Source organism: Helianthus annuus, chromosome 5 (assembly GCF_002127325.2).
Source record: "Helianthus annuus cultivar XRQ/B chromosome 5, HanXRQr2.0-SUNRISE, whole genome shotgun sequence".
NCBI classification, from domain to species: Eukaryota; Viridiplantae; Streptophyta; class Magnoliopsida; order Asterales; family Asteraceae; genus Helianthus; species Helianthus annuus.
In genome coordinates, this window is record NC_035437.2 from 137,157,994 (window position 1) to 137,230,082 (window position 72,089).

The following is a 72,089-nucleotide window of genomic DNA, read 5'->3' on the forward strand; positions in this document are numbered from 1 at the left end:
TAGATTTTGCAAAAACACGTTCTGTTGACTTTTTAAGAACAACTTTGACTCGACAATAATCATGCTTAGAGTGGGAATCAGAAAATACCCTTTTGAGGGTTTGTTTCCCACATAAATACCAACTTGTAGGTACTTTCAATTTGAGAAATGACTGAGCCATTTTCGTTTAATCAAAAAGTCAAACTAGAGTTACGACGGATTGACTTTCGGCTAATAATCTAAGCTAGAACGAATTAGAGAAGGTTATGAATGCTTACAAGAGTCCTAATGAAGCTTAGAGATCACTATGAAGCAGCCTTGTCGACCAGAAAGCTCCAGAATAGCTCTTATGAATTTTTGAAAGTTCAAGTGTTCTTGGTTACTACCACAAGACCCTTTCTATGAAGATTTGATCTGCTTTTAAGTTGATTCAGGAGTTGTAAGAGGGTTACAGGTGTCCTAGCATGCATGTAATTCAATTGGTGAGTTTGGGAGGTGCTGAAAGCTGTCATCAACTCACAAAACGGACCTAAATGCTGCTGTTCGCGAATTTCTGGAGCTGGGCGTGGGTCGCGGCCCGCTTAAGGGTGCCCAGGCGGGCCGCCTGGGGCTTGCAGACCCACCAAACTTGTTTAAACTTTGCGATTTGGTCCCTGGTCTTTGCATACGAGGTTTTTGCCACCTATTTTGCTCATTAGACTTTCAAACTTGATTTTTAAGGACCTTGGGACATTTACCAACATGGTAAAGTCCTCGGGTAACTTTGCGCTCACCCGAAAAGTCACGAAATTCGACGTTGACGCTTTTAACCCTTCATGTACGGTTTTGGCCATAATTTTCTCATACGATAACGAAACTTCATGAAATTTTTACCACATATTCTAGTGAGTATATTTTATCATTACAAAGCTTCGGGGCTGCCAAAAGATCACTCAGAGTTATAAATTCAACATGTTGACACTTTTAGCCCCTGCAGTTTGTAATTCCTCACTTTCGTGCATTTTCCGCTTCGTATGATCCATGATTTATCCGTTTAGGGTTATAAACACCATGTAGGGTTATTTTAAAGTCTATTTATCCAATGTTGACACTTCGGACCCTTATATTCCATAGTTTCACTTTTTGTCAACTTTAGTCCCTCTAAAGTATATTTTCACATATCCAAAGTCTATGACACGTGTCAATGCATTATTGGACGTAATTTTTCGAGGTGTTACATCCTCACCCCCTTAAAAGAAATCTCGACCTCGAGATTTACTGGAACAAATGAGGGTATTTTTCCTTCATCGTAGATTCTACTTCCCATGTGTATTCGGGACCTCTACGGGCATCCCACTTGACCTTAACAATAGGTACATGCTTCCTTCGAAGCTTCTTCACCTGTCGATCCTCAATCGACAATGGTTTTTCCACAAACTTCAGGCTTTCATCTATGTGTATATCTGTATGCGGTATAACCAGTGATTCGTCAGCGAAACACTTCTTCAGATTACAGATGTGGAACACATTATGTATAGCGCTAAGTTCTTCAGGCAAGTTTAACTTATAAGCAACTGACCCGACACGTTCGAAAATCTCGAAAGGTCCTATGTATCTCGGGCTTAGCTTGCCTTTCTTACCAAATCGCATCACCCCCTTCCAGGGCGATACTTTAAGCAACACTTTATCACCTACATCGAAGTGAAAATCTTTGCGCTTTGGATCCGCATAACTCTTCTGCCTATCTCTGGCAGCTTTCAAACGATCGCGAATCTGAACGATCTTGTCCGTCGTCTCAAAAACGATTTCTGGTCCTGATAGTTGGACATCTCCAACTTCTGCCCAACAAACAGGCGATCTACACTTTCTACCGTATAAGGCCTCAAAAGGCGCAGCTTTTATGCTGGAGTGGTAGCTATTGTTGTAAGAGAATTCAATTAGTGGTAGGTTCTTATCCCAACTACCACCCAAATCGATCGCACATGCTCGCAGCATGTCTTCCAAAGTTTGAATAGTACGCTCACTCTGACCATCAGTCTGAGGATGATAAGCTGTACTAAAATTCAAACTAGTGCCCAAAGATTGCTGGAAACTTTTCCAAAAATGTGACGTATATCTAGTATCTCTATCGGAGATAATAGATACAGGTATACCATGCAACGCTACAATCTTATCAACGTATAATTGAGCTAACATGTCGGAGCTATAAGTCTCCTTGATGGGTAGAAAATGAGTTGACTTCGTCAGTCTATCTACTATGACCCATATAGTATCATTTCCCTTCCTTGTCTTGGGCAATTTGGTGATAAAATCCATTGTCACCATCTCCCATTTCCATGTGGGAATTTCAGGTTGCTGAAGCAAACCTGACGGCTTCTGGTGCTCAGCTTTGACTTGCGCACAAGTCAGACATTTAGCTACATACTCAGCTACAGATTTCTTCAAACCAATCCACCAGTAGTTTGCTTTAGATCCTGGTACATCTTATCAGCACCAGGATGAACGGAATATTTGGAGCTGTGGGCTTCCTGGAGGATAACATCTCGAAGTCCTCCATAAACTGGAACCCATATTCGCCCATTCAGTCTTAGCATCCCATCCTTGTCATAGGATAACTGCTCCTCAGTTACTCCTAGCTTTTCTTCAGGATAGTTAGCTTCCAACACAGCTTCCTTCTGTGCAGCTAACACCCTTTCGTTCAAATTATTCCTTATTTCTATGCGCTTGGCATTGATTCTTATCGGCTTCACTCTTTCTTTTCTGCTTAAGGCGTCAGCAACTACATTTGCCTTGCCTGGATGGTATCTTATCTCACAGTCGTAATCATTTAAAGTTTCCATCCATCGCCTTTGTCGCATGTTCAAGTCCTTCTGATTGAACAAATGTTGAAGGCTCTTGTGATCCGAATAGATTACACACTTGGTTCCATACAAATAGTGTCTCCAAAGTTTCAATGCAAATACGACGGCACCCAGTTCCAAGTCGTGGGTGGTGTAGTTTTTCTCGTGCACCTTTAGTTGTCGTGAAGCGTAGGCAATGACCTTGCCTCTCTGCATGAGTACACAGCCCATACCAGTGTGTGACGCATCGCAATACACCACAAATTCTTCCATACCATCTGGCAATGTTAACACTGGTGCATTGCTCAACTTCTTTTTCAGAACGTCAAAGGATTCCTGCTGCTTAGGGCCCCAATCAAACTTGATCTTCTTATGTGTCAACGAAGTTAGGGGCGCAGCAATCCTTGAGAAATTTTCGATGAATCGCCTATAGTATCCTGCTAATCCTAGAAAACTGCGAATCTCGGTAGTTGTCTTTGGCTCTTGCCAATTCATAACTGCTTCTACCTTAGTGGGATCTACTTGGATACCACGCTCACTTACCACATGTCCAAGGAATTGGACTTCTCGAAGCCAAAATTCGCACTTTGAAAATTTTGCATGGAGTTTCTCATGATGTAGAAGTTTGAGAATACAACGAAGGTGTTTCTCGTGGTCAGCCTGGTTCTTTGAGTAGATAAGGATGTCGTCAATAAAGACGATGACGAATTTATCCAGATAAGGCTTGCAGACGCGATTCATGAGATCCATGAATGCGGCTGGTGCGTTAGTGAGCCCAAAAGGCATCACTAGGAACTCGTAATGTCTATAACGAGTCCTAAACGCTGTCTTGTGCACATCTTCATCCTTGACCTTTAACTGATGATAGCCTGACCTCAGGTCGATCTTTGAAAAGTAGCTTGCCCCTTGCAATTGATCGAACAGGTCGTCGATTCTAGGCGAAGGATACCTATTCTTGATAGTGACTTTATTAAGCTCACGGTAATCGATGCACAGGCGCATCGATCCATCCTTTTTTTTGACAAACAAGATTGGCGCTCCCCAAGGAGACGAGCTAGGTCTAATAAAACCTTTAGCTAACAGATCATCCAATTGCGTCCTTAACTCCTTCATCTCCGTTGGTGCCAACCTATATGGAGCTCTCGCTACTGGCGCCGCACCCGGAATGATGTCAATTCGAAACTCCACTTGCCTGTCTGGTGGTAAACCAGGTAGTTCTTCCGGAAACACTTCAGGGTATTCCGAAATGACAGGTATATCCTCAATCTTTGGCTTTGGCTCATCAACCGTAACTTGTGCCATGTAAATGACACAACCCTTCTGCAGACATCTGGATGCCTTGAGCATGGACACCTGCTCAGGCAACCCATGCTGGGTATCTCCTTGAATAGTGAGTGACTCACCAGACGGAGTTTTAACTACCACTTGCTTTCTGTTGCACACAATCTGGGCTTGGTTGTGTGACAACCAATCCATACCTATCACTACATCAAGACCGGCTAGCTTAAAAGGAAGTAAGGATAATGGAAAAGAGTGATTCCTAATGGATATAACACATCCATCTAAAACGGTTGAGGCGGTTTCTATGGTTCCATCAGCTAATTCCACCTCATACTTCACACTTAAGGCTTTTACAGGTAATTTTAACAACTCACAGAATTTATTATCTACAAAAGACTTATCTGCTCTAGAGTCAAACAATACTCTAGCAAAAACATCATTTACAAGAAAAGTACCTGTAATAACGTTGTCATCTTGAACTGCTTCCTTAGCGTCCATCTTGAAGACTCTTGCATTGGTCTTCTTTCCATCATCAGTTTTCTTAGCATTCTTTGGGCAATTAGACTTAATGTGCCCCTTCTCGTTGCAACCGTAACATGTTGCATCCTTCAGACCCTTACATTTCAAAGTTGTATGATCCGTAGATTTGCAGATTCCACAGGGTCTCGTGAGGGACTGCGATTTCGACTCTAAGCGACACTTCCCAAAATGGTTTTTCTTACAGGTTTTGCATTTGGGCTTATCCCCTGATTGTTGCCACTCTCTCTTAAATCCCGACCCTTTCCTGTGGTCGTTATTCCCTCGGTGTCTCTTCTCCGATCTCCGTGAGGTATCGTCCTCACGTTTCCTCTTATTCTCTTCCGAGTTCTTAAGTGCTCTCAATCTGACTACGTCCTGGGTGAGAGAGAGAGAGATAGATCAGTTACTGATCTGAACGTTGTAGGCCTCGATGCCTTAACACTTGCCTTAATCTCAGGTGCCAAACCCCCAATAAAACGGGCAATCCTTTTCGGTTCTGGGGTTACCAGGTAGGGAACCATTCGAGATAGAGTATTGAAAGTGGTGAGGTATGCCTGGCAATCTAGATTCTTCATTACCAAGGATACGAAGTCTGACTCGATCCTTTCAACTTCATGTTGCGGGCAAAAATTTTCTTTAATAAGGGCTACGAACTGATCCCAAGACATACTGTAAAGTGTGGCCTTTCCGGCAGCTTGTAAGAGAGATTTCCACCATGCCAGTGCGTCCCCTTTGAATGATTGGGATACGTACTTCACTACATCCCGATCAGCACACCCGCTGATATCTACAACTGTATCCATTTCGTCTAACCAGGTCATGCAGTCGACCGCTCCCTTCTCCCCAGTAAACTCTCTGGGTTTACATGAGACGAAGTATTTATACGTACAGGACTTACTGTGCGATTCATGTTTCTGCTTGATCTCCTTTTTCGGGATACTGCTGTGGTTAGAGGAGTGATTATCCTCATCATTCTTCTTTAGCTCATCTTTCTTAGATGCCTCCTTCTTAGAGAGTGGTTTGGTATGAGCCTCCGAATGATCCTTGGTCTTGGAATGTGGCGCGGACCGGGCCCTACTTCGGGTCCTACTTGGTTCACTATATTGCCTTTCAATGGCTTTGGCCACAACATTTTCTACTAATGCTTGTAGCTCCGCACCAGTTATATGTATTCTAGTGTTATCCGGGCCTTCCCCTGAGTGACTGTTTACTTCTTCAAACTTAGCCATGTGGTTTTAGGTGCTACATAAAAGTAAGGACAAGGTCTATTTAGAAACCTAACAGTATTATCGTTCTTGACGATTTATTAACCATGGTAATAAGAGCCATATTAGTTAATTTAATTAATTTCATTCAGGACTTCTTTTTATTAGCTATTTTACCCTCGAATGAAATATATGTTGGCACAATAGGCCTAGTCACTTGGACAAATTTCTAAATTTGAATTTAGAATTTATAGGATTAAAATTTGAATAATTAAAACAATTAATCCTTTTCTTGGCAAGGGGTCCATAAACCACGGCTGCCTTTTTGTTTTATATGACATTAGTTATAACCCGTAGGCATTATGTCTCAATCAAATATATATATATATATATATATAATATAAATTTTTGGATAATTTAATAAAAGGGTGACATGTGTGATTTTGCGGATCACACTAGCCAAGAATGCTAACATGTTTACAGATGTTAACAGAGATTGAATCTTTTTAACAGGTTCTACCATATTGGTCAGGTCTTTAATATGACATTCAAGCTAGGTTTTACCTTTTTAAGATTCTTATTATTAAAATGGTAATTTAAAATAATAATTGCTATTTTTCATTTATTCGTATATTATATTTGTGCATATAATTTAAAAATGAAAAACTTAAATTAACCATTTCAAATAGAATTAACTAACAAAAGTTTGCCCTAAACGGGACTTTTACTCAAATAACATACCCACGCAGGGGTAGAACAGAAAGGAAAAACATACCCACGCAGGGGCAGAGTACAGAAATAAATGTCCTCGCAGGGACATGATTAAATAACTAGCAAACAAAGGATTTAGTAGTCCTTCTTGCCTTTTCCCTTGATCAAATCCACCATCTTCTTAAACATCCCACGATTATGCCGACGTTCTTCCCGCAACTCATGCCGCATCTCACGTCGCACATCATTTATCCCTTGAAGGATTTCTTGAACTTGTGGCGGCGACATCATCGGTGCCGGCGGTGGTATCTGATATTGCGGTGGTTGAGGAGGCTGCGACTGCTGATATCCATATGATGGGTATCCATAGGTCGGTTGTCCCGTAGCCCAGGGACCTCCAAAAGTACCTTCCGGATTGAGGGAGTTGTAGTTCGCAGCTACCCAGTAGGGATCCTCTGTATAGTTATAACCTGGGGGAAAAGTCGGCTCGAAGGGGTTATATGCGGCCGCGCTAGTATAAGCGGGGATTGGGTTCCCAAAATCCTGTGGTGGTGGTGGCGCGATTGGCGCAGATGTTACCTCTGAGACGGGGTGTGAAGATTCTCCCATCTCTGGTTCTTCATGAAGTGGCGAGTATCGACTGCTACCTGAATGTGGAGGGGTGCCGATGCGTATTCCCCCTCGTGTGGACATACGAGCGTTCCTTCCTCTTCGCCTTGGAGGCGGGGGAGGCAAAACCGGAGGTGGTGGCGGCGGCGGAGTGACCACGTCGCGCCAGAAACCCTCAGAAGGATTCTGCTGCTGCTGAGGCTGCTGCTGGGAGTGCAATGGAGAGCTGTGATGCGACTGGTGTAAGGGAGAGTTGTGGTAACTAGGGGTAAATACCCAGTCATGCTGCTTGAATCTCTCCTCATAACTGTCGGGACCATGGTAAGGTGATCCCACAAACGGTGACCCATCTGAAATCTCGATGGGGTGGTTCGGTGTTCCGGACGGTGGCATGGAAGGATCGGTATCCTCATCGATATCCATCTCGTTGCCACCTGGAAAGTGGTCTTCCGGTCCAAGTGGGTTATGACCCATTGGTTCTCCCAAGTAATCATCAGGGTTGAACAGGCCCTGAAAGACAGGTGCTGGGTAATCAAAAGGTGATTGGTGGTTTTGGAGAGGTATGTAGGATTGATGGGAGTTGTGGGGCTCATTTTCTGAATGAGGCCCAAAGGAGTGTGGGACAGAAGGTGAGGTACTCAGTGAGTGCCTTGCGGGTTCAGCAAAAGATCTCCACAGATTTTGAGCATCTGTGTTATGGGATCCTGAAGGTGTTCGCCTATGCGAAGGCCCGACTTCATCGTCGTGTGAGGTTGCGTATGCTCCTTGTCCCCTTCCTCTTCCTCTCATACGTGGCGGCATTTTGGTGAACCTGTCAAAAATCAAACAAGTGACACAACAAAATATATATAAAACAAAGTTAGAAAATAAAACAAATTTTGGATATTTCCTAAGTTCTTTGTCTAGACTCGAGAATCGAGGAATATGCAATTGTGTAACTGAGATTAAACACAGAAGGCTAGTGTTTAATTCACTCAGCGTTGGCTCTGATACCAACCTGTCACACCCCAAATTTCCACGTGTCACCGGTGGGCCCGGTGGGGAGTATAGTGACGTAGTTGGCATCATCATAGACAAACAACACAATATATAAATGCACAGCGGAAGCAAAGATAGATTCATTTCAACTTTAATAGAATGTAATATTAAATATCACTAGTGGTTGAAACGGATCCACAGGCGGATCAAAATAAAATAAGATATTGTTCAACAGTTTTATTGTCGTCCAAGCTTGCGAGACTTATTGTGGACGCTCTAGAAGACAGCCAGCCTATTACGTGTAGTACCTGCACTTAACCTTTTGGGAAAATACGTCAGTTTACACTGGTAAATACAAATTAACTGACTCATTTTGAAAAGATTGAAAATTGATTTAAATGCTCATGGCATAAAATATTTTTATAACTTGGGATAATTATGCAACATAATCTTGTAAGGGATTTACATGTTACTTATGCGTTCAGTAGCCTGATCCGTAGACCGGGTTAAAGATCAATAGACACACCACAATATAGAGTAACACTGACGGGTGTACGCCTACACCCCGTGCTCAGGTCGTGGCCATCTCGTAAGATGAGGCCAAGGATATCCGGGACATGGTCATTAACCCCCCAAAGGCTTTAAGCAATAAAACACCTTCAAAACAAGGTCATCTCAATAAATTTAACCACTATTCGATTAAAGAATTCAATGCCGGACCAAGCGGTATTTTATATACCGTACCCCAAGCTCGTGTAGGGAAAATAAGTTAAAAGTATTTACCTTGGTAAGTATGAATCACAATTAGCAAGTGAAGGTAGCTTTTACTGGGTCTCCTATTCTGGAACAAAGGTTTATAATAACCCATTAGATTCCTAACGGGTCTTTATTTAAGCCTAAGCTTAGACCGGTTAGTTTTAAGGACGATACGGTTCAAGCGCACGATTAAGCGAAGACCGGATAGAATGTGATTTAGACCCGACAAGTTTGAATACTTGTATAATTTGGGTATGCTAAATGCATTCTGGATTTTGAGACAAAAATGATAATGTTTGACCCGTTTCGGTCAATTTATGCAAACTAGTTACATAAACCGAACCGAACGCTAAAAGAGCGTTACGGGTAACCACAAGAGTCATATGCAAGTTCCCTGAGATAATATGTCTTAAATATGTCATAATATCAGCAAGTTATGTTCTATTATGCCCCGAATGAATTTAAACTCAATTTATGCCTTATAAGGGCATTTTGGTCATTTAAAAGATTATAAAAGAGTTAAATTGGAAATCTGAGTTACAGGTCTGATTTATACAGTAAATATACTTAATTTGACATATTATAACAGTAGGGTATGACCCATATATGAAACTTATCATTTAAAATCGAACTATGCACCTTAGGGGTATTTTGGTAATTTCACAAGGGCTTAAACGGTCAAAACTGGAAACCTGAGTTCAAAAACTTATACTTACTGTCATTTTATAAAAATATGTTAAAAACATCAGTAGGTATAACCCTTATACGCTTAATATGGTTATCGTACATACTATGCGTTAAAAATGCTTAAAAAGGCGATTTAGAGCCGTTTCCGGGTTTTCAAAGGAAAGCTGATATTTTTATATTTCCAGAATGCTCAAAATATTTTATTTAACAAATAAAATCAGTAGAAAAAGGTTTGGGGTCAAAAAGATTTATAAAACTCATTTTATGGCTTAAAAGGTCAAAACCGGTATTAACCGAATTAAACTTAGAGGCCTATGATACGATCAGCCAAAAATTAAATAAAAATCTTCAAAAATCCCAAAATATTATATAATATCAGTTGGTAAAAATTTTGGTATCAAAAAGTGGGCTTAAATAGGTTATATGCTAATTACGCCGTTTATGTGACATAAAGCTTTCAATTTACGATATTGAGCATAACTCTAAATCTGGACCTCCAACTGATATCAAATTTTTGGTGCAAGTTTATAAATCAGTAATAAAGGTTTCTACTCTTTCACTTTTCCAAAAATCACGTTTTATAGCAAAAAGGGCAAAATAGTCATATTTAAGCATAAACCGGCAACATGCATATGAATCGGACAAGTGTTGAATCAAGTTGTAAAATCTCAGAGAGTTGCACATAATTAAAAATGGTCCAAAATAAGCTCTAAAGTAGATCTCAAACATGCATGCACGGATCCGAATCGAGAGTCAAAGAAAAAGTCATTTTATAAGACTTTCGGTTCCGATCCGGGTTTATACTAAAAATTGTCGAGTTGATCATGATAAAACATATTCTTACATTCATTACAAAGTTATTTTGATGATCAAACTGATTGCATGTAATCTATATTACCATTTATGCTAGATTTTGCAAAAACACGTTCTGTTGACTTTTTAAGAACAACTTTGACTCGACAATAATCATGCTTAGAGTGGGAATCAGAAAATACCCTTTTGAGGGTTTGTTTCCCACATAAATACCAACTTGTAGGTACTTTCAATTTGAGAAATGACTGAGCCATTTTCGTTTAATCAAAAAGTCAAACTAGAGTTACGACGGATTGACTTTCGGCTAATAATCTAAGCTAGAACGAATTAGAGAAGGTTATGAATGCTTACAAGAGTCCTAATGAAGCTTAGAGATCACTATGAAGCAGCCTTGTCGACCAGAAAGCTCCAGAATAGCTCTTATGAATTTTTGAAAGTTCAAGTGTTCTTGGTTACTACCACAAGACCCTTTCTATGAAGATTTGATCTGCTTTTAAGTTGATTCAGGAGTTGTAAGAGGGTTACAGGTGTCCTAGCATGCATGTAATTCAATTGGTGAGTTTGGGAGGTGCTGAAAGCTGTCATCAACTCACAAAACGGACCTAAATGCTGCTGTTCGCGAATTTCTGGAGCTGGGCGTGGGTCGCGGCCCGCTTAAGGGTGCCCAGGCGGGCCGCCTGGGGCTTGCAGACCCACCAAACTTGTTTAAACTTTGCGATTTGGTCCCTGGTCTTTGCATACGAGGTTTTTGCCACCTATTTTGCTCATTAGACTTTCAAACTTGATTTTTAAGGACCTTGGGACATTTACCAACATGGTAAAGTCCTCGGGTAACTTTGCGCTCACCCGAAAAGTCACGAAATTCGACGTTGACGCTTTTAACCCTTCATGTACGGTTTTGGCCATAACTTTCTCATACGATAACGAAACTTCATGAAATTTTTACCACATATTCTAGTGAGTATATTTTATCATTACAAAGCTTCGGGGCTGCCAAAAGATCACTCGGAGTTATAAATTCAACATGTTGACACTTTTAGCCCCTGCAGTTTGTAATTCCTCACTTTCGTGCATTTTCCGCTTCGTATGATCCATGATTTATCCGTTTAGGGTTATAAACACCATGTAGGGTTATTTTAAAGTCTATTTATCCAATGTTGACACTTCGGACCCTTATATTCCATAGTTTCACTTTTTGTCAACTTTAGTCCCTCTAAAGTATATTTTCACATATCCAAAGTCTATGACACGTGTCAATGCATTATTGGACGTAATTTTTCGAGGTGTTACAAAATTACTCTTAATCCCAACTACTATATCTAACATACAATCATCATCCTAGATTACTTGCGTTTAGCGTTTGCGATTCGATTGCGATTGAGTTTCGATTAATCACCACAAAATAAACGTAAATAAGCATGCACAAGTAACACATAAAAGGCACACACACACATAAAACAATCACCAAAATGCATAATTCGAGTTGCGAATGCGATTGTGATTAAGCGATAAGGCGATAAACATGAGATAAATATCGAATAAACCTCGATTATTAATATATACTCCACATAATACAACTAACGTAAAATCATAAGAAGACTAACTACGAGTCAAAGAAGTCAAAATAGGAAATTGAGCCAGGAGTGACAGATCGCAATTAGCAATCTTGTCTTCCTTTGACTTCAATGCTTGACTTTGACTTTCGAAACACGGGGTGTTACAGGTATCGTAACAAACCGAACCGGTATTGACCGAATTCCCGCCGCGTAGCGCGGAGAATTCCCTCTAGTTAAAAATAAAAGCCCTAAGATAAAAATACATTAAACATAAAACCAAAGTTTTAAAAATCGTTAGGCGCTAGTCGGTCGATGAGGTACCGAGTGGCGATTTATCGGATTGGAATTTTATATTTAAATTTAGTTTAACCTACACAAAACACATTTTTATATGTAATTTTTTAAGTATAGATGTTTAACTCCTCGTTGACTCAATTTTAAGTAATTTGAGGGAATTTATAAGGTTTGAACAAAATTTGGTTGCAATCTAGCAAGAATTTCTCAGAATAGGACCACTGTTGCCTGCTTAGCGATTAATTGATAATTACTCGGTGAACCTCCGATTAGTGATTACTCAGCGAGTAATCGGAGCCTAGGCAATTGTGAGCGAAATTGTTGGTGAGTCAAGTTTTTTTTTTGTGGTTGAGTATTTCTTTGTCATCCTTGTCCATATCGTCGCCTTTCATCGAAAGCACCATAAGTTGATGGCATCAGTTTTTTTGTTGGTTAAGGGATAACAATTGGACGATACCCTCTTCGAGTATATCCATTTTGGCTTCGAGATCCAATTGACTCGAAGATGAACCCACACCTTTGTTCTTATTGCCTTAGCACGATCTCTCCCCATAGGGCATGCTACATCAACAGGATTATCCGAAATATAAAACTCATCATCCGGATCATTTAAATTAAAATGGGATCGTGCATCCGAACTTACGTCGATGGATGATACGTTCTTTGACTGTTTGGACTGTGGTTCCCGCATGTCCATAGGTGGGACAAGATGCCACTTTGAGCTTTTCCTTAAAATTTGCCACGTTTGATCTATTGTAAACCTATGGCCTTTATCTTGTTTGTAGGTTTTGTGTGCCTCGATATGCAAATCCACATCTGCCGCATTGATTGATGAGGTTGTTAAAGATTGCGTTAAAGGCAGTATTTTTTCTTTGTTTCCCGGAAATTTGATTAGAATTGCAGTAAGGATCACGTTCCATGATGTTGTGGAAGGTTACACGAACACACTTCCAAAAATCGGTTCCTCTTTGAGAGTCACCTATGAAACCTAAATAATATATTAAGAAACATAAATAATATATTAAGAGCATAGGATATAGGGTGGGAGTTGGCTACAAAGTCCATTTTTCCTACAAAGTGTAGGACGTGTTTTTATCGCGTATTGCCTCATCTTTTCAACGATCAGAGCTTTTCTGTATGGTTTGCCAGAGCTTCGCTGTTCACTGGAGGGTTTTGGGGGAAAATGGATTGAAATGGTGCTTCTTTGGAAGCTAGAGGATTAAAAGGTGTGATAGGGTCGGTTTTGGTGAAATGACCAAACTGCCCTTCACACCGTTAAGTAACTAAACGGTCAACTGACAGAAGTTTGCTAGAGGGACTTGATTGCAAGCAATTGACAACCACAAGGACTTGATTGTTCATTTTTTAGAAATGAGGGTTGATTGTGTGATTGGGTGTAAACCCCAGGGACTGAAATCTTACTTTACTCTATATGATATTTGCACGTGCCCTCTTAGTCTTTCTTTCGTCATAGCAATTATTAGTCTCTAAGTGTTTTGACCCGACTTGAAAATTCTAACGTTTCATCATTAGAGATCTGACCACATAAAGAACCCATAGGAAAATAAAATCTTAGGTCCGCTGGTGTATGTATTATTAGATTCCTTTGTATTTGCTTTCTTTTTCATCCTCTTATTTTATTATTTGATCACCGAGTGTTTATCTCACAAAATATTCTATTTGTGTGATATGTTATCAACCAAAACGTGATGATCGGTAAGAAAGGAATAATAACTCAACCAACTCAAAAGGTAATAAATAAACCATCTAGATCACAAAATAATAGGAATTTATTAGGATTTATCCATGGTAATTCATTGAACAAATGCTTTACCAACAACAACATGTTCCATGTTGACAGAAGGGTTCGGGATTAGGATGACAATAATCAGAACATTCAGAATTATCTTTACACTGGGGAGGAGGACATATGTCCATTTCATGGTAATGACCGCTATTCTGACAAGATTTTTTTGTGCAACTTTCTTTGTCTACACCTAAATGATTGTCAACTCCATGCACTGCGAATGAGATACATTTTAGTTAACACAAGCAATTAATAATAATAATAATAATAATAATAATAATAATAATAATAATAATAATAACAATAATAATGAGATGTATACGATATCACAAAAAATATAGCATAGCATAGTATAGTATAATATAGTATAATACAATATAATACAATATAACTAAACAAAATAAATCTAAAATAAAATTATACTTTATAACAATTATTATACATTATTAAAACTATATCTTTATATCATACATTTAATTTGGAATGGCTAGATAAATTTTACATTTATTTATCTGATACATTATTCTTTTTTTTTTGTAATATTAAATTTTAATAATCCCAACTATTCGTCGTTGGCCGTCAACAGTCCCAACTTCAAAAATAATCACTGTCAATCCAATGGACCCTGACTAACAGAACCCTAACGCCGTTAATCTTCGGTCGCTGGAAAAACGTTTTTGGCCAGAAAACACAATATTTTCGACCCAAACCTCTTTGTAACCTTATTATGGACCTTTAAGAACCGTTTTCCAGTAAAAGCCCCAATTATTGAAGTCGCCGGAAAACTCCCTTTTTGCCAGGCAACTTATTTTTGGCTGGAAAACTCAACTTTTTGGCCGGAAAACTTAACATCCTCGTCCTAAACCTCTTTGTACCATTAAATCGGACCTTTAGAAATCTTTTATTGCCCAAAAACGGTTTTCCGGTGACCGGAGACTAACGGGGTTAGGGTTCTGTTAGTCAGGGTCCGTTGGTCGCCAATATCAATAGTTGGGACTGCGAGTGGTTACTTTTGAAGTTGGGACTGTTGACGGCCAACTGCGAATAGTTGAGATTATTAAAATCCAATATTTTTTTTTAACTCTTACTTTAGATTTTGTACAAATACAAACAAATTTCTTGAGGACCTATTACAAATAAGTGATTAGATATATAAAACCATACATATCTTTAAGAACAATAATGTTAAAAAAAGTGAAATACTTGTGACATACCTGTAGTTATTAGTAATGTGGTGAAGATGACGAATTTGAAGATGATAGCTTTTTCCATGTGTGATGTGAATGTATAATGATAAGTTTACACTTGTTGGTGTTTGGAAATCCCTGCTCTTGTGTTCTTTATATAATTACTTGATTGTAATGCTATTTCCATAATACATAATAAACATGTGATTATGTTATATAAGATACACTAATATGAAAGTACGGGTATACCCTCAAATGGAGGTTCATTACAAAAAAACAAAAAAACAACAAGAGTTAAATGTCTGGTTGGTCCCTGTGGTTTGCAAATATTACAGACTTAGTTCTAGTGGTTCACACAATAATTACACACTTGATCCCGGTGGTTGTAATTTTTACACTTGAGTGATCCTTATCACTAACCTATATTTAATATCTCACTTAGATATGTATTATATTGCCCTTAACAATTAAAAAAATAAAAACAAACAAAAAGAGATGGGCCCACCACCACCACCACCACTTCCACCTTCAGCCCATCACCACCACCGCCACCTTCAACCACCACTTTACTCCGCCACATTACTACCTTGAAACCCATCACCCCTATCCACTACCGGAACTGCCGAAATTGTGAGTTAAGGCTGTTTCTCTTGCCATTGCTCGAGACGGTGCTAGTAATTGTGAGTTCTTACAAAGTAATCCATACACGGGTGATCCGCTTCCACTGTGGCACGAAGAGCTTCCGCATCAAAACTCACTTCTGGATATACTCTCATCTTCTAGTCCTGACTCGATGGTTAGTTGAGCCTATAGAGAATTTATCAAAAAAGCATTAATGTTAATTCAAATCTTATAATTGTATGCCGTTGTTTTCGGTTAGATTTCTATTTTCCGATCCGATTATAATGCTTAAAAGTCATTATGTATGTTTATGTGTGTTGTAATGATTATATTCTTGAGATTTGTTACTGAAAATTTACTTTTGTAATTCGTTTTCCTTTATGTTCACTCATTTCAGGTTTGAAGGAACGTTATATCACTTTCTGTTACTGGATCTATAATCTTTCATCCTTGAATCACACTTTTGTAATCCAATTTCAATCTCTCTATCCAAAAATGAGAACGAAAATGGCGAATCAACATTTGAACATATCACAACATTCGATCCTATACTCTCCTTCTCCATCGCTACAAACGCTAGCCTCTGCAGTTTCATCACCTTCATCAAAACGACGCAGTTTAACTCACCTCACTCTCGCGTACCGTTACGTCCACCGGTCAGCAATATTCGGAACTAAATTGAACAGATCCGAAACACCGAAAACACATCATCTAATCAAACGATCTGTTTCCGATGGTAGATAGGGGTGATGGGTTTCGAGCTACTAGTGCGGCGGAGTATAGTGGTAGTTGAAGGTGGCAGTGGTTGTGGAACTGGTGGTGGGTTTAGAGAAGGGAGAAGGAGAGAGAGGAGGAGGAGGAAAAAGATGATGAGGGGTGGGCCCATCTCTCTTTTTTTTTAATTGTTAGACCCTGGGTTGTGGCGGCGGTTGCCAAACAACGATGGCTAGACCACACCGGGCTAGCATTAGCCATGGCGTTGCCCCGCTGGTATGGTGCGGGGGGGGGGGAGGTGAGTTGACTGACTTTGGTTGGCTTGTCCAATATAGTCGTTGGAGCTAGCCGTTACCAAACAACTACTTTAACTAAAAAACTTACATATTAAACGAATATAAATACCCACCATTTTTTAACATTTTTTACCACTTCTCTACTTCTTCTACCATATCTCTTTATTTTTTATAAAATCAACCCACAACGTCCTACAGTGCATCCTTTTAACCGAAGCTACGACCTAAACAACCCCTTTGGATACCAAGAAAACCCGAACCCTAACCCGCCACCAAACCGCCCACCACCAAACTCGACCCAAATACCCCTTATACGCGGCCATCCACAACAACCGCCACATGGTTTAGTATACTCACTGTGTCCCGATCTAGCCGGAATCGCATCGTATTTAGAAAACCGTGTGTACACGAACTTTCCATACGATGATTTATCTATTCCAGTTAACCTTCCGAACCCGATTCCGTGCCCGAAACTCAATCGCAAGACGTTGGTGGTTCGTCATCCAAACTGGCCAAAAAGATAAGCCACAAGAAAGAAAAAACAGATGAAGAGAATGCAATAGCGGCCACTCAACGAACACAATTAAAGTGGACAGCTCAATAAGAAACTACTTTGACAAGATGTTGGATCGACGAATCGCAAAATCTGATTCATGGTATTTTTTATATAACATATTTAATGTTTACAATATTATTGTTCTAAGTTTTATTATAATTTTTTAAAAATGTCTAAAATATTTTTGGAATAGGGAATTCACGACACAAAAAAGATTTTTGGAATTCCATAAAGAAATCATTTCATACGCAAATGCAAAGGACAGAGGTGTATCATGAAAATGATAGCCTCTTGTCGAAGTGGGGTGATATAAATACACACGTCACCGCGTTCAACGCTTGTTTTCATAAGGCGAAGAACGCGCCAAGGAGCGGTGAAACCGATGTTGACTTTATCAAGAATGCCTTGCTAGCATACAGAGAGATCAAGAAGAACGAGTTCAAGTACATACATTGTTGGGATGTATGTAGGCACGCTTCGAAATGGGCGAGAGTCCCTCCTGCTAGCGAGTCAACCTCATCCAAAAGGGCAACAACACCCTCGTCCCAAGCTCAGTCTGATGCTCATGATCAAGAGTTTCATCTTAATTTGGATGATTTTGATGATTCTCCTTCCCGCCTACCCGACAGAGACACGTCAAAAAAATGATTCAATGAACGAGATCGGGTTCGGCATCGGGTTCGGCCTCGGGTTCTGCCCCGAGTTCGGCATCGGGTTCGGCCCTGAGTTCGGCCTCGAGTAAAGGGTTGTACATCGACCAGTTGGAAGATCTTGGGACGAAAATTGATACATTTAATTTCCTCCAACAACAAAGGATCGAGATGAGAAAAAAATATCCAAGCGTCGTACGATAAAAGATATCTCTAAAAGAAAAATGCAAAGATATGAAATTTCTCGCCATGGCTCGTATATCACCTTACCAGCCCACAATTGGCAATGACGTTGGAAACAGTGGCGGACCCAGGAATTTTTCCATGGGGTGCGGAACATTTTTAAAAATTTTAGGTCCCTAGGTATATAAGTAAAAAAATCGGGTCGGGTCATGTAAAACAAACCAACATCAAACTAAATTTATATAATCATCAAAAACATGTCAAACCTTGTTACAAACAAAATTAAAACGTCGACACCCTACGGGTTTTCATTTTTTGAAATCTATCCAAAAAATCATCTAAAACTAATTTCTTAAGCAATTCTTTCTCTATATAACATAAGTTCATCGCTCCATAACATAATGTTTCAATTTTAGTTTTAATTTTCAACTATTCAAGCGCTAGAAATCATAACGTAAGTTGTAATCACCCTAAAAATATATAAACAACATAATCACCCTAAAAATATATGAACAACATAATCACCCTAAAAATCATCTAAACAACCATAAACAATGTCAAAACACACAAAATTTAAACCTATTTAACAACTTTATTACTCTTTTTTCTCCTATAATATCAACCAAAATCATCAAAATAACAAAGAAACTTACCCGTGTTCGGATTCCGGTTAGATTTGTTGTCAAACGACGGTGGTATGGTGGCTGATTACGGTGGTCGTCAGCTGCTGGACTGTTGTCGTTGGGTGATGTTGTTCGTTGGCAGTGTAGGGACACAAGAGAGAGAGAGAGAGAGCGGGAGAGAATTTCTAAAGGTTTCGGGCTTTAATTATTATATTATAGTTTGAAATATTGTTGGGTTTGGTTAATGAGCTAAGACTTAGTGGGCTAGCTAGTTAGGAATTATAAGTGGGTAAAGGTATGGGTATTTGGGTTTAGTTAATTAGGTATTAAAAGTTATATAATTTACGTAGTATTTTTTTTAAATAAGAGTTTACTAAAAATAAATTAAAATATAAATTGATAACACTTTTTACCTAAGGGGTGCGGACGAAAAATTTCAAGGGTGCGGTCGAAAAATTCCAAGGGGTGCGGACGAAAAATTCCAAAGGGTGCGGACGGGATTTTCGGCGGAACTTAGCACTAAATTTTTTTCCCCGGGGGTGCGCCCGCCCACCTTGGGCTGGGCTTGGGTCCACCACTGGTTGAAAATGAAAGAAGAAATCATGAAAAAATATACATGGAGAAATCATGAAGTTTTTAATTTTTGTTTAATTTTATGTAGCTTTTTTTATTTTATATGTAGTTTTTTTAAAATATCATATGTAATCTTCTCATGAATTTTAATTAGTGTGTTATTTTAGTTAAATGAAATTTAAAATAGTTTAAACAAAAAAACAAAATCCACATGGCTGGTGACACAAGTCGAAGCCACACCATACCACACCCCTTGTTTTTTTAATATTACCTTGTGGATCTCATATTCGTCACGTGTCGAGCAATGCCCCCAATACAAGCCCCTCCACACCTCATAGTCTTAAGGGAAATATAGTCATTTAACACATACATAACTAAGATATTTAACATAGGTTAATTGATAAGGGTGGAAGGGGTGCTCCCCAAATCGGGAGTGGTAAACTTTTTCCCTAACCAATAATATCATGTCAACTTCCCCCTTCACTCCTCATTTTGCTCTCAAACACTAGGGGTACTCAAACACATGGAGAGTGGTAAACAATTTTTTTTTAAAAGAAAAAAGATAAATTTGTGATTGGTTGAAAGAGGGTGGAACCCACCATTAACCCCCTCCCTCTCCCTTCTTTCTCCTTTTCACCACTCGGTGAGTACTCACCGTATTGTGCCTTCCATGAGTCACCGAAAGGGTCACCGAGGATGCCCCTTCCACCCTAAGGATCACCCGAGTGCAAAGTGTAATTATTGAACCACTGAGACCAAGTCTGCAATATTTGCAAACCACATAAACTAACCGGGCATTTAACTCAAACAACAATAAACACTGATATATTACTAGAACAAAAATCTTAAATCATTTTTTTCTATATCTGTAAACACTTTTACTTCTTACGTACAAAAAACCACTAAACTGGTCTGTTCGTATGTTTATTTTCATTTTTAAATATTTACGCACACATGTGTAGGTTATGTCTAGAAAATAGACCTAACTAGATGGACTTTGTTTTTATATTTTTTTATGAATGGTAAAAGACATGAATAAATATTGCATTTCGACCGTTTCTAGTATATTTAAAAATTTTGAAATTGAAAAATTGAATACTTTATTTTGTTCCTTTGGTTCTCGTTAAAAACGTTCTTCCGTAGAATCTTCCCATATGTCCAAATGACTATTTATAATAATCTTCCCATAAGTCTAATTGACTATTTATAATGTGTTTGAAATGTTAATCCATTTTCTAAACTAAAATCCATATAATGAGGGTTGAGTTATAGTAGAGAGGGTATAAAAATAAGAATGGTAAGAAACTATTACAGTTTCCAACGAAGAATCAAGTGGGAAGGGTAATTTTGTCTACAAGAGAAAAAAGAATTTACACAAGCAAGTTACATGTTGTTTCCCACCATTTTTTAAACGTTCGTAACTTTTTATATGTAATTTCTTTTTAAAAAAATTATACCATAAAATCGAGTGTTTTTTTATCTTTAATATAATGAAACCTGGTTGCTTAATGTTATACAACATCAAAAAGAATGGGGGACTTCTCTAATTGTAACAGAACTCATTTTTATAAGCAATCGCACCGGACTCATTACCGTATAAAGGAAAGTGATTTTTTCAAAAGCTTATAATGTGTGATCTTTGGTAAAAACACCGAGTATATTTTCCTAAAATTACGCATGCGGAAATTTACAAAGTTTATAGTTATCATACGCATTCAAGTATTCAACACACTTCAAAGTTATTTGTAAGGCTGGGTGGTGTGAGCCCCCTCTAAACGTAGGGTTCTCATTAGTCCACCTAAGTTGCAAATGGGGTCCACTCTTCAGTCTCCTTTCATGCCCATCATTTCTCTCATAATATCACCTTTGGCGTCCCAGGAGAGTGTTGAGGGCTTTAAAGGCTTATGTGACAGGGGACGCCACTCTACAACTATTGGATCTAGTGGACCCCACAAAAGAACAGATAATTGGAAAGCCAAAATAGTCTACAACCGCTGACCACAAATAATAGTGCTTTGAAGATCTGCTCCTCCCAATGACAAAGACTTAACATCTGTTTCTCCTAAAGTCTACTAAAGCCAAAGGTCTGCTAAAGAGAACCGCTGCTGATGAAGACAAAGTCTGTTGAAGCAAAGGTCTGATCACCCTCTGCTAATGAAGACAAAGTCTGATGAAGCTAAGGTCTGCTGGGGATCAACAGATGATGAAGTCCAACAGAGGATCTTCAACAGATGATTGATCAATAGAGTTTTACTTTATTATCAATATAATAGTGCTTAGCCTTTAGCAGATGTTAGGAGTTTGTTAGGCTGTTAGATGTCGCTGTCTAGGTTATGTCAGCTTAGATGCTTGAGATGTTTCATTTGTACTATAAATAGAACAGTGCATGTATTGTTCTATTCATCACTTTCCTCTTGACATTTTTGTACGAACAAACAAGGAGTGATCAGGCTGAGGGGGAGTTATAATTCTTCATGCATACGTAAACTTGTAATTGCAAATTTATAAAAACATGTTGATGAAAGCAATATCTTCATTGTTGTAATTGAAAAGTTAATTATCACGCTGCATATTTTCATCTCTGTTTTATCTTCATTCTTTATTTCCATCTTAACTGTCACAACAATCAAACTCGGACCCTAACAATTGGTATCAGAGCGTGGTCAATCAAATTCGATCTAAACAATCAATTTTATATAAACAGATCAGCTCCTGCTACTGATATCGATTGTTCGTTGGATTGAAAAAAGAGTAAAAGTTTATTTACGTTCAAAAGTATTTTATACAAAAACCCCGTTTTTAAACAATAAAAAATGTCTCAAAATTCATAAGATCCACACAACACTAGTACTCTGTACAAACCTCCAATGCTTGTCAGATTGGAATATAATATCTGGCAACGTCGAATGGGTCACATACTTGCTCAGCAGAACACGGGTTATTGGAAATCGGTTATCTTCGGACCACATGTTCCGATAGTGCCGAGTGCCGGAGACCCTAAGGTTCAAGTACCAAAGAAGCTTGAAAACTACTCCGAGCAGGATTTTCAGAAAATCGAGTAAGATGCTAAAGCATTTAGCATTTTTGCTACGGCTTTACCGAATGATATCTATGCTGGCATGTTGCATTGCAATAGTGTTAAGGAGTTGTGGGATGTTTTGAAAGTGCAGTTTGGTGGCACAAAGGAAGTTATTTAAAACAACCGAGAAGTTCTTAACCAACAATATGAAACATTTTGTCACGTTAAAGGAGAATCATTAACCCAACAATTTGAGAGGTTTAGTTGTCTAATAAGTGAATTAAAACTGGTAAATGTTGATTTTCCCAATTCAACCTTGAATAATTGATTTCTAAGATCATTACCAGACAAATGGGACACTATTGCCTTTGTAACAAGAAACTCTGTCGGTTTCAAAGAGGTGAGTTTGACTTAGCTTCATGGTAGGCTCCTAACTTATGAGAGAGAGCTTAACCAAAAAAAGAAGCTTCAAGAGTCAGGAAAAGTTGCTGATGACTATGCCTTTGGTATTACAACACTTTTTGGTCAAGAGGAAAGCTCTCGTGGAAGTAAGGATCAGGGTTACGATCATTTTATTGTCATAACATCTGGTGGAGGATTTGACTCTGATTCCTACTCACCCAATTATCCTTTTGCAGCAAATGGGAAAACCAAGTGTCTGACAACTTATCTTTGACCCCACTGATTTGGAAGAAATGGACATCTTGCACCAACTTGCATTGCTAAGTGTTAGAACTAGCAAATTTTATAAAAGAACTGGCAGAAAATTTCCAGGGTTGCATGGGGGGTTGAAAGTTGGGTTGGATAAATCTAAAATCAAGTGTTACAAGTGTAATAGGTTAGGCCATTTTGCTAAAGAATTTAGGAGCCACACAAATGGACCTATTGTCACACATCCAAGTCCTAGACCTCAAAACACTCAAAACACTATCCATTATACCCAATATACCCCTGCTCCACACATGCAAAGCACTGCTCACTTTGCACACCCTGCAACCATTGTTCCAGTACAGTATGTCTAAACCACTGTTCCTCGGATACAGTATGTTCAAACCCCAGTCCCTCAGCTTCAAGTGCAACCTGCACCACAAGTTGCACAAACCTCTACTTAGGCAAAAAACAGTTAACAGAGCTTTTTCACATAAGGCTTTGTTGATTGGAGCATCTTACCTGATGAACTTACAAATGAAAATTTTGCCCTAGTTGCCAATTTTGAAAAGAAACATGATAATTTTTGTTTTATGGCACTTGAGACAATATTAGAAGGGGTTGAGTCTGAGGAAGTGGTGTCCAATTCTGATGAGGTTTGTGATAATGTTGAAACAAATGTTTCAGAAGAAAAGGTTGGTGAAGAAATGGTGAATCCTCTGACAAACCCATGGGAGTCTAGTGTTTGTGAAGGAGAGTGTGACTGTGCCATGATGGTTGCTGCTAAGGTATCACCTCAAGTTCTTAAAGACTTATGTTCTGACAAATGTGTCATTGCTTTTGCAAACATTAAAGAGGTGAATCAAAACCTTAGGAACAAGATCTTAAATGATGAAATTCAGTTTGAAAAACTTGTTAAAGAGTTAAAATCAAAATTGTTTGAAAAAGAAAGTGAAATCAGCAGTCTCAAACATGAATCAAGCATAACCAAGGATCAATTCTAAACAATGGTAGAAATATACCATAGTTGTAAAAAGGTGCTTGAATCTACCCAGATCACATGTGAAAAATGGGTAGAATCCTGCAAAGGTTATGAGTTGATGTTAGAAAAACATATCAAAAGTAATGTAAAATTTGGCACATGTTTTCGCAAAAATGACCAAGTTTCTCAAAACGTTGCTGTAAATGATTATGCTTTGGTTGAAATCATTCTTACAAACATGACTGGTCAAGAAATTAAAGTCACAGAACCAAATGGAAAGAAAATTGTTTTGGAAAGAACTTAAGGATCCTCAACTTTTGAGGAAATTGAAAAATACCAATTCAAACCAACATGGTCAGATGAATGTGACATTCTTGAGAATTTAAGCCAATGGACTTCTCAACCATTGAGGGTGTGAAAGCACCTAAAGTGAAAATCATTCCCTTAAAAGACCTTCGAGGAGATGTTACAACATTCGTTGACAAAAAGGATGAAAAGGGGAAGAAGAAAGAGAAGATATCAAACTTGTTTTGTGACTTTTGCGAAAAGAAAAATCATGTTTCTAAAAATTGTTTTCTCTTAAAGGCATATGACATAAACAAGACCAGTGTGATTGTTGCTGTACCTCATTGCACTATATGTGGTAGAAAAAATCACAAAACTCAAGAGTGTGTTTATCTCAAAAATTTTGATGTCAAAAGAAATGAGTATAAATCAAAAAACAATTGAGAGTCCACGGGCTAGTACTGAAAAAGGAAAGTCCAAATAGACCTTCATTCTTATCCAAACATCTGTTACCAAACAACTTAATGCAACCTCTGTTCCCAGAGAGGTTCAGGTAACAGATGCACCACCAACAAACCAATTTCCAAGAGGATATGGCCAACCACTTTATCAAAGATTACTACATGGTTATGAGGCCTACAAAATACCTTCAAAACCAAGAGTGAACAAGCATTCTTATGGTTACAACCACTTGACAGGAAATGGTCCATAATAGATGTTTCAAAAATATGCTCAAAACTCTGGCCATTCTCCTAGACTTGAGGCTGGAATGTCTATGACCCCATCCAAAGCCATTTTGTCTTTGGACACTCACCAAAACTAATTTGTTTACTAATGTGCAGGGAGCTTCTACTTGATTTAATAGTTTTTGGTATGTAAATAGTGGAGGCTCTAGGCAGATGACAGGATGTAGAGCCCTTCTCAAAGATTTTCTAGCACATGGAGGGGGTGAAATATCCTTTAATAACAACTCAAAAGGAAAGGTGTTAGGGTTAGGGATAGTCCAAGTAAGGAAACTCAAGTTTGAACATGTCAATCTTATTAACAATCTGAAATTTAACCTTATTAGTGTGTCTCAAATGAGTGACAAAGGCTATGGGTCATTCTTCACTAAGGAAACTTGTAAGATTGTTGGGCCAGATGTGGTGAAAAGGATTAAAGAAATCATAGCCGGGAGCAAAACACAGTTTATTACTCAAAGGAGTGGCAATGTGTATGTGGTTGATATGTTGAAAGATAATCCAATGTCTGATGCTTGTCTGTTCTAAGCTACCTCTACCAAAGAGACAGAATTATGGCATAGAAGACTTGGTCACACAAATTTTAAAACTATCACCACACTCTTAAAACAAGGTCTTGTAAGAGACCTTCCACCAAAACTTTTCACATGTGATGAAAATTGTGTTTCCTGTCTAAAAGATAAACAACATAAAAGTTCATTCAAATCCATTGATGAGTACAAAACTAGTCAGTGTTTACAATTGTTACACATAGACTTGTTTGGCCCTGTTAAAATTATGAGTCTTAAAAAGAAGAGGTATGTCTTGTTATAATTGATGATTTTTCAAGGTTTACATGGACTTACTTTTTGCACTCCAAAGATGAGACTGCAGGTATTTTGCAGGACTTTGTAAGAAAAGTTGAAAAGCAATTTGATCTACCAGTAAAAATCTTCAGGAATGACAATGGAACAGAGTTTAAAAATAAGGAGTTGGATGAATTCTGCGTGTCAAAAGGGATTGTAAGGCAGTACAGCATCCCAAGAACACCAGAACAAAATGGGGTGGTTGAAAGAAAGAATAGGACCTTAATTGAGGCTGCTAGAACAATGCTTGCAGATTTAGGTTTACCATTGTCTTTTTGGGCAAAGGCTATAAACACTGCTTGCTATGTGCAAAACAGAGTTTTAATCAACCCCAGACATCAAAAGACTGCTCATGAAACTCTGTTCAAAATCAAACCACTGATTTCTTATTTTAAAATCTTTGGTTACCCATGTTTCATTTTAAACTTAAAAGATTCAATTTCAAAATTTGCAGCCAAAGTAGATTGTGGTTATTTTCTGGAATGCTCAACTACTGCCAAAGCCTACAAAATGTTTAACATAAGAACTAGGTGTGTAGAAGAGACTTTGAATATAAAGTTCAATGAACTTTCTTCTTTAAAAATCCTAGCAAATCCTGCTGAATTGTTTGATTTAGATAAATTTAAATTTGAAGATGTGTCTGTCAAGACTAACAATGCAGGTACATGATGTGTGTAAAATGCAACATATAAATTACATCACATGAGGCATAAAACTAACCCTTTTTAAGTACTAATGTTGGGAAAAGAGTGTTTTTGTCTTCCTTTTGTATTTTCAGGATGAAATGAGCTCAAATTCACAAAAGAAGCAAAAAGACAGCTAATTCTAACATAAATACAAGAAAAGGAACAAAAGTGGATTGCCCGACCCCTCAACGGCATCCTCCCAAGCAAAGAAGAGAAGTCAGAAGACTGAACACGACCCGTGCTCAGCCAGCACGGGGCCGTGCCCAAGAAGCAGCAGAAAAGACAAACCTTTAGAAGCTTCTATTGCCCACCACGGGGCCGTGTCCAGTGAGCACGGGGGCGTGGCAAAAGTACAGCAGGCGCATTAATTGTAATTGCGAATTACAATTAATGAAGAGAGAGAGTGTCAGACGGGCACGGGGGCGTGTCCAGCGGACACGGGGCCGTGCCCAGCCTTCTGTTCAGCTTATAAATAGGAGTGCTTGGTTTCATTTCAACTCATCCCTTGGCACACCACCTCTCTCACACTTCATCCACCACCCACCACCACCATAACACCATCATCCACCACCATCATCCATTGTCCATCGAAGAGTGTGTGAGTCGTCTCGGGATCCAAGATTGATAGTAAGAGTTCTTGACAATCAAGGCCATGTTTGCCTAAGTCTCTTACATCACTTGGTGAAGACAAGTGTTTAGTATAATACTTTTTATTTTTAATATTTTGCACTTTTTATTTGGTTTTGTATTAATGACTTTAATAACTAGTTGCTTATGTTGAAGGTGATCTTTCCTTATCGTTTGTCCGTGGTGTCTTGGCAGTATTTTACTGTCTATATAAAATAAAAGATTTTCACCATTCATATCTCCACGGTCTATATGGAGGTATGTTGGCTACCTGGTCGGGGGTTAAGGGAACGGTTTGGTAAGGGTCTTGCCCTTGTTCAGCGTTTAGAGGTCCTGCAAGGGACCTGGGTCAAACTCTTTGATGGCGGGGATCCAAACTCTTTGACCCCCTCATAAGTTAACTACTATTAATACTATAACCCGGCTATTTAGGACTGTATCCCTGCTGACTCAGACTACTTAGCCGAGGGTAACGTCACCGCCAAAAGCGGGGCCTACCACAATTTGCATTAATAACTTAATTAATTATTTTCCAATAATCCAACCCTTTAGGATTGTATCCTTGCTGACTCAAACTACTGGGTTGAGGGTAACGTCACCTTCAAAAGAGGGGCCTACTACAATAACTAAGATAATCTCTTAAACAAGTGCAAAAGTGCGAAAATAATCAAAGGTTATACTAATACACGAGTCGGATCCAAGTGATTCATCTTGTCTATCTGTTTTTATTTTTATTTTATTTTTCAGCATTTAGTTAGTTTTTATTTTCTTAGTTTAAAAATCTTTTCTAACATTTTGATTTGATTAGACGTTGAGGATAAACCGGTACTAAAAGCTCTTGTGTCCTTGGACGACCTCGGTATCTTACCAACACTATACTATGTCCACGATGGGTGCACTTGCCCATATGTGTGTTTAGTGTTAGTAAATATCGTGTTTTATAAATTTAAAACTTGGCTAAAAGTGTAAAAAGGGCTTAAAATATACATCAAAAATATAACACACTTCACGCACATCAGTACACCACAGTCTTCCAATCAAGATTATGGATTTGACATTATGATCCCACAATAAAAAGTCACTTCCACCACCAGAGAAACAGATGTTCAAAACAGCTATCAAAACTCTACCACTAATGCATCAACAATTTTTACACCTATTCCACCCATACCTCCACCTCCATTCCAAACATCTGTTGACTCTTTAAAATTGCCAACAGATGTTAGCTCAGATGATTCACATCTGCAGCCTTCACCTCTAAATGCCATCATTCCATACAATGGAGATCTAATCTACCTTAAAAGTCATCCACCAGACCAAGTTATTAGCAACATCAATGAAGGGGTACTCACAAGAAGTCAATCCCAAAACATTTCTCTTTTTGTTAGTTTTCTATCACTCACACAACCTGTCAAGTACCAAGAGGCACTGAAAGACAGTAGTTGGGTAGAGGCCATGCAGAAAGAGCTCCAACAGTTCAAGTGACAACAAGTATGGGAACTTGTACCATTGCCTAAGGATGTATGTCCAATTGGCACAAAATGGGTCTTCAAGAATAAAACAGATGAAAGGGGCATTGTTGTCAAGAACAAAGCCAGGCTTGTGGTTCAAGACTTTAGACAAGAAGAAGGCATTGATTTTGATGAAACATTTGCACCTATAGCAAGCTTGGAAGCCATCAGATTATTTTTAGCCTTTGATGTCAACCACAATATCAAGGTGTATCAGATGGATATTAAATGTGCATTCCTTTATGGTAAGATCCAGGAAGAGGTACATGTATGCCAACCACCTAGTTTTGAAGATGCCATTTATCTAGATCATGTCTACAAGCTTAATAAAGCTTTGTATGGCTTGAAACAAGCACTAAGGGCCTAGTATGAAACTCTATCCACCTTTCTCTTATCCATAGGCTTCACAAGAGGTAAAATTGATAAAACATTGTTTTTAAAATGGAAAGGAAAGGATTTGATGATTGTCCAAATTTATGTGGATGACATCATTTTTGGATCCACATGCAATTGCATGTGTGAAGAGTTTAGGGAGCTCATGACAGTAGAGTTTGAGATGAGTGCCATGGGTGAACTCCAATGCTTTCTTGGTCTCCAAGTTAAGCAATTGCAAAATGGTGCATTCATTCATCAAAGTAAATATGTCAAAGAACTGTTAACTAAATTTGATATGAATGATTGTAAACCATGTAGTACACTCATGGCCACCACAAAACTGGTCACCATTGATGATAAAGATGACTTGGTTGATCAAACACTTTACAGAAGCATGATTGGGTCTTTATTGTACCTAACTGCATCAAGGCTAGACATCATGTTTGCAACATGTGTATGTGCAAGATCTCAGTCAGCACCTAGAAAGACCAACCTTACAGCTGTGAAAAAGGATATTCAGATACATAAAAGGTGCTCCCACACTTGGTATCTGGTACCCTACTAATAGGATTATTAAGCTTTCAGGTTACTCAGATAGTGACTTTGCTGGTTGTCATACTACAAGGAAGTCCACTTCAGGAGGATGTCAGTTTCTAGGCTATTGCTTAGTTTCTTGGCAAAGCAAAAAGCAAGCAGCGGTTCAACATCAACAACAGAGGCTGAATATATTGTTGTTGCAAGCTATACAGCTCAACTCCTGTAGCTTCAAAAACAGTTGCTGGATTTTGGTGTGACTGCTTTAAAGACTCCTCTCATGCTGGATAGTCAAGCAGCTGAAAACATCATTAAAAATCCAGTTTCTCATTCAACAACCAAGCACATTGACATCAGACACCACTTTGTGAGGGATAGCTATGAAAAAGGTTTGATTTCTCTGCATCATGCTCCAACTAAAGATCAGTTGGCAGATGTGTTGGGAAAAGCTTTAGACACAGCCACCATTGAAAGCTTGATCTCTAGGATTGGTATGCTAAACATGGATTAAAATCAAAATTTTGTTGTCCATGAATAAAAAGCATTAAAATGTTTTTGGAAAATCAAAAATCCATCCTTAAAAATAGCTTTGATTGAAAAAAATTTCAAAAACCCTTAAAGTCTGTTCCAAACCACTGTTTCTAAAACCTCTGGCTAAAATCTATCCCCTGCTGAAAGGTATCCTCTGTTTCTCATTCACCACTGTTCATAACATTTGTTAGGAATTCCACTATTTGTCCTAAGCTCTGATGTCTATCCTCTGATAGACTAAAATCAGTCATTGTTCATAACCACTGTTCCCAACCTCTGTTGCTTTCCAACAGAGGTTATCTAACATCTGTCATCCATTACCACCAATAGAGGTTACCACGTGGACAGATGTTAGCCATCAGCTCTTCCAAACAGATGTCACGTCAGCTTTCACTTTTTCACTTTATAAATATCCTTGTTCCATCCAAGCAGAGCTTACACTGTCGTCTTGAATTCAAAATTCATACAAAGCGGTTTCCACTATCATCTTCTTCAACCCTACTCACCTCCCATCTCTGATCATGGCTCTGCAAATAAAAACTCCTCATAACTACCTCCCATATTTCTAGAAAACCAACAAAAATCAAGCTTTTCACTCAATAATTGACGTTTTGACGTCATCAAAATACAAAACCATCCTCACTGCCAATGCACCAATATATGTGGATACCCTCCGACAATTCTGGGCAAATGCTGAAATTCAATCTCAAAATAAAAAGCCCTTTGGTATACGTCAAAAATCGGAGACACCGTTGTTCAGATATCCCCATCTTCTATATCTGCGGTATTTGCTTTGAACGACCAGGCAAGTAAAAATTCTTTTGAAAAACAGGACATTCACACATAGTTCATAGAAAGAGGGTATGATGGTCAATTGACAGGAGTTACAATTTTTAAACCAAAATTTCTTGCTGAAATGAAATATTTTTTCCATACCCTACTTATATGTCTCTCAGTCAATGAGATTCTACAAAAAGTTCAATACTTGGGATATGCAATTTTGACAAAAACAGATTATAATCTATCTCAGACATTGTTCTTGGACTTGGTGGCAAATGTGAATGCTGTTAAAAAGGGATCAAATAATTCTTTTCTTATGTATCCCAGACTTTTAAGTTATTACCTTCAAAAACAAGTGTCTCAAAAAGATTTTCAAAAAGGTGAAGCTTTCCAAATAAAAAGTCTTACAAATGAAACTTTTATCAGAATGCAAGGCAAAGAGTTAAAAGTTTCTAAAACACAAGCAAAGGGGGATGAGCCTGTTTTAGATGTGTCCACATCTGTTGCTCAAACCTCTGTTGCTGAGCCCACTGCTCCTGGTGATCATGACACCACAACCGGTGTTGTGAAACCCACACCATAAAAATCCAAAAAGAAACCCCCCACATTCAAAAAGCCCACTGAAGGGGTAAGGTCCCAAAAACCTTGCACAGGTTCTTAAGACCATACCACAACCTCGTCATTAAGCCCTCTTTAATGGACCTTGCGCGGTCGCGCACTGGTTCTACGAAAGAGAACTTAGAAAGAAAAAAAGTGTTCAACATCTGCGCGCCAAAAGGAAACTAATAAATCCTTGCGCCAGCCTCCATAGCAGATAGGATAAAAATCCTAGCAAACACTTCCACATAAATAATATCCAGACTTGGATAAAAGTAACTTCTCTGTTACCATAAAAAATTAGCATGAAGAAGAGCCAGACAGGATCACAATTGTATCCTTCTAGAAGGCTTGATCGTGCACCACCATTCGTTTATAACCGAATGGCCACGTGGCATCATCCCAGGCTCCCTCAATGTCACGAGGATGGCACTGAATTGAAGGAAAGATCTACACTTACCCCACTTTCCACGTGGCATCACCCTGGCCGTTGATCAAGATCACAATCCGTGTGCATACACACTCGTTAGTGATTAACGGAAGGAGAAAATAACCGTTGACGGAAAAGTATTTTCCATTAAGTTTTCATCAACAGATTTTCCCGCCCAAACTTCGGCTATAAATAGAAGGATAATTCAGGTACAATTTCTCAAGTTACATTCACTTCACTTTCACTTCTTCTTCATCAAACCCTGTACTTATTCTCACACCGGAGGGTGGTCACGGAGAGAACCTCCATTCTCCCCGTGGCGAGTCTAACGGCTGTTTGTTTTGCAGTGATTGTTAGAGGAAGAAGATCATTCACCCCCAAATCGAACGAGAAGACCTAACCCTTTTATGCAGATTCAAACCCCCTGGTTCAGTTGATTCCAGTCAATGTAACCAATGTTTCTTCACCCACCAAAAAGAAACAAAATAAAAAGGCACCTCTGGAAGATGAGATCCCTGAGGATAACCTTGTGACAACACAAAAGTCACTAGAAACCACTGTTGCTACTTTCTCATAACAGTTGGAAAGATCTCCACCCATCCAAACTCCTCTTGAATCCTCACAAAAGGATCAAGTTGTAAGCATAGGTACACCATATCAAGAGGCAGACATATCAATTGAAAGTCTGTTTCTAAGCCCCTCTCACAGGGTTATCTCTCTTTCAATTCCACAACCCTCCACTCCAATTCCACCCACATTTTTACCTTTGTTTGACGCAATTGATACAACTCAGACACAAATCAGTCCCTCTCAATCACCAATTCAAGATAGCACACTTCCACAAGTGACTGAGTCTATGAAAAATCAATTTGCTAACCCACAAATAGCCGAGGAGGCTACACCCCTTGAGTTACATGTAACTCTTCGTGGTAGTTCAAGTGAAGCAGCCACTACAACTGGTGAAACAACAGTTTTTCAGTTGGACAGTGGTTTCATCTATAAGACTTCCTTGAAGGAAACAACTATTGAGGGTACAATTGTAACCTCTATTCCAGATGGAAATACCCAGTACCAAGACAAAGGGGCATTTGATTCTGATAATTTGGAGAATTCTCCTGTTATAGAACTAAATCAAACTACCTCTGGTAGGGATTCAGATGATCCTATTAAGTTAGGTGATGAATTAAGATACAAGGAATTGACAGATAGAATGACATCTATGGAATCTTCATTGGCATAAATGAAAAACACGATGAAACAGATGTTGGATCATTCTAAAAGTCAACCTTCAACTCAGCAAATTGCCGATGAGCTGTGGAAATCAGTGCAACCAATTATCCAAGCTCAAAGGAATTTGGCTGATATTAATCACAACTCTCACATGGAGTTGATAAGGAACATGGTTGAGGCTAGGTATAAAGTGACACAAGCTAACATCAAGGCCATCAGGGAACATCTCATAAAGACTATTGGCTTTGCCCCTCCAACTGTACTTCAAGAAGAAGTGGAAGATGATGACAAAAAGGGGGAGAATGATAAGCTGAGAAAGTTGTGGCCTTCATCACAAACAAAACCATCAAAGGTGCAACAACAAAAGTCAGAGTCTGTTCATACAACCAAAACCTCTGCTAAGGCATCAGATGCTAGAAGTGAAAAAGAGATTGATGTGACCCTGAACAAGATAGTGGAAGAGATTGCCTTAGAAAAGCAGAGAAAGCAAGATACACTTGAAGCCAAAGCTTCTAGCTTAATTGAACAAGAACAGGCTGAGCAGAGGAAAAAGGAAGACATTGGCACTTAAAAAAAGAGTAAGTCAACAAGAAATGTTAGACAACCAATCACCACCCCTCCTAAAACCATTGTTGTGCCTAAAAGAAGTGTATCCTATGCTACAACAAAAACAAAACCCTCAACACAAAAACCACCTCAAAAGAAACCACACCACCAAATCAACCGACAGGATGCTGGTACAACAAATGTATCAGCACATGTTCAACAAACCACTGCTGGTACAACAAATGTATCAGCAGATGTTTCACAAACCACTGCCATGATAATCTTTCCCACACCACCAACAACACAACCACTGCCCAAACCACCAAGAATTCCAACACGCCCACCTTCACCTAAAGTCAAATTCACACAAAAGAAAAACTTTTGTTGTGCAAGAAGATGATGAGGAGATTCAACCACCAATCTCCTTATCATTTGCCCCTATTCAAACCACACCACTCTCATAATTTCCCTTTAGATCCACTTCACTTCCACCCATTCAACCACAACCATCAATCATCCCTCTAGCTGCTTAGTATCCTCTGAAGATTCATGTAATCAAAGGAGAAACTGAATCTTTTTATTCAACAGAGGATACATCACAACTATCTTTTCCATCTCTCTATGGTTATCGCAAGCCTAGAAACTTAGATGAATATCTGAAGTTGAAAGCAAGACAGGCTGAGTATATTGGAAAAGAGAAGTGCAAAGGGATGGATGACAGGATTGCTTAGGGAATCTTGTCACTAGAACTTAGCAAGGTAAGCAAGATAGAAGATTATGCTAAGGATCTGAGCAAGTCGATGTCTGGGAAGCCAATAAATGCTGAGCTTGGTAAGGAACTGAAACAGGATTACCTTGATCTCATCATGCAACAAAAACCATACAAAGCAAACAGAGCATAGTTCAAAGATTGGTCAACAGATGCTCTCAAAGAAGAAATAGAAAGAATTCAAAAGGTGCTCAATGATCCTTCACATAAGCCAATTCCACCAGACTGGTAGAAATACAAACAAGTGGATCAAAACAAGACATTGAAGCTGAAGAGAATGAGAGAAGAACTAGTTGCTGAAGAGTATGGAAATGCAAGGTCTGTTGCCAGATGGTCAGAGTCCAGAATTGTTGAAACATACAAGAAACTGGAACAGATAAGAGAAAAGGATCCTACAGTTCCAAAGAAGCTAGTATATCCAACAGTGGTTTTCCCTCAACAGACCCTTACATTTAAAAAGCAGTCCTCGGCATCTAGCTTATCCATAGCTTCCTTAAATCAAGCAAAAAGGCAGAAGCAGATGTCTGAGGCTGATACAAAGATGTATGAAGACTACTACAGAAAAGTGGGACTGAAAAACCACCTGTTGTATCACACAAATCCTGCCAGTGATAAACTGCGTGAAACATTTTCAAATTTTGTGAGCAGGCCATAATCACCAAACTCATCAAAAATAACTCTTCACCCAAGAAAACCATCTGATTCAAAAATTCTAAAGTGGAAGTCATCCTCAGACACCCACGAATTGACTTTGCTCAGATCAGATGGTGATGTTTAAAGGATAAGAATGGAGGATCCATATGGTATGGATGCAGGTGACCTCCAATATCTGTTGAACCTTGAACTAGAAAGGGATTTTGAAGATATGGTTTCCATGAACTTTGAATTACAATTCAAAGGCCAAATCAGGAAAATGCTGATGAGAAATAAAGATCAGAAATAAAGAAGAGTTTTGGCATCATCTGTTCTAGGGGGAGATTGTTGGATCTAGTGGACCCCATAAAAGAACAGATAATTGCAAAGCCAAAATAGTCTACAGCCTCTGATCACAAATAACAGTGCTTTGAAGATCTGCTCCTCCCAATGAAAAAGACTTAACATCTGCTTCTCCTAAAGTCTGCTAAAGCCAAAGGTCGACTAAAGAAAACCATTGCTGATGAAGACAAAGTCTGTTGAAGCAAAGGTCTGATCACCCTCCGCTGATGAAGATAAAGTCTGATGAAGCTAAGGTCTGCTGGAAATCAAAAGATGATGAAGTCCAACAGAGGATCTTCAACAGATGATTGATCAACTGAGTTTTACTTTATTATCAATATAACAGTGCTTAGGCTCTAGCAGATGTTAGGAGTTTGTTAGGCTGTTAGATGTCGCTGTCTAGGTGACGTCAGCGTAGATGCTTCAGATGTTTCGTTTGTACTATAAATAGAACAGCGTCTGTACTGTACTGTTCTATTCATCACTTTCCTCTTGACATTTTTGTACGAACAAACAAGGAGTGATCAAGCTGAGGGGGAATTGTAACTCTTCATGCATACGTAAACTTGTAATTGCAAATTTATAAAAGCATGTTGATGAAAGCAATATCTTCATTGTTGTGATTGAAAAGTTAATTATTCCGATGCATATTTTCATCTCTCTTTTATCTTCATTCATTATTTCCATCTTAACTATCACAACAATCAAACTCAGATTCTAACAACACCCATTAGTCTAATATTTATAAAACTCGCATTTTGTTGCTGTATAATCACTTTGTGAACTAATATTTGTAGAAGTATTTATTTTCTATCAATTGTGTTAAAATGGTTTTTTATATATGTAATGTCACAATTAATCTTTTATTTTTTTACTTTCGAGTTCAAGTTAGTAATAGATACACAAATCTTTTTTTTTTTAAATTTTTGAGTTTAAGTTAGCAATGAATACACAATCTTGATAAGATTCTTTTTTGGAAAAAAAAAAAGTTCGTGTCATAAATTTCTCTCAACTGGTGGTCCTCAAAGTACTTGCCACATCAGCACTAACCAATTGAGTGGCAGGAGTTCTGTTAAATAGTTTGATGTGACCGTAAACGTGGCCCACAAAGCACCATTAAGTTTAATCTTCCCTTAGACTGTGTGGGCGTGGTTTTGTGGCACTTAGGCCTTTTCACGCCGGACACACCACCCTTTGAACGGCGTGGAAGGCAGCATTGTTGGGGCGGCACTTTTTCCACCGTCGTGGTGTCAACGTTGTATTGAGCAATTGGTGTGGTTTATAGCCATTGAACCCCAACGGCACATTTAAAAAAAATCAATTAAAAAAAAAATATTAACTCACCTATATAAAAAAAACCTCAACCTTTTCTACCATTTTTCACCTCCTTCTCTTCTACCCAACTCTAAACTTAATAAAATCTCTCTACTTTATAAAAAATAATAATAGTGCATCCACACAGCCGCAACTTCGATCCGAACAACCCCTATGATGTGGGCAAAGTACCGAACACTACTTCGTCTCAAACGTCTCAACCGAACCAACCCCGTTATCACGATCTAAATATATTAGCGTACGGTCATCTTCTTGCGAACCTACCTTTTATGTTTCGAAATGTACAAGAAAATAAAAGAAATAAAGACAAAACATCGTACTTAGTTTCGGTTATTTTTTATTTAAGTTTCAGTTTTTTTAGGTTTCTTTTTTTTAAATAATATAATTTTTTTATTATTGTTAATTATTATATTAGTATTAATGCTATTTTAAAAAAATTAATAGATTTTACATATTTTCTAAATATTAAATATTAATAAAAAAGTTTCACGCGTCGAATAACGCCACTCTTCCATGCCCCACCCCACTCCCTTTTTCGCACCACGCTACTTTTCTGATGCGTGATGTCGTGGCAGCCACATGTCGAATAACACCACCATTTCATGCCCCTCCACACCGTGTGTTCTTAATTGACTACTCAGATGTAAGAGAGATCATATGAAATTGACATAAATTAACTGTAAGTCTGTAATTTTAAAGTTTACAGAACAAAGACAGGCATATGAACAAAAACCAACTAGCATGTCAAGAAATCAAATAAAACATGGCTAAAAATATGAAGAAACAATTCTTTAAATTTTTCTTTCACACAATTTGTTCATGTATGAGGTGTTATACCGTAGCGAGTAGATTTAATCCGTGAATAATGAAGCGGCAACGCTCTTCAATGATTCACATGCTTTCTGAAGATCAGATTCTGTGTGAGCAGCTGAGACGTATATCCTAATCCCGACAGGAAGATTGCATTTATCAACAAACGACCTTTTTGAAGTTGTTACAAAAACCGAGTGTTCCTTCAATACCTGCAATTGCACCACATTCACAATGGGCATATGAGCTGTACCGTACAACAAAACAATGCATAACTGCATACGACTGTTGAGACTTTTAAATCGAAGGCTTAACACTTACCCGATCAGCAAGATCTTCAAGTACTTGAAGATCACTCTTCAATGACCCTGTGGAGTTTTTAAGTCGGAGGAATACAAGCGGTGACATTATATTATTTGCAAGTTCCAGGCCTTTTATTCCCAACAATCCTGCATTTATAAAAGCATAATAAATGGCTTCTTCATATTATTAAGGTTTCATGAAACATCCATGAAAATAATGTAGACAGTATTAGTCAAAGAATGTAATAAAACACCATCATAGAAAGACAAACTAAAGGGTCTTAAGGCCACCTACCCAGCGCAAGACGCGTTAGCCGGTATTGACGGGTTCTAATGGTTAAAAAATATAATAATAATAATAATAATAATAATAATAATAATAATAATAATAACAATAATAATAATAATAATAATAATAAGGCAAATTGGATTTTAATAATCCCACCTTCAAATGTCGCCACTGAAGTCCCACCTTTTAAGTTTTTTTCTGAATTTCAAACTAAACACCCAAATTGAAGCACCGTTTCGAGGTAATTTTTACATCAATCGACCCGTATCCTCGTTCTGATCAAAAGCCCTAAAACATCGGTTTGAAATTCAGAAAAAACTTAACGAAGTTAAGTTTTTTAAACGGATGTCCAGTGAGAAAAAAAAAAATTAAGGTGGGACTGCAGTGGCGATATTTGAAGGTGGGATTATTATTGACCAACCACCTAAAGGTAGGATTTTTAAAATCCAATTTCCCTAATAATAATAATAAATAATAAATAATAAAGAGTCATCTTGTAGGCCAAAATCTATCACCTGTGCTTAATAATTTGGAATTATCTCGTAACTTGGTTATGAGTCGAGGGTTTTCCTCTATAACATCGATAGCAGCAATTGCAGCACTTGCCAAATATGGGGGAAGAGATGCAGAAAACACATAGCCTGAGCTGCTGAGGCGCTACAGAAACATAACACGTTAACATAAGACACAAAACAATGCTAAAATATGTTTGTAATTATCTTGTAACGTTTGTCTCAAAACTTCATGCATTGATGGGTCCTTTCTTGAACTAAACCATTACATATCAATATTGAAATATCAAAATTTCCTAAATGTGAGACATGTTATAGATGCAGGAGTGCTTACTTGGTGATCAACAACTCTGTGACTCCCGGTGCAAAACCCACCTTCTGAGGCCAATGCATGTCCCATAGCAGCAGTTATTATATCTATCTTATCAACCTACAACAGTAAGACCAACATCACCCTTCTACTCACAAAAAAACAAATATACATGTATGAGGTATATGTATATGTGTGCAGACACACACACATGCATATATATATATAAGTAGGGGATGGATATAATGAGAACCACCCCGAGTTGGAAGAACTTTGAGAACTCCTTTAATAAAAGTTTATTTTTTTTTATTTTTTCGCAAAAAAAAAATTTAATTATGCAAGTTTTAAAAAAAAAAAATAACGTATAAAAAATTTACTATAGCGTAACAACAATTGACATGAGTGTAACTCGCAAGAAAGGGTGGCGTCATATGTTTTTTGTAAGTTTTTTACGGCGGTGTAAGCGATCCAAAACCCTACGTAATGAACGCTAGGCTTTTGTTTTGAAAAAGTTACATGATTTTAAAAAAAATGGCAAAAAAAAATTTAAAAAAAAAAACTTTTTTTCAAGGAGTTCTCAAGTTCTTGCAACTCGGGGTGGTTCTCATCTGATCCTCATCCTATATGTATGTGTGTGTATATATATATATATATATATAAAGAGAGAGAGAGAGAGAGAGAGAGGGGGGGAGGGAGTGTACCGGAACATCGTAGTGTTCAGTTAGACCTCTACCAGATTTGCCAAGCACACCGAAAGAGTTGCTTTCATCTAACAAAACACGAAACTTGTACTTCTCCTTCAGTTGGATAATCTCATCAAGTGGAGTAATTTGACCAGAATTCTGAACATTTTGATACCATATATTAAACATCATAATGAGTCAAGCACACTAAGCCTGTACGGGTAGCCTGTTTCTTCTGATTGTAACCTTCTAGAAAATGTGTGTTTATATGTAATGTTCACTTTTAGTTTGATATGAGCCCATATGAGCCAAGTGCTCAACTTAATCAGAAGTGAGTTCAAGAAAAAAGAATTATAAGCATAATTGACTAGAAATACCTGGTATACAGCTTCAACAACAATGTAGCGTCTCAGTTTCTTAGCTCGCTTGTTGTCTTGAGTTACTTTGACAAGCGTACTTTGTAAAGATTGCATGTCGTTGTGCTTAAAGTATACAATTGTGCTTCTTGACAAGTATAAGCCATTCTGTATCCCCCAGTGCACACCTTCATCTCTAAAATAACAAAGTTGGACTTGTAAAAGTGACCTTATTACACGTACAGCTTCGCAATCAAGTCCATTTTATATTTGATTTTAAAATAGCAAAACAACAAGACTTACACAACAATGATATCTCCTTTCTTACAAAATGCTGGAATTGCGCTAAACATAGTTGAGAGTCCGTAAGAATAGAGTATGGAATCAGGAGTTCCCAAAAACTCCGCTATTCTTGTTTCGCAGTCAAGGTGAACATCTAAATAAAATAATAAAAAGATACAGTTAAAAGAGCTATAGTAGCTTTCTAAAACATTAAAGTACTTGAAACCATAGTTGTTAATAGCGAATAGCGGATGATGGCGACAAGCTACCTCTACACTACGTAGCGATAGCGATGAAATAGCGGGCGCTATTTTATGTTTAGCGATGCACTAGAAGAAAATCTTAGAAATATTTTACTTGTATATTTTATCGTTTTTATATGTATACTTATAAAAAATCAAAAATCCCGCAATTTTAAAGGTATATGTTATCGCTATTTATATTTAAAAAAAAACCTATAATCCCGCTATTTTCACGCTATGGAGGTGCCAAAATCAGATTGCGACCTATTGCCACATCGCCACGCTAAACGCTATAGCGGGCGCTATGCTCACTATTAACAACAGTGCTGTCAGTGCTTGAAAATAAGTTCAATAAGATTATTTGCATCACCAATAGGTTTATACCAATGGTTCCGTAAAATTGACGGGGACCACAAGAACCAACACCATATTTCTCTAGAGAGGAAGTACATGAATCCTGCCATTTTGAATTTATATAATTAAAACTATATGTAAGCAGTTGAAGTAAATTATTAGGGTAGGTTACTCACAAGTAACTTCTCGTGACCCATTAAGCCTAGGTAATTTGCTGAAGCAAAGTTAACCACTTCTTTGCCGTTGATTATTGTATGAGTTCCTGCAGCACTGTAAGTAATGCAGTAGTTATAGTATATTGTGCGGATGTTTCATGAATGTTACGCTATAACATATTTCATCATGCATGTAGCTTGCAATATCACATAGTCACATGACCACCTTAAGGTCATTTAATATTTTCATTTTTGTGTGAATGCTTGTGTACTTGCGTTTTTAAGAAAATGAAGAAAGGAGGTAAATTGTGTGAATCGGCATCAAAGTCAAGCCTATCATGTTCTTATTAATATAGAATAATGTAAAATTTCCAATACATTAAAAATTTGTGGTATGATCAACAATCCTAATAAAGTTAATGATCAAAGTATCATAACCACAATAAATATGAACATAGATTGACACAAAAAGCAAAAGGGTATCTTTTGTTTTAGTATTGTGGCTCTACAATTGAAAGGTGGTTGTATAGATAGACATATATGAATAGCAGTACATATATACAGTGTTGGAAAAATCGGGATTAATCGGCGACTAGTCGCTAGTCGGTAATCGGTGAATTTAATCGCTAGCCGGCCCTAGTCGGCCGGAAATCGACGATTCTGTCCAGATTCTGGCCAAACCCTATAAATCCGGCGATTAATCTTGTATACTTAAAAAAATGGGTCGAGGAGGGGTTAAAACCTGTCTACTTAAAAAATTTACATATAAAAATGTGCCTATATATATAAAAAACTGAAATTTAACTAATAAAATCGCGATTAGCCGCTAGTTGGTACCCCAGCGGTTGACTAGCGCCTAGCGATTCTTACAACCATTCATATATATATATATGTGTGTGTGTGTACAATAGGGGTTATGTATAGTTATATATGTATGTACATAAAGGTGGACGTGTGTACACATTATGTGTATGTATATGTCTATATGTGTGTCTAGAGAGAGAGAGAGACCTTAACAGTACTGGAACTTCCTTTTTCATCTCTTCGGTTACAGGTGGTATAAGAGACTCGGGCACCCATTCATCACATAGCTCATCAATCTCCTACAAACATCATACAACAAATTAAAAAGTCAAAATAAGACATCAAGTAAGAAAAAAGAGTCAAACCTTCGTCGTTAAAGGGCGTTTAGGTGGCTTGTAACTCTTCTGTGATAGTAAGAAGATGATAACTACTAACAGTAGACCTTCCACAAACAGATGGCCTATAAGTCAACATTGAAAAAAAGTCAACCTCCGTATCACAAGTATATTAGTACCGATTAACAAAGACCTCTGTTAAAGAACATACCTCCAATGGGCACCCCGAAAACAACAGCCCGAGCAAACGGTACATCATATGCAAATGTGATCAATTCAGATGCATTCTTCATCAAACCCGTGAAAGCACTCGGAACATAGTTTGCTAAATCCATCTTGCTATTACTTTACACAACTAATATCGCACACACACGAGGCGTCTCCTTTTTAGTGCATTACACCTCAAAAATCTCAATCCCTCCCAATACCAGTCGACAAGTTTATATATTTGCAAATGATGGCGTCAAGCTATGAGCAAAAGGATACCGCATATACAAGCAATATGGTTAGTATGTAGATTTTAAATGCTGAAGACAAAACAATATCTTAAATAACAAAATAACTCATCCTTTCTTTCTCATATAGTGACTAAATCTATCTGGAAAATCAGATATATTTGTCTCAGTATTGAAACAATAATAATAGTTGAACTAAAATAATAGATTGAAATTCTGAGATTTGAAACAACTTATGTTCCAGAAACAATTAACAGATCCAAAGTGTTGACATCGATAACTCTATAGAACTGATAAAATCTGTCAATTACAAGCAACATATCCTCGTTTTGAATGAAATTAAAGGCTAGTGGTTACAAACTAATGATAAACATTAAGCAGTGAAATGATTTATAATGGAATCGTCGTCAATTAGAAGATAGGAATGATAAGATGTGGTGATTAATTCGATACTTAACGAACCTTAGTCCGTGTGGAATGGATGAGTAGATCCGTTGTGATTTGATGCGGAATTCTCTATGCGAAGGAGATTCAACGAGTCTAATTTGAGGAAGCGAATGATCCAGAGACGAATGGTGAGCGAGCTCCTCCTGCTGCTATGGCTGGCGTTTGAAGATACAAGAGAATTTGGAATTTGGATCCTCCCGGTGGGTTTTTGTTCAAAACTAGCAATCACAATCAATTCCAGCTTCCAAACAGAAGCCATTAAACAAATTCATTTTACTCAATAATTGGATCATTCGATCTTATGAAACATAACCTAATCGAAACCCAGGTCAGATTTCTAACAATACGCATCAATAAACCATGAATTACAAGCTTTAATATTGTTAAAATAGAAAATTAGGGTTGAAATCAGCAAAGTATTTTAGAAGAGAAAATAGGAGAGAAAATAGCGAGAAATAGAAAATGGCTTACAGAGTTGCAGATTCGAGGAAATGGTGTCGGTAATCGGTGGATTTCTCGCGATATTTTAAAGCGAATCGAAGAATTAGGGCTTTTCTGTTCTTCTCCTTGTGGTTGGTTGACACTCGATATATCGCGGGTTTCCGCTAGTTTGATCAAATAACATTAGTATAGGAGTGCCCGCGCGATGCGTCGGGAACTCGGTCAGTATCAAAATCTTCATGAGTAGTGGCGGAACTAGAAAAAATATTTAGGGGTATCTCAATTATTTTTACGATACATTTATAGAACAGAATTTCTTTTACCTGCATTACGGGACGGGGCGAGACCGATCCTGAAAATTCAAGTGCCCTGGTTGAGCCAAAAAAGGCCCTTAGGCCCTAGACCATGTGTAGTGGTTAAGAAAAATAATGTCTCCACCATGGGGCATTATCCGACACATGGCAGTCCAGTGAGCATAGGGCGTTATTGCAAAAGTGGCGTAGTGGGAATAATGCCCAATAATCCCTTTTAGGCGTTTTTTTATTAAAAAAAAAAAGCAAGCTAGTTTCTCATTGGCCAGTCAAACCCAGTCAACCCATCACAAACTCTTTTAGGCGTAGTTTTAAAAACGCCAAGCCAATTTTTTTTTCAAAAAAACTGCCCCATAACGCCCTATGTAATGGGGAGGGGGCTTTTTTTGGATTTTTTTTCAAAAATAATGCCCCACTACGGGTGATCTTACCGAATTAAATTTTATAAACTAGTTTTTTTTAAGTTATTAGTATTTAGGTTAACGAATCAATATTGAGCATATCACATTTGGGCTAGGCTTTATGAATTAATATTGGCAATAAGTTTTTAGATATTAGATTGGGCTAGGTTTATTTTTAATTTTTAGATCGAAATTAAACAATTCAAGAACTCAAGAAGAAAAGAAATAAAGAATACTCACAACTCACAATCACAATTAGCACAACAATCTAATACACTATTGGGTTATTATTTGGTTATTTGGGTAATTACTATTGGGCTATCATTTGTTTTTTTGGGCTAATATAATCAGTATTATTTGGGCTTGATTTCAGTTTGTAAATTTTTTTTTCAGGGGTGTCCTAGTACTTGTTGAGGGGTGTCCTTAGTATAAAAATCGAAAAAAAAAAAATTTACACTACCGGAAAAAAGTTGAGCCGTAGCCCGTGCTACGCCCCAACCTACATTAGGTCCGCCCCTGTTCATGAGTTGTCGAAAAAAGACATTGACACGTATTTTACAACGATTGAAAACCATAAAAACGAATATCAATACCAATACCAGTTCTGATAATACCGATATCGGTATCGATGTTATTTAATCGGAATCAGTTTGGTTTGATATGGTACTGGTGAGGTTACTATAACTGATCTAACTCTATTAAAAAAATAACAATTATGTATTTAGTTTTGTTTTTTAATAAGTTGACGAACCCAAATTATAAAGGAAAAATCAAATGATGTGGTAAAGATGTATACATTATATAGTATAAAAGCTAAAACCGAAACTTAAAAAAAAGATATATAACTACAATATATATATATATATATTAAATAAATGAACTTTACATCATATAATTTATGAACAGGTTGCTAAAAGTTTTTGCATTTCTAAATGTATATGGTAAGCTTTATATTATAGCTTGTTTATACCCTGTATAATTAAATGGATATAAAAACTCAAAAAACAAAATATAAATACTCAAAAAAAAACAAATATAAATAAATAATACATGTAGTTTGGACTTTTGAGTATTCATCTGCTTTAAATTGGTGGAGCAAAAAAAAATAAGTGGCAGAATCGTAATTTGTATTCAACTATTGTCCAATTAATTTACTGTTTCTAAGGCCATTCATCAAATGTTATATTATAGAATGGGCCTTGAGACCTCAACCCTTTAAATATATATATTTTTTTTTAATCTCTACATCGACCAGACGAGATGTCCAGAACTAGGTTGTTGTTCAAAGTCGATCTGTTTAGGGATCTAGTTAGCTTTTTTTCTTTTTCTTTTTTTGAGTTAAATGTCATTTTAGTATATGGTTTGGGTCATTTTAATGTTTCATTTTTCGCATGTATGTCTAAAAAGGTTTCACTGCTGCCATTTTAGTCTACTGGGTTAACTTCATTCATTATTTCTATTAATGAGAAGGACAATTTGGTCATTTTATATGTAATTCTGTTAACTAGAAAAGCAATTCGGTCATATAAAATGACCGAATTACCCTTCTCGTTAATAGAAATAATGGATGAGGTTAACCCAATGGACTAAAATGGCAACGGTGAAACCTTTTTGAACCCACAGTCGAAAAATGAAACATTTGAACAAAACTGACAAAATAGCCCAAACCACAGGGACTAAAATGACATTTAACTCTTTTTTATTGATGGTGGATGATGCGCACAAAATGCAACATATAAATTACATCAATTGTGGCATAAAACTAACTCTTTTTTAGTACTAATGTTAGAAAAAGTGTGTTTTTGTCTTCCTTTTGTATTTTCAGGATTAAATAAGCTCAAATGAACAAAAGAAACAAAAAGGCAGCTAAATCTAACATAAATACAAGAAAAGGAACAAACGTGGCATGCCCGACCCCCCGACAGCATCCTCCCGAGCAAAACAAGAGAACAGAAGGCTGAACACGCCCCGTGCTCAGTGAGCACGGGGGCGTGCCCAAGTGTCAGCAGAAAAGACAAAGTTGTAGAAGCTTCTATCGCCCACCACGGGGCCGTGCTCAGCGGACACGGGGCCGTGGTCAACTATAAGATTCGCAGAATCCAGGCAAATCTTGATAGTATAGATACGCTTCTGCACACTGGGTCGTGCTCAGCGGACACGGGGGCGTGGTCAACTAATGCAAACAAACTGCAATTAATGAAGAAAGAGAGAAGGATGGACACGGGGCCGTGCCCGAGCTTCTGTTCAGCCTATAAATAGGAGTGCTTGGATCACTTGCAACTCATCCCTTGGCACACCACATCTCTCACACTTCACCCACCACCATCACAACACCATCACAATACCATCACCCACCACCATCATCCATTGTCCATCATAGAGTGTGTGAGTCGTCTCGGGATCACAGATTGATCGTAAGAGTTCTTGACAATCAAAGGCCATGTTTGCCTAAGTCTCTTACATCACTTGGTGAAGACAAGTGTTTAGTGTAATACTTTTTATTTTTAATCTTTTCGCACTTTTTATTTGGTTATGTATTAATGACTTTAATAACTAGTTTCTTATGTTGAAGGTGATTCTTCCTTATCGTTTGTCCGTGGTGTCTTGGCATTATTTTACTGTCTATATAAAATAAAAGATTTTCACCATTCATATCTCCACGGTCTATTTGGAGATATGTTGGCTACATGGTCGGGGGTTAAGAGAACGGTTTGGTAAGAGTCTTGTCATTGTTCAGTGTATAGATCCTGCAAAGGACCTGGGTCAAATTTAGTAGGACCTCCTTCAATACCCACCGGTATTGGATGGCAGGGGTCCAAACTCTTTGATCCCCTCATAAGTTAAACTACTATTGAAACTTTAACCCGGCTACTTAGGACTGTATCCCTGTTGACTCAGACTACTTAGCCGAGGGTAACGTCACCTTCAAAAGAGGGGCCTACCACATTATGCATTAATAACTTAATTAATTATCTTTCAATAATCCGACCCTTTAGTATTGTATCCTTGCTGACTCAAACTACTGAGTTGAGGGTAACGTCACCTTCAAAAGAGGGGCCTACTACGATAACTAAGATAATCTCTTAAAAAGTGAAAAAGTGCGAAAATAATCAAAGGTTACACTACACACGAGTCGGATCCAAGTGATTCATCTTGTCTATCTGTTTTTATTTTTTAGCATTTTAGTTAGTTTTATTTTTCTAGTTTAAAAACCTTTTTTCTAACTTTTTGATTTGATTAGACGTTGAGGATAAACCGGCACTAAAAGCTCTTGTGTCCTTGGACGACCTCGGTATCTTACCAACACTATACTACGTCCACGATGGGTGCACTTGCCCATATGTGTGTTTAGTGTTAGTAAATATCGTGTTTTATAAATTTAAAACTTGGCTAAAAAGTGTAAGAGGACTTAAAATATACACCTAAAATATATAGCACCACGCACACATCAATTTTTTGGCGCCTTTGCCGGGGACACAAGGATTCTAAGAAAGTTAGGAATCAACGGCCTAATCGTTTTTTCTAAATTTTTCTTTTCTTTTTAGGATTTTCGTAATTTTTTCAGCTTCTGCAGAACTCAGCACGGGCCGCGCCTGCTGAACACGCCCCGTGCCGAATCATTGGAACTGACAATCCTGTTTTAAGTCAGACAGTAAGCTGAACACGGGGCCGTGCCCACTCAACACGCCCCCGTGCCCAAGATTCAGTTACTGAAAACAGAACCGTAAGATCCCGACGGTTGGTAATTTCTGACACAAATATGAGTGATACTGATACTTTTTACTTTCGGCATTCTTATGGTACGTGGTGTCAAATATGTGGAGGATAATGAATTAGAATGTTATTTTCTAAATTATAAGCCCCACTATATAGACCCACGGTTTGCCTGTAGCTTTAAGAGGGGCGAAAGTAAAAATAATCCCTATCTCTCCCTCGAATGCGCTCAACCAGATCTTCTAGGCGAAATGCTTCTTGATGAACTATTTCAATTAGAAGATCTAATTCTTAACTGGTTAAAAGAACTTAGGATGGATTTCAATAATTTATCTCAAGGCGATAACCAAGAAGAATTGTTGGGATCGCATTCAATTGAAAACAACTTCGTTGTTCCCGATATTACCTTCAACTCTATCGAAGACTTGGGAGATAGTCGTCCCTGTGCCGATTGTGCCGTGAAGGACTCCGTATCGACCTCGTTCGATGCATACATAGACCTGAGCGATTCGGCATACACCTTCTTTAACGAGAGCCCGGGAAAGGGTTGGACTTGTCCACCTACATTTAGCATAGGAATCACCCTCACCGACAACCTCTTGTGTTCTCGTCTTAATCTAGAGCAATTAAGGTATCTTAGGCACTTTGGGGTTGTTCCATCCAGTAAGGAACCGCCCGATAAGGATAAGTTCCTTAGAAATAATAAAACTCCATAAGACAACTTCTAGACACGGGGCCGTGTCCAGGTCAACACGCCCCCGTGTCCACCAAAAGATTCTTTTCTGATTTTTATCAGAATACGGACAAAATGTGTCAGGATTCTGTCTACACACGGGGCCGTGTCCAGCCAACACGGGGCCGTGGGCCAACACAGGGCCGTGTGCAGCGTGCTGTCGTTTTCTATAAATGCAGCAAGATTCCTGCTCATTTGGACCACTACAAAGACAAAGATCTGCTGAAATCTTCACTCATACCATCCTAGGTATATTCTAAAGAAGGTTCTCAACAACCATCTTGTCTTTTCCACTTTTGTTCATTGCCTTCTTCTTCAATTTTCACTCATGCCTCCATTGAAGCTTGAAATATCCATACTTCCAAGCTTTATTGTAATGTTTGCAAGGTTATTATTCAAGGAATCTTGTTTAAAATGAGTTATACAACTTTGTTTTAAATTATTTATGCTTAAAAGTACGTTATAAACTGAAAAAGTAATTTAAAACTCCAAGATTCCTTGCTCTAAAAAACCTGCAGACAACTGAGCATGGGGCCATGTTCATTGAACACGGGGCCATGTCCGAGGTACTGTTCCATAAAAATTGAACTCTTTTCGGTCTGTTTTCTCAGAATGGCGAGCAGAACTAGGGGGACATCTTCATCGCAATCAAGGAACAGCCGACAGGGGAGGAGGTCATCAACGGTAGAGGACTCTCTTGTAAACTATGTTTATGCTCTAAGAGAAGCTATTGATGAAATGACGGGGGTGGGAGAAGCATTGGTCGACCGTATCAATCACTTAACGGTGGGACTAGAAGGGTGTCTCCGAGAGGTCAACCTTTTGCACCAAAGGTTGAACATTCTCGCTTCTCCTCCTTTGGTACCGGTCATTACCCAAAGGGCATGGAACGTGGTGCCTGAAGTCATCATCCCAGCCGAATGGTACACCATACACCCGGGACCTACTCGTGATATAATACAAGGGGTTCCGGTTGGTGTCACTCCCCCTCCACAAGATGTTGAAGAAAATGAAGCCGCTTTTTTCCTCCCGAGAGAGATAGAAGAATGGCTTTAACAACATCTAGGGAACACCACTCGGCCCAGAGTTCTACCAAGTTTTTAGATACCGGAAAATTATTTCCAGAATTTTGGTTCTTAATGTAAAAGTAGAGCTCTATAGAATGATTTCATGCATCACTTGACCTATCTAGTTTAACTCTTATTTTTCTTTTTCTTCTTTATTTTTAATTTTTCTAGGACTATTATGTAATTCTCTTTATGACTTAAATGGAATGACGGTTTAGTAATTTGGTGTTGGATGATGTTGTAATGGATAAAACACATTTGGGATAGTGAAGGATAACAAGGGAAACTTGCACCAGCGCCCCATGCACGAAAACAGGGCCATCCGAAAAATTCTTCTTCGTTACAGCAAGTTCAGCACGGGCCGTGTCCGCCCAACATGGCCCCGTGCTGCACAATCTGCAGAAAATGCTCAGTTCAGGTAATTGGACACGGGGCGTGCTCACTGAACATGCCCCTGTGTCCAGGCTTCTGTTTCTTTTTACAAACTTTTGTTGCTGGCACTTGAACACGGGGCCGTGCCCGTAGACCACGGGGCCGTGTCCAGACGCCCAGTAACAAAAATTTTGCTTTTTCACGCCTTTTTACACATTCAATCAACCTAAAAACTTATTTTTGGGACACATTGAGGACAATGTGTAATTTAAGTGGGGGGGGGGATGCTAAAACTTTGAATCTTGCAAGTCCTAATTAACAAGCCTTACACAAAACTCTATTGGAACCGCTAATCACCCCAAATTTTTTCAAAAAAAATTTCATTCTTTTTACTTGTCTAGGTTTAAGTTGGGAATTTCAAAATTCTAAAAAGTTTATATTTTTACAAATTTACAACCGATAGCGTCGTGATAAAAAGAACCAACATAAGAAAATTATGAAACGACATGACAAACTTAATTAAAATTTGATTGTATATACTTGATCACATAAAAACCCATTCCCACAAAAGTGAGTTTTGAGCCTTTATTGAGCATACAAATACATATCTTTAAACTAAATGCACATTTTGCGTTTCTTGTGTGAATAGCCGCTTGGTTCTTACAACTCTAGAAATTGCCACGACGATACATTCTCGGTCCTTACCAACTTAAACCCGAGTAAGTGAATGATGGAGGCATTAAGACTAACCTTTTTTATTTCTACACCATTATTTTTTCTTTTTTTTTTACCACCTACCCAAAATCCCCCTAGTTAACCCCTTTGAGCCTAAACCTTTTCATTTCTTACCCGATTCAAAAACCCTTTACTCACCTAAACCCTTTTTCATTTTAAACCCTTTTATTTTAGTAACAAAGCTCGGGTTTTCTTATGACTTAAAAAAAATAAAATAAAATAATTTGAGGATGAAGTCAAAGAAATAAACAAACAAGTTTATCAAAAACAACTTTGTTTGAAAGAAATGCTTCATCAAAATAAAAAGATTTTGAAAAATAACGAGTCTTATGAAAACCGACGCTTTTTACGCTTTTCGCCCTTTTACTAACCACTAACCCAACCACCCACCTTTAACCCAAGCCTAACCCTTCACCCAAAAAGTCCTCTTGATATTTACAAAGGTATATAGTTAAAAAGGAGGAGGATTGATTGCTTGGCAAGCTTATGGTAGGAGTAAGTTCCATGCCGCTCTCGAGTGATTCACTAAAAAATACACCTTCGGCCGAGTGTTGAGTGATCCCCCGTGAGGTATGTGAACTTTTATGTAAATGGAATTTAAAAAAAAGACATGTTATGCCCTAATAAGTAATTTATCTTATGAAACGTTTTTAATAAATCATGACGAATAAGATTGTAAATAAATAAAAATAAAACTTAATAAAGAATCTTGGAAATCCCGACACTCTATGACAAGCCCAAAAACCTTCTCTTCTACCCATTCCATTTGGGAGTGTAAAACCTCATTATAAAGAGTTTTGCTTGAGGACAAGCAAAGATTCAAGTGTGGGGGTATTTGATGCGCACAAAATGCAACATATAAATTACATCAATTGTGGCATAAAACTAACCCTTTTTTAGTACTAATGTTGGAAAAGTGTGTTTTTGTCTTCCTTTTGTATTTTCAGGATTAAATGAGCTTAAATGAACAAAAGAAGCAAAAAGAAAGCTAAATCTAACATAAATATAAGAAAAGGAACAAACGTGGCATGCCCGACCCCCCGACAGCATCCTCCCGAGCAAAACAAGAGAACAGAAGGCTGAACACGCCCCGTGCTCAGTGAACACGGGGGCGTGCCCTAGTGTCAGCAGAAAAGACAAAGTTGTAGAAGCTTCTATGCCCACCACGGGGCTGTGCTCAGCGGACACGGGGTCGTGGTCAACTATAAGATTCACAGAATCCAGGCAAATCTTGATAGTACAGATACGCTTCTGCACACTGGGTCGTGCTCAGCGGACACGGGGGCGTGGTCAACTAATACAGATAAACTGCAATTAAAGAAGAAAGAGAGAAGGATGGACACGGGGCCGTGCCCGAGTTTCTGTTCAGCCTATAAATAGGAGTGCTTGGATCACTTGCAACTCATCCCTTGGCACACCACCTCTCTCACACTTCACCCACCACCCACCACCATCACACACCACCATCATCCATTGTCCATCATAGAGTGTGTGAGTCGTCTCGGGATCCAAGATTAATCGTAAGAGTTCTTGTCAATCAAAGGCCATGTTTGCCTAAGTCTCTTACATCACTTGGTGAAGACAAGTGTTTAGTGTAATACTTTTTATTTTTAATCTTTTCGCACTTTTTATTTGGTTATGTATTAATGACTTTAATAACTAGTTTCTTATGTTGAAGGTGATTCTTCCTTATCGTTTGTCCGTGGTGTCTTGGCATTATTTTACTGTCTATATAAAATAAAAGATTTTCACCATTCATATCTCCACGGTCTATATGGAGATATGTTGGCTACCTGGCCGGGGGTTAAGAGAACGGTTTGGTAAGAGTCTTGCCATTGTTCAGTGTATAGATCCTGCAAAGGACCTGGGTCAAATTTAGTAGGACCTCCTTCAATACCCACCGGTATTGGATGGCGGGGGTCCAAACTCTTTGATCCCCTCATAAGTTAAACTACCATTGAAACTTTAACCCGGCTACTTAGGACTTTATCCCTGCTGACTCAGACTACTTAGCCGAGGGTAACATCACCTTCAAAAGAGGGGCCTACCACATTATGCATTAATAACTTAATTAATTATCTTTCAATAATCCGACCCTTTAGTATTGTATCCTTGTTGACTCAAACTACTGGGTTGAGGGTAACGTCACCTTCAAAAGAGGGGCCTACTACAATAACTAAGATAATCTCTTAAAAAGTGAAAAAGTGCGAAAATAATCAAAGGTTACACTACACACGAGTCGGATCCAAGTGATTCATCTTGTCTATCTGTTTTTATTTTTATTTTATTTTTCAGCATTTTAGTTAGTTTTATTTTTCTAGTTTAAAAACCTTTTTCTAACTTTTTGATTTGATTAGACGTTGAGGATAAACCGGCACTAAAAGCTCTTGTGTCCTTGGACGACCTCGGTATCTTACCAACACTATACTACGTCCACGATGGGTGCACTTGCCCATATGTGTGTTTAGTGTTGGTAAATATCGTGTTTTATAAATTTAAAACTTGGCTAAAAAGTGTAAAATGGCTTAAAATATACACCTAAAATATATAGCACCACGCACACATCAGTGGCTAAAGTTTAATTGGACTTAAAAATATTGTCTCCCTCTATATATAGAATAAAGGTTTTTCGATTTGAACTGAATTAGAAAAATTGGAACCGAAGAACGTATTTGTAATTCAGTTTATCCAATTTAAACGGGATAAAACCGAATATTAAACATCCCTAGTGTTAGTTATATTATAAGTTTAGAGAGGTTAGACAACATCGATTTAGAAGCATGTGAAGAAGCCCTACTAGTGTTGTGATCTATTATTTCACGATATTGCATTCTTGTGAAATCATAATTTTTAACCTTTTAACAAAAGTTATAGTAAAAAAAATAATGGATTTTAATAATCTCAACTATTGTCCATTGGTTGACAACGATCCCAACTTTAAAAATTCCTATTGGTGGTCCCATCTTTTCACAAATTAGTCTTCAATGGACCCTGACTAACAGAACCCTAACGTTGTTAGTCTCTGGTCGCCGTAAAAACATTTTTGATCGGAAAAAAGGTTCCTAAAGGTCTGATCTATGGTTACAAACAGGTTTGGGACAAAAACTTTGAGTTTTTCGGCTAAAAAGTTGAGTTTCCGGCCAAAAAGAAGTTTTTTGGCGAAAAACGAGTTTTTCCGGTGACCTTAATAATTGGGTGTAACATCCGTTCTATAAATTAAGGTTTTACGTATCATTTACGAAAAACAATCATGTAATTAAGATTATATATGCATTGGAAATTACGGGTTTGTTAAAACTTTTTACAATTTAAGAGTATACAACATATCATGTGTACGTTCGTCGTTTAACATAATAACGATACATAGTGCGGAAGCTTATTTCGTAATCGTGTTCGGTTCTTGCTCGACGCTTGATCTTCATCCGTGCACTCTTGGCATTCACCTATGATCAAAACCAACTTAAAAGTTAGTTTTGATAATCAAATATTAAGTTCAAACAAGTACAGAGGTTAAAAATGACAAAATTTAACAATTTTCGGAGTTGGGGGGCTAGACATGACGCCAAGGGCCTAGGTGTCACGCCTAGCCCTGTTTTTCACAGCCTGTTGCCTTCAGCTGATGTTGTACATACCCAGAACGATCTAATTTCACGGAAACGGCCATAACTTCTTCGTTATTGATCCGTTTTACCCGATTCTTTTTCCTACGCGTCTGTTATTTAATCCTCCATCTTATTGAGTTAAAATCCCACATCCAACATAAGAAATTTTGAGACTTCTAAGCATTCGACTCGTTACCTTTTTACCGAATTTTAACCCGTTTATGCATTTTATCAAACAAACGTATTTATTTGATTCCTATATCTCATAAACTTCTTCAAATTAATGTTACCTACTATATTAGGTTCTAATCATAGGTTTATTACACCATTTAAGTCCGTTTTCGCTCGTATGCTTATTTTGACCCGTTAAGGGTATTTAAGCACTTTCGAACCTAAAATCGCTTTCGATTGCTTCTAACATTCCATCACCACATTTCTTATCCTAAAATCTTCCACCACAACTGTATTTAAGGTGAGTCTAATGTGGTGATCAATATAAACCAAATTTTTACCTCTTGGTTCATTAATTTACGGCAAAAACTAAAATAGTGTCCTTTGACTAACATATTACATCTTTCAACTTCTATACTTATTCTAAGTATTTATCTAATCATGAAATTCGCTTCCAAACAACCTTTAAGGGTTGTTTGTTCAACTTAGCCTACAAGGGCGTTTTGGTCGATTTTGGTCCTTTTACGACGAAGGACTCTCTCTCAAATTATTCGACCAAAATAGCATTCTTAAGTACAACATAATTATGCGTACCTGGCCCGGATCAATAAGTGGACCCGATTTATACCTCGTTTTCATTATCACACCATCAATGGTGACGTAATTATCCAATTTGCTAATTGGTCCTGTTAACATAAGACTTGACAACCACATTAGTCGATATTGTCAAATGGTGTTATCACCACCATTCGACCCGTTTGGAGTATATGCCCAACATTATCTATTTAATCAAAAACATCGTTTTTGATCTCCAATTCATACATCCATCCCATCCCGGATTTTATTACCATACCCCTTTTTCTTTTACACTCTTTTCTTACAAATTCAACCCATTTCGGCTTACGCCATGGGTATCCTTTTAACCTTGATTTACATTAGTCGATATTTGACAAATTTCCATATTTCCAATATTATTGTTATCACGTTTACAATGTATCGAATGAACGGGTATTCTACATAAGTGTGTAATTTACACTTACCTCGCATCCACGTCACACTTTTCTTTCCGTACTTGCTCCGTTTGACCCGCTCCCTCCTCCAATCTTTCACCTAGCTTGTTACGCGTCAAACTATTGTCAAACATTTACAAGGCGGTTCAATTAGTCATTAACAATCACGACTTTTCCACCTCACTTATTTTCTATGCCAAAGCTACTATTCGGCTTCATGATTAGTTAACTTAACTTATCTAAAGTTAACTACTTTCAATCACATGTACTACATTAAGTCTAAATCAACATAGTATTTAGAACTCTTATCACTTCATATCACGCGTAATTGCCATATCATTCGAGTACGCGTTTTCACTCTAAATTCAATACTTTAGTTCTCATTTAGGCATTTTAACAAACACCTAATGTGCATAATTTCACATATTCACTAACTAGTTTATAATTAGTTATTTTCACCAACATTTACATAACAATCAAACCTCTAGGTCTAGTGTTCATGAATTACATCAAGAACTTATATTATAACAATCAATTTTTTCATCAATTTAACACTCTAATCCGAGTGTTCATCATATTGTCAATAAACCCCCTTAACTTATCAATGGATCATTATGAATTTCATAGATTATCCAATAATCCAACATGTTATTGACTAGGGTTTACTCCTAGACATCATATTCCTTCAAGATTCATCTATGCATGACATAATCAAGCTCAATTTCAGTTTCTTACAAATAACCTAGAATTTAAGATGGATCAAAACATCACAATTTACATACCTTATGATCCTTTCAACTAGGTGTTCATGAATTTGTGCTTGAAATTCGATTTAGACTTGATTAGAGGCTCCAATTTGTGAGTTTTGTGAGGAATTTAGGGTTTGAAGAGAACCCATGTCGCCCCCCCTGCTTCTTCAACGACCAGACAACCCCAAGTGGGTGTTTGGTTTGTTTTTAATTCTTGTTTTTAGTAAATCAAGTTTCAAGTTTTAATAAGTTTGGACCCTACATTTTCCTTAGTTCATAATTTAAGGGTTTTAACCCACTCATAAGTCACTATCTAACTAGGTTAGAATTATTCCTAGTCAGTTTAGTAGGTTCGGGAAGTCATAACCCGTTTTACTTTAAGACCCGTTAAATTGTGCCTTTTATCCATCCTATTTTCTTGAAAGCTCTTATTCACTTTTAAATAAATATTAGGATTATTCAATTTATTCCTAATATTTGCCGGTTTACTTTTACCACTAACGGTACTTTCCCCGTCTTTGGTATTAACGGGGTTTAATTACCAAACCCGTTTTCGAGGTGTTACATTGGGGCTTTTTACTAGAAAATGTTCCTAATGGTGTGTAATAAGGTTTCAAAAAGGTTTCAGACGAAAAGGTTGAGTTTTCCGGTCAAAAAGGAGTTTTCCGATCAAAAACGTTTTTCCGGCGACCGGAGACTAACGGCGTTAAGTTTCTGTTAGTCAGGGTCTATTGAAGGCCAATATGTGAAAAGATGGGACCGTCAGTGAAAGTTTTTAAAGTTTGGACTGTGGCCTACGAACAATAGTTGGGATTATTAAAATCTATTATTCCTAAAAAAAAACTTGTTTTTGACACAAGTTATAGTAAAAGAACTTGTTTATAAGGTTCAAGAGTATGGGTAGGGTTCCAGCGTGAACAACCTCCCATGCGTGAACTGCGTGAACTGATCTAGACCATTGATTTCCTTTTTAGTTGTTAAGGGTATGATTGTAATTATATAAAAAAATTAGATTTAAATCATTATTTTAATAATTGAATTAAGTTACATCTTTCCTATTTTAAATTCATTATCCACAATATCTTTTATTTCTTTTTTATTTTTCACATTTCACCACCAGAGTTCGAATTATGATTTTTAAGATCCACGTAACCTTCATATTTCAACGGTGTACACCTTGTACTTGGGATTTTGAACAGTACACATGTGTACTCAGCATAGTACATATGTGTAATTAGCTACATAATACATACATATAAACAAACAAAACCTGTAAAACTAGTTTATATTAAGCAAATAACAAGTTACATGATGTTTGCCAAACCAAAAAAAAAACATACAATTACAAGTTCCAGTTTCCTGAAAACAATAAACGCAACATAACCGGAAAAATAAAAAAGACATAGTCTTTTACAACTATTCGCCGCGTTGTATGCTGAATCATCCTTATCGACCAAGCAAACAAACATACGTGAATCATCCTTATCGACCTTCCATCTCCACTTTTCTCGTTTACGACGTCTCCTATAATAACACAAAAAACTCAGCAATTAATACTTTGCATAATTCAAAAAAAAAATGAGATATCACAAAAACAGACGCTATACACATGTGTACATCGCATTAAAAACATAGCAAAATCAGAATACACATGTGTACATCGCCTTAAAAACATAGCAAAATCAGAATACACATGTGTACAACGCCTTAAAACCAGAGCAAAATCATAATACACATGTGTACAGCGCCTTAAAAACAAGCAAAATCAGAATACACGTGTGTACAGCGCCTTAAGAACAGAGCAAAATAAAAGAAATACACGTGTGTACATTGCATTAACAACAACCTTCAGAACCTCATAACAATCTTCAAATTCTCAACCAAACAATAATAATTTTCAACATCAAAACAATGAAAAATTGCAAACTTTTTTTTCTCAATAATCAAACTCATAAAAAATCTTCAGAACCTCAATCAAACAATAACAATAATAACTTTCAAACATCAAAAACAATAAAAATTTACAAACTTCATACCTTGTCGATAGCGATAAACATCAGATCGGCGATAAACATCAGATCGGTTGGCGATAAACATCAGATCAACCTCACCATCAGATCAGAACTTAACCGAAACAACATTCGAAACAAAACTGAACTTGATTGTTGCTGACCCGACAAGAACCCGAAACAAAACTGGCCATTAGCTGTCGTGTTGAACCAATTGATAACTTAAAACAATAACCACCTCGCTGCAGTGATATCACCTCCACTTCGACTGTCGAAAACAAGCCCGAGCTAACCTGAATCGAGTTGGAACAGAATGAAACCCGAACCAAGATAGGATCTTTAACCAAACAGGTAGACGGCACTTACCGGGACTGTCGGAGGTTTGTCGGAAGGAAGTCAGGACCGCCGCCGCTCATGGCGTCGCTGTTGTCGTCGCCGTCGCTGTCCTGCCGCCGCCATGAATCGTCGGCCTCCTTTCTCCGCGTCTCTCTCTCTCTCCGCGCCTACATACAGCCGCCATACGCCATGAATCAAGCAGATGTGGAGGTTGTTGTGGTTTCGGATTTTCTAAAGGTGAAGAGGAAACGGTGTCGGAGTTTGTGGCGGAGCCAACGACGGCGTTTTCGAAGTCATGTGTAGGTACGTTGCATAATATAGCAACAAAGACGGTTAGGTTTGATGAGGTGGTGGGTGAGGGAATCTTGTTTTGAAACTGATACAAAGATTTTAGGGGATTACAAATTAATTAGTTTCCATATCTTTAATATGAAAGTTTCTTATTTTACCCTTTAGATTAAAATTTAAATTAAATTTATTATACCTTTAATTACAATTGTGCCATTGATCTAAGATCTATCATCTACAAAATCAAGGGCCCAGATAAGTTCACGCAGTTCACGCTGGAGAAAATGTTCACGTTTGAACCTAATCCTCAAGAGTATACGCTAATTATTATATTTCGATCGTTATTCTCTAAACGCAAACACAATTGTAAGTCTAGTATTATTTCCATTGCTATTCAAAAAATAAGCTATTATTGTATCTGTATAAAGAAACATCGCTAAATACTAAAAAATATATGTCTCGGTTATCTAACTATATAGAAAATACAAAAGCTTATAAAAATATATTTTTCGGCTAAAGAGTTGAGTTTCCGGCCAAAAAGAAGTTTTTTTGGCGAAAAAAGAGTTTTTCCGGCGACCTTTAATAATTAAGGCTTTTTACTAGAAAAGGTTCCTAGTGGTGTGTAATAAGGTTTCAAAAATGTTTCAGACGAAAAGGTTGAGTTTTCCGGTCAAAAAGGAGTTTTCCGGCCAACAACGTTTTTCCGGCGACCGAAGACTAACGACGTTAAGGTTCTGTTAGTCAGGGTCTATTGAATGCCAATATGTAAAAAGATGGGACCGTCAGTGAAAATTTTTAAAGTTTGGATCGTTGTCGGCCAACGGACAATAGTTGGAATTATTAAAATCCATTATTCCTAAAAAAATCTTGTTTTATTATACAAGTTATAGTAAAAAAACTTGTTTATAAGATTCAACGGGAACAAAACTTAACTTTTACTTAAACTTATAGCATTCTGATTACATTGCATTACCATGTAATATACAAACTAAGAACTCCTTGGTCTTGAAGTAATTTTTGTACTTAAAGGACAGTTACTAAAATAATATGACAAGTATTGTCATATTTATCCGTTAGATACAACGGGAAAGATCCACTAAAAAGTGAATTTTACCTAAATACCATAAGAAGAATTATAAATATAATATGTGACACTCCTTATAGGTAGAATAAAAGACTATTTTGGTCATAAAACACAAACTCTCACCTTGTTTGTTTTCTTAAAATACAACACAAAAAATCTAGTACAAAAAAATCTAGCACAAAAATCTAGTACAAAAAAGTATAGCAAAAAAATATAGCAATAAAAAATTCACCACAAAATTATTATACAACATAGAGATACAACACAATTTTTTAATGTTTTTTAGTTTTCATATTTTATATAGCAATAGGATATACTCAAATTAAAGATAAAAAATGTTCGATTTATGATGCAATTAAAAAAAATAATGTCGTATAAAAAAGTTATAGACGTTTAAAAAAAATGAGAGAAATATACATGTGACTTACATGTGAAAAAAAAAATCAACAAATAGGTTTTTCCAAAATAGCCCTTACCCTCCTCTTTTTTCTTACATTTTCATATTAGCCATTGATTTGAAAAATCAAAGATTAAAATTTCTTCTTATCCTACTTAGTCATTGATCGTAGCCATCTTTAATTAGTGATAGTTGGTCTTAGGCAGTAGCGAAGCTTGCCTTCGAAAATGATTGGGGGAGGGGGGCGAAAACGTATATACCCAAAAATTTCTATACGTGAACTACATATATAACACTACTGAGCGAAAAAATTTGGAGAGGGGGGGGGGGGGGGCGGGCGCCCCCTGCCCCTATGATACTGAGCGAAAAATTTTGGAGAGCGAAAAATTACATGAGGCCTTCTAGGGATGGCAATCGAACCCGAACCCGAATCATTTGGGACGGGTTTGGGTCTAGTAATCGGGTTTGGGACTGGGTATGGGATTAATTTTATTTTTTTCGCGGGGTTGGGACGGGTTTGGGATTTGATGATATACCCGTTTACCCGACCCGATTACCCGATAAAGTATAGCCTTTTACACGACCCATTTACCCGATAAAGTATACCCGTTTACCCCATATTCTTTCTATATTATATATATATAAATATGTTATGTAATAACTAGAACCTATTAGCAATCTATAGAAGAGAATGAGAGAATGGGAGATGAATTTCTTATTGATATATCTCATACAAAATACATGAGCCACTATATATAGGCTATAACATTAATACAAACATAAATGTGACATGGGAGTTAGAAATGTTGATAGTCACTAATAATGGATGCATTCATAACACTCCCCCCTTGACTATCCACATGATGATATACTATTATTTAATACGCTTGGTGATGCTGCCTCGTTAAAAACATTGCTAGGAAAACCCAGTGGGACAAAACCTCAGCTAAGGGAAAAAGAGTGCAGCGCGTATTGTCTCCCCCTAATACTTCTGGATCAGGTATGTTGCCTCATTAAAGAAAAATAATACATACACTGTGTATATTATGGGTACGTTACTCCCCCTCAATTTTACTTGTATATCTTGATGATGTTGAATCCAATCTTCTGTGACAATTGCTTGACTTGATATTTGACGTAGTCTTCTTTGATTTGGGTGTTGTCTACATTGTCTTCATACAGTATAGCTTGAGCTTCTCTTGATCAACTCTAATCTACATACTTCTTAAATATGCTGAAATCTTTGACCTTCATAACTTGTATCTGGATTGAGATTGAACTCTATGCGAGTCTAATATATATCAATCATAACCCAGGACGCCATATTGTTCTTGTGGAACTATCCCGTGTCTCGAGTTTGTAAATATGTCAAATAATTATTTAATGTATTTTATAATTCTGCCTCGTTAAAAACCATGCCAAGAAAACCCAATGGGACAAAACCGTAGCTAAGGGAAAAGAGTGCACTATGCATTATACATAATTAACAACATGATTTATGATGATGTTAAATTAGTACTTCGGGACTTATAAGATAAACTGATACTACTGGATCAGTTATGTTGTCTCGTTAAAAACCTTACCAAGAAAAAACCCAATGGGAAAAACTTAGTGAAGGGAAAAAGAGTGCAACATTTGAGATTAGAACTGTAATCTTACCAATACAACGTAATATCAGATGTCGTCTTGTTTGCAAGATACGTCAATGCTCTGATCGCAATTAAGTATGGTACTTCTTGACTAAGTAGTTCAACATCCTTTTCTTTGGGTTGATAAGAATATTTTTTCTATGTCAAGCGATCAGACAATCGTTCATGTACTCAGCGAATGAGCTTTTTCTATATAACATCTTCTAGATGTAGTCAGATTGATGAGCAAAAATAGTACATATATACTCGAAACTACAGGTCGAGGATAACTACACTTTGTAAAGGTCATTCAAAGTTTTCCTCTTTAGTTTGAGAGTTCCCTCTCGATGATGTTTACATTATCACTGTAAGAGTGAAATATTGTTGAATAGATGTAGCCCATTTTATGAAAATTATACCTCTCTTTTCAGAGTATAGTCGACTGTACCACATACGAGTAGTTTCCTTTAAGATTCATATATATAACACATATGGGGTTATTGTTTCATAATGCTTTGAGCATCTTTAATCCTTCAGGGGTTTTCATACAGATGTCATTTGCAATTGTCTCGTACATGTATACGGTGATAACATCCATAAGTTGTTTTATCTTAAGTCATTCTGAGATTGTGAGGCCGCTTAAACATCTAAAGATTATCGCATCCACTACAGGGGTATACGTTTCCTCGTAATCAACTGTTGGGATTTGGGAAAAATCTTTATGTTAAAATGCGTGCCTTACATCGCAAAAACTCATTATTTACGTTTCCTTTTATTTAAAGACACCCATTTATAACCTACTGGTTTGACGTCTATGGGTGTTCGAACTGCTGGTTCGAAAACGTTTAGTTTGTCGAGCAAATTTAGTTCAACCTTAAGTCATGTAGCCATTTTGGCTATTTGTGTGCGTACACTCTTGCACACTTTCTATATATGTAATCTTTTTTTTTCATCGATTACATCTATTGCTATAGCATAATCAAATATATCATTTTACACGTGTTTCATTACGGTTCCATATTGTATTTATTTTGTACATAATTTATCGCGATCTCATATTTGTTTGGTACTAGAGTTTCTTTTAGAACTCCATTAGCCTCTTTTGGGGTTTTAACAACAACCTTCTTTAAGGTTTAGTATGCAACCACTTCTGGGGTTTTGTATACAACCACTTATGGTGTTTTTTGTGCCACGCATTTTGGGGTTACACCAACTGTGTTACTCTGCTCTTTTTGTGTTTGTGGGTTTTATCGTTTTGGAACCGATTTATCTCTCACAATTTATTAATATGATAATCATTTTGTGAGTACTTCCATTCGAGCAGATAAGTTTAAGCTGGTATATGTGACTTTGTCACTTTATTTGTGTTAGTGAATGCATCTTGTATTTCATGTGTTATTATTTGCAAATACACGCTCTTTCTTTTGGACTTCAGATTTGCATTGACCACTTCAAGGGTCGATATATAATATGATGCATTTTTTTATGTTACCAGTCTTTCATTTTCTTGTCTCCCCCTAAGACTGGGAATACGATGTATATATCTCATTTTATATGTTATGGTGGTGCTATTGGTACATAGGCTGCACAACAAAATATATAAAAAAAATGGAAACTTGATTCTCTTCAAGAGACCAGTTGTAATGGGGAGTATTTGTGATAAGCAGTTGGTTTTGAATTGATATAATCAATCGACGAATTCCGTCTCGACTACGTATTCCTCTCACTATATTTCACATTGTGCCCAACAATGGTCCCTACAATTGGGTTGTCAAAGAACAGTGTTAAACCATGTTAAAAAAACAATGTTCCATAATGTTGGGCATATGCTACATACGGGTAGCTAAAAAACTCACATGTAACCATGTATGAATGCCACAATCCACACAACTGTACATTTCAATGGTCCCATATAAGAGGGATTGTTTGTAGGAGTCTATTGTTTGGAAGGGCATAAAAATTTATTTGCCACAAAAAAACTGACTAGACATATGATAAGGCATTTTGGGAGTAATGTTTTTAAATTACTTAGAGGTGCTAAGGTACCGGTTAGCATGTTTGATTGTTTAGCATATCATGATGCTATCTTGATGACCTATTTGGTCATGCCATGTAGTGAACGTATAAATATTCTAGTAACTTCTGGTTACTCACCATATTTGATTTAATGGAATATTGTGAAAAATTAGTATCATATCTAGTAACTTCTAATATAGTCTTCTGGCCATATTTGCTATATGTTATATTTTAGATATTTATTACATTTTCTTTTACACCATTCCAAGGTGATGACTTTTCATTCAAACATAGTGGAAACTTAATAAATTTCTTCGGTATACATTAGAATATGATGCATTATGAATTACAAAATTCGATATCAGCGGGTAAACTATCGATGCTCTTCTGGAGCATTTAATATGTTGTTAACACGTGAAATAGTATCAATAGCGTCTCTACCACGTGAAATATTATAGTTTTAGCCTTTGTTTAGAGGGAAAAAACATGTACTGTTCATAAGGTTTTCCATCACTAGGCTATATGTTAGCCAAAAAGCCAAGTGCGATGAACTAAAGTTTGGGTTGAACTTGAAAAATCATTATTAAAAACAAACGGGACTTTGTACACATTTGGGAGAACTTCGGGTTCTCATCATTGATTTAGGATTCATGTGAGCATCAACACTAACTCAAATGAATTATTATCTATCAATTTAAGTAACTAACACCAGAGTAGTTTACTTAAGCTAAAGTCCACTAATTATTCTCATAGCTATTTTTCATCATTTTCATGGGAGGGCACATTTCTAATGACTATATCAATTTCTATTAATATTTGTTTAGCAACAACAAGCAATTAGAAGAATAACCATACAATTAATTATGTTGACTATGCATAGCATTGTAACAAGCTGAAATATCAAATCACTAAAGCATAACAATGTTTATCTCAGCGTAGTTGTTTTGGTAACCAGCTACCAATGAAAATTGTATTAATTTATTTAACACATTTAACTTGTCAAAAGGTAATACATATAACGTATACGCTATCTAAAACAATGAGACCAACAGAAGCATTGCTAAACAAATGAAATCCTTAATATCTACCCATAAGCAAGTTATATTCATGTTAATTATTCACAATTTATATGCATATCAATTACATATATAAATCACACACAATCCTAGGACATTATACGTATACATATATGTGTGTGTGAGTGTTAAAGAGATTAAGATCATATTAATTTGCTTGTCATGTCTAAAAAAATATTAAAGATCATTTAAAGTAATAAGAATTAATCAAATTTTTAATTAAAAGATATTAATCAGAATGAATTAAAATTAATAAAGAATGAATTAAATGGGAAAAATGATATTTAATGATTTTAATTTCTAAGCATTAACCAACATCATATATATTAATATCCATGTTCATAACTCCATATAATTTAAGATTGTAATTTATGCATAAATGTAACATGATATAGCCAATCACAAATATATCATATATACACATATTTGTCACTATAGTTTAAAACATAAACAAATGTCACTATCAACTTTCTCGATCATATAATAACATATGAATCTTTATTACTCGTAAATAAGCTTTCTTATACTAATAAATTTTGTTGCTCAAGAAAATATAACAGGCATCTTGAGAATTTTAGTGTCATGTTAATTTGCAAATAATATCTTTTACCACACAAACATGTGCACTATTGTAAATTCATTAACAGAATTGCAATAACAATGATATAACAACAAAATTAACTAACTAGTTGTCATATTATAACATATTATCATATAAACATGTGCATTATTGTAAATTCATTAACAGAATTGCACTAATGACTATCTTCAAATATAACTATTAGACATCACATTTTAATACAAATTGTATTTTGGTAGTTATCACAAATTGTATAAATACTAATAACAAAAACTAATTAATGGGCCAATCAAAACTCATAACCATAATAATAAAAGCACATAATGATTTAGAATTTGTAATGTCTATTTGAAACGTAATTTGTTGTATAAAATTTAGAACAACAATAAAAAGCTATTTAATTACTATTTACTAACCCTAAAATATAATAAAAACAATTTATTAGAACAACAATAAAAGGTTATTTAATTACTATTTACTCATTTCGTAAATTAAAAAAAAAAGGGAATATACATCAATCATGAATTAATGATGAGGAAATCGGAATTAATTTTATAATTAATAATATTCAATTCACACTCATAAGTTATATATTAGAACTTTAATTGAATTTATGCTATATTAATTAAAACTAAATAATATATATAACTTTAAAATGTATATAAATAATATAATCAACAAGTAAATGCAAGATCATGGATATCATAATACAACTTTTCTTTTCAAGGTTTATCTATTAAACATGCATAAAAAGAATTTTTCAAACTATATATCATTTCTAAACAAAGGAATAAGCTTGCAATATAACTAGCAAATAGATAAGATTAGACTTAATAAATTAATAACAAGTATTTTCTCATCGGGTTTCTGTAACAAGTGTCCATGTATATATTAAACTTATATTTCATATTTTTTTTTTCAATACCGTGATGATCATTTATTTTAGAAAAGGTCATTGAAAATGAAAATGAAAATTATGAGTAGGATTTGAACATCCCCTGTGCAACCAACTTTCAAAAATCTCATTCTGGTTAACGATTATTCTTATCATGGTAAAATCAAGTTGAAAAGATAATGCATATTCAACAAGAAACAATATAGGTATAATAGTAGTACCTTATGTAGATAAACATGTATGGTGAAAAAAAACTTACCTTTAAATAATAAAGGAAATAGTAACTTTTCAATCGCCATGTCTATGAAATCCAATCTTCGTTGGAAACACCTCGGGCCACCAAAACTTTTATCAATAAAACATCATCAACGACATGGGTCAACCGAGACTTTAATCAACGATTAAAACCAATGATGATTCGAGCACTTTCGTGTTGATAACGTGTTATGTAATAACTAGAACCTATTAGCAATCTATAGAAGAGATTGAGAGAATGGGAGATGAATTTCTTATTGATATATCTCATACAAAATACATGAGCCACTATATATAGGCTATAACATTAATACAAACATAAATGTGACATGGGAGTTAGAAATGTTGATAGTCACTAATAATGGATGCATTCATAACAAAATATACATAATCTTTTTTATAATTATGGAAACTCAAAAGTCACACATTACCCTAAAATCTCAATTTCCCAATCCCCAACGTAAATCTTTTTATTTCCTAATAAGACTATTAAGTTTCCAAAAAAATTGTGTCATGCCTTAGCCTTACACAGTTACGCCACGAACCGACTAACTGAGACTTTTGGAGTCCTGCCTTCTCTTATTCACTCTAAAGAAACAATCAAAGGACGATTCATCTTCGTCGTCACTCCATCCGGTCTCTACTAGACTTGTAAACATGTAAGTTCTAACCCTAGATTCGTGTTCAATGCTATGTGTTTCATACGAAATCTGTGATCTTTGGTTTGATGTAAAGCAAAAATAACATGTAGTTAGTTTTTTTTGTTGTTCGAAAAGATGTAGTTATCATACTTGTTTCCATTTAATATAGTTGCACATAAAACTTATATTTGAATGTTATAAGAGGTATCTTATTAGAGCTTGACCATTATCTTGAAGAGAAAGTATGTCCACCAGACATGGATCTTGATATACTAGCTTGGTGGAAAACAAACGGTTTGAATAATACCCGATGCTCCAAAGAGTAGCCTGGGATGTATTAGCAATCCCTATAACAACTGTCGCCTCTGAGTCTTCCTTTAGTACAAGTGGTAGATTGGTAAGTCCTCATCGTAGTCGTCTTCGTCCAAGCACAATGGAAGCGTTGATGTGTGCTCAAAGTTGGTTGTTAAATGAGATAAGAGGTAATCACATTTGCTTACTTTTGTAAAATTATTTTATATATTAATCGTGTTTTATTTTTTCATATACATAGCAAATTGTCCCAAAAAAACCGAAGCATATTGTCAAACAATTGAGCGTGACTACGACGATAGTGACGAGGTAAGTATACTATAAATTTTATGTTCCAAACTTATTGTGTTTATTATGTTATTTTAGTTATGATTTATTTGATGGTGTATTCTTTTATTTGTTTAACTATAGGAAAACAATTTGAGGGATGAGGGTGCAAACATGACTACACGTCTACATGGTCTTCACGAATGGGCGAATGGCATACACTTTCTTTTTTGTAATCATTTGGTGCCACTTTTTTGAAACATCAACATTGTTCTCTTGTACTAACAATCGTGAAACATCGACTTTGCACTATTTTTGTCATCTATGAATTTGAAATTTTTGTTTATATTGAGGTATTTTATTTTATGAGTGCGGTTAACATACAAGACGCCTTATCGTACTTCACGTACGCGACAGCGTCAACCATCAGATCAGGGAAAAATAACGCATGGAACCCTAGTTTTTGTGATAATCACGCATGGAGGTACAAAATCACGCATGGGAGCCTTATAATCACGCATGGGATACAAATCACGCACGTTATAGTTGGTCAAAAAAAAATCACGCAAGTTATATATGTTGTCGCGTACGTTAATGTAACGTTAATGTAGGATAAGCCTTTTTGTACATTATACTTTCTCTTATTTTATATACTTTGCCACTATTTGATATATTTTCATGATGATAATGCTTGAGTAGTTAGCCAATAGGTACCCGCCAGGGTTGGGTCGTGTATACCCAACAGGTAATTTTTTTAGATTAATGGGTTTACCCGAAACCCGTGGGTATACCCAACACCCGATAGGTTTCGGGACGGGTTTAGGATAGTTTTATCTAATCGGGTTTGGGTTTGGGTTTGGGATTAGCTAAACCCGTCTTAAACCCGACCCATTGCCATCCCTAGGGCCTGCACGTAGTATGTATATATTTTTAACAAATTTATCATGATTATGTTAAATTACCCAGTCGGGTTTTTTTAATACCCGAACCCTACCCAATGCATACCAGAACCCGGAAATAGGGTATTATAATACCCGGCTTTTAGAAAACCCGACCCGGACCCTACGCGAACCCGGGTATATAGGGTATACATTTTTGGTATAAAACCCAGACCCGGACCCAACCCGGTTTTTCAAAAAGCCCGATTTTGTAAAACCTGATTTTACTCGAACCCGGTTCCATACCTGGAACCGGTTATTCAAAAAGCCGGATTTGTGCATCACCATGGGACATCTCGAATTGAACTACATTATCACACTATTACATAAGCCATTCAGAAATACTTATCTCCATATATTACATAATAATTTAACAAATCCTAAACCAAATCCATTCGGGAAACAGAAAGATAACCAACCCGACAACAGCCAGCCTGGATGACACAGGCGACCTGAAGCATCTGGTCCATGACACCAAAACTGGCTGTCGAATTTGCAGGCCCAATCCAAAAGACCCGATTGACTGACAGTTCGGTGTACAAGATTGGAACAAGAAAACAAATAAGTGGAGGTAACAGTCTACCTACCTTGGTAGACATAGCTACCATTGTGGCAATATTGCCATCTTCACAGCTGAAGAATATATTGACCAATTTCTCAGAGTTTCCATTAAACCTTTAAGGTTTTCCATTTTGAGTTGAGGTTATCATCATTCAATTGGATGGGAGATATAATCATGCCCATTAATAATTTGGATCTTGTTTGACCCACTAAAGAGGAGCTAGAAGATCATCTAGCTCAAGGAAGTCTCCATCAAAGGCCAGTGAATTCACCTGCATAAATGAATACCAAAAGTTAGATAACTCGAGATGCTTAAAAAGAAACTCTGTAATGGTCAAGCTAGAAGTTTATGACACGACCAGTTAACACGACATGACATGAAGTTAAAACGACTTGGAGTCATAAACAGGTCGACATGTTAATGACATTAGCGTAATTAAATCATGTCTAAACGAGTTAAAATGTTTAACCCATTTAGGACACGCATAACCTTTTTAAATCATCATGTTAATTGAGTTAATAGGTTGACATAGCATTTAAAGACCGTTTTTCCAAATTAGAAAGGATATAAATCAAACTGCCCCAAGATCTTAATACAAAGTTTACCACTTGAAGTAAGAAGTTTCCTTACAATTATTTTCGGCAGAATCAACAGAACTTACCTTTTCATCGCACTGGATACCAATGTGATTCACTGTTTTAACGGTCTCAACCAAAGGCTTCATTTTATCACTTGAGGTGTTGTATTGGTGGTGAGATTTGGCAAAAACTCGGCACAGAACATATGAAGCCTCAGCCTGATACAGAAACCCAAAGTTATAAAGAATGATAAATGATATATAAAATTTTAATTAATTGGTTGATGAAAAAAGAACAAAAATATTAGTAAATAGGAATAAGAAACAAGCAATATGACTGACATCACCCCCTGTGCTTGCTTTTTGGTTATTAACGATATGTTGAATGTTTAATGAAACTAAATTATAAAAAGATACAAATCAAGCATTTGTGTATTCATAAATTGGTACACTCAAACTAGTATGTTCTAAAACAGAATAAGACATTGTTCTGTTACTAATTTGATTACCACTTTACAGATGAATTCAACTTTTCAACAAATAAACATAAATTAATTATACGGTTGCAAATCCAAATAACTTTCATTTTTTGGTTTTTATTGTTTTAAAAATAACAAGCAAAAAAAAAAACATTAATCCAAACCAATGTCAGACAAGAAAACAAGAAAAACCTAGATCTTAAAACAAGATGAAGTATAACCTGTGTAAGAAGCCGTAAACCAACTTAAAACATTCTTCATGTGTACAGGTTCTTTCATGTTTGTATATTGTAGTTAAACAAATTAAAACAAAATGTTCTATTTATTATTGACATATGAATATATGATAGATGCTATCTATACTGCTGGCATCACACTCTTTAACCTATTATTAAGGGCTGTCCAAAAAGCTCGTGGCTCGGATCTCGCTAGGAAAAAGCTTGCTCGATATGGCTCGGTTTGAAACGGAGCCAATCCGGCTCGACTCGATTCATAACGAACCGGACTGGCTCAGTTTGCCAGTTTGGCTTGCTCGTTAGCTCTCGGCTCAGATTATTTTACCTTTTTTAACACATTTAACATATATATTTTTTTTTTAAAAAAAGGGTTACCATTGGCGGGTATTTAGGCGTGTAGTTAGATATCTATGGCATATTTGGGTGTTGATTCGGATCCTAATGAACTTATATTGTTTTTCTTTGAAATTTAAAACTTATTTTGTATTTGGTTAAACTTGATTTTGGCTTGTTGAACTTATTTTAGATATGTTTTGTTAGGATTAGATTCAAGAATGAACAATAGTGTATTTTGCGAACTGAGTGAACTCATCCTGGCCATACACTGTGTAAATCAATGGCTAGGATTTGTTCACTCAGTTCGCAAATACACTAGTGTTCACTCTAGAACCCCACCCTGTTTTGTTAAACTATTGAATGACAATTTAACCTAATGAATTTTGAAAGCTATGTATTAATAACTTTTTTTAGATTCAAGCCTAACCAAGCCAAGCCAGCTCGGTTTATAATCGAGCCGAGCCCATCTCGTGAACAGCCCTAACATTATGTAACTTTAACACTAACAAATCTATCAAACTAAGTTTAGCATCTGTCCTACATATGAAATTATGAACAACATCAAACAACTTGACTACCAATTTACAAATCAACTCAACTCTTCAACACATAAAGCCAACACAATCAATACTTGATAAATCAAATTAACAAACATAACCAAAAAAACTTACCA

The 72,089-nt window shown here is 36.9% G+C and overlaps 3 protein-coding genes across 3 annotated transcripts in view; 1 reads left to right on the forward strand and 2 right to left on the reverse strand.

The window, feature by feature from the left end:
* Positions 1 to 37,518: 37,518 nt before the first annotated feature.
* LOC110941387 (long chain base biosynthesis protein 1) lies at positions 37,519 to 43,785 on the reverse strand. The gene is made up of 14 exons (XM_022183016.2): positions 43,670 to 43,785; positions 43,214 to 43,439; positions 42,508 to 42,764; positions 42,327 to 42,421; positions 42,169 to 42,260; positions 41,179 to 41,272; positions 41,033 to 41,105; positions 40,428 to 40,560; positions 40,146 to 40,320; positions 39,787 to 39,927; positions 39,110 to 39,205; positions 38,779 to 38,920; positions 37,994 to 38,121; positions 37,519 to 37,884 (listed from the first exon to the last, which is right to left on the reverse strand). Exons 3-14 carry the CDS (start codon positions 42,629 to 42,631, stop codon positions 37,714 to 37,716), a joined length of 1,464 nt encoding a protein of 487 aa, XP_022038708.1. The 5' UTR covers positions 42,632 to 42,764; positions 43,214 to 43,439; positions 43,670 to 43,785; the 3' UTR covers positions 37,519 to 37,713.
* A 24,210-nt stretch (positions 43,786 to 67,995) lies between these two features.
* Positions 67,996 to 68,634, forward strand: LOC110939209. The gene is made up of 3 exons (XM_022180978.2): positions 67,996 to 68,191; positions 68,263 to 68,330; positions 68,433 to 68,634. Exons 1-3 carry the CDS (start codon positions 68,020 to 68,022, stop codon positions 68,544 to 68,546), a joined length of 354 nt encoding a protein of 117 aa, XP_022036670.1. The 5' UTR covers positions 67,996 to 68,019; the 3' UTR covers positions 68,547 to 68,634.
* An 893-nt stretch (positions 68,635 to 69,527) lies between these two features.
* The window catches only part of LOC110941386 (NAC domain-containing protein 72), a 3,106-nt gene continuing 544 nt past the window's right edge, over positions 69,528 to 72,089 (reverse strand). The window contains exons 1-3 of the mRNA XM_022183015.2: positions 72,088 to 72,089; positions 70,450 to 70,584; positions 69,528 to 70,059 (exon numbers count right to left, since the gene is read on the reverse strand). The exon at positions 72,088 to 72,089 is cut by the window's right edge and continues 544 nt beyond it. Coding sequence (XP_022038707.1) covers positions 69,997 to 70,059; positions 70,450 to 70,584; positions 72,088 to 72,089 — 200 coding nt within the window. The 3' untranslated portion in view covers positions 69,528 to 69,996. The remainder of the gene's footprint in view (positions 70,060 to 70,449; positions 70,585 to 72,087) is intronic.

Excerpts from the sequence above, each read along its gene's own strand:
- LOC110939209 (XM_022180978.2), top strand. The coding sequence starts at position 68,020 with ATGCTCCAAAGAGTAGCCTGGGATGTATTAGCAATCCCTATAACAACT. Across the intron at positions 68,192-68,262 it reads GTTGTTAAATGAGATAAGAG|CAAATTGTCCCAAAAAAACC; the intron begins GTAATCACATTT and ends TCATATACATAG. Across the intron at positions 68,331-68,432 it reads ACTACGACGATAGTGACGAG|GAAAACAATTTGAGGGATGA; the intron begins GTAAGTATACTA and ends GTTTAACTATAG.
- LOC110941387 (XM_022183016.2), bottom strand. The coding sequence starts at position 42,631 with ATGGATTTAGCAAACTATGTTCCGAGTGCTTTCACGGGTTTGATGAAG. Across the intron at positions 39,928-40,145 it reads TTGTTGAAGCTGTATACCAG|AATTCTGGTCAAATTACTCC; the intron begins GTATTTCTAGTC and ends CAAAATGTTCAG. Across the intron at positions 38,921-39,109 it reads ACAGAGTTGTTGATCACCAA|CGCCTCAGCAGCTCAGGCTA; the intron begins GTAAGCACTCCT and ends ATGTTTCTGTAG.